The following is a 72,089-nucleotide window of genomic DNA, read 5'->3' on the forward strand; positions in this document are numbered from 1 at the left end:
TGTAAAGACAAGCAAACAATCTCCATTTTGACTTAGATTCTCACCTAACTTGAAGTTGATGCCAAGGAATCAAGTAAATCCAGGATACAAGTTAGAAAACAGATTCTCACCTAACTTGAAGTTGATGCCAAGGAATCAAGTAAATCCAGGATACAAGTTAGAAAACAGCACAGCTTCTCCCAAACACATCCACACAAATAAATTATACTATTGACGAAATAGGAAATTCGAAGAACACATGGGGTTCCAACTTTGCAACAAAAAAAAATTCTCAAAAAATAAATAAGAAAAGAAAGAAAGACACCCCAATTTTAAGTCTATTGATCGGGTCGATCAAATCATTGAAAAGGAATGGTTGAACTCTAGTGTGGGAGGGATCGAGGAGAGCTTAAGGAGAGGGAAGAAAGGATCCTGAGATCGTATACCGTCATCAAGCTCATGAGGGGTTCTTGTAAAGACAATTTGATGCCAAATTAGTGGTTTGGAAACTTCTCTAAGACATGATAAGATTTGTGTATCCGCTTGAACCTTATTCTAGGTGAATCTTAGTCATTGAGCTCTCTACTATCTTCATAGATCTGATGGTTGGGGTTCCTCGTGATCGAGACATGGCTCTTGAGCTCCCTACGCCTTTTGCTAAGTTGAGGAAGATGGTGAGGTGGCGCAGACACCTTGGGTTCATATTTAGGTAGTAGTCGCAGAGGGACGATCACACAAATCTCTTTCTAGGGCGACTATGATCGGAGAGAGTAGTCAATCTAAGGTGAATCTTGGTCGTTGAAAAGATGATCGTCAATTATGTGATCATCAAAAGTGTGGTGTTGAAGAGTTTGAGTACTCTTTGGTTGCATGATTTCATTTTCATCCCATCCCTATCATAACCACAATCACAAATCAACCTAAAAGCGCTCAACTAATTACAAAGTTCCAACTTTCAACTTCACATGTCATACTTGCATTAATGTCAACAGCACTTGCATTTGTTGCATGGCAAATCTCAAACAAACTGCTACATTATCATGAATTGGAAAAGGAGAAAAGAAACTTAAAAAGTAAACAAATGTTAACACTTAACATTAACATTTTCAGCTCAAACCACCAAAATTACAACAATTATCAAGTACAATAATAAAAATCAGATAAAAATAAAAATCCACACACCTGCTGCAACCCAAAATTATAAAAAAGAAAGGAAAATAAAAAGGAATAGCATATAAAATTCCTTTTATTTTTTCCTAACTAAAAGAAAAAGCTAGAAATATCTCAAAAAAAAAAAACAAATAAATATAAGTAAAAGTCGAGTTACGGTGTTACTCTAAGTTCACAGCAGTAGAAAACCAACCATTAAAGCCAAACCCATGACAACGCCGCCGCCGTCAAACCTAACGGCGCCGTTACTGTCGTCGGCGGTCTGATCGGCGGCATCATCCGGCGAATCAGCAGGCGCGTCGGAGCTATCATCTGCGGGTGCATCAGCCGCCTTCGTCTTCGGCTTCTTCTTCTTCTTCGCCGCCTTAGGAGCGTCCGCAGCAGAAGGCTCCGGCGCCGGAGCAGGCGACGGCGCCTCCGCAGCCTTGAAGAGCTCCTTGGGGAGTAGAACCTTGTCAATGGCGAAGATCGCGAGGGGCTGCTCGTCGATAAGCGTGTCGATGATCCTGGCGGTGACTCCCCTGGTCTTGAGCGTGACCTTGTCGCCGTCGTTCTGTACGGTGAAGTCGTACTTGTTGGCGCCGTCGGTGGCGAGCGTGTTCTGAACCCCATTGCTGGATTTCAGCGTAGCAATGGACTGGTAAACCGGAACAGCGTGAAACTCCAGCAGCGAGACCTTCCCGGCGGCGGTGAGGTTCTTGAACTTGGGTAGGAACGCCTTGAATGCGTCGTCGACGGGGCAGAAAACGGTTAACCCACCGTCGAGGTTGTCGGTGAAGGTTGAGTACGCGTCCGGCGTGGCGGAGAGAGTGTCGGCGAAGATCTTGCAACCGTGCTTGGACATAATGGCGGTGAGATTCTGCTGAGCGGGTGCGGGTGCAGGGGCTTCTGCTGCGGCGGAGGGAAGAACCTTACTGATCTGGATGATGGAGATGTTGTAGGGGATTTCCTCTACGGATTTGACGAACGAAGCGGAGAGGGTGCCGTCGTTGTTCTCGGCGCCGAATCCGACTTTCCCGCCGCGGAGGTCGGTGATGTTGACGAATCCGGCGGAGCCCGGGGCGGTGCCGGTGGCTTGGTACATTGTGGCGGCGAGGGCGGTGCCGTTGGTGATCTGGTGGAGCTTCTTGGCGCCGAAGTAGTCGAGGAGGACGTGGAGGGAGAGGATGTTCTTGACGGTGGTGATTGATGGGTGTTTTGAGAGGAGGTCGTCCATGGCGGCGTTGTTGACGGCGCAGACGGTGATTGTGGTCCGTTGGTTGATCTCGGCGGCGAGGTGGGTGAGGGTGAGGTAGTGGTTGAAGGTGGAGAACTCGGGGTGCTTGGCGAGAATGCCGGTGATGTTGTGGGCGTTTGTGGTGGTAGAAGCCATGGTGAGGAGGAGCAGCGCTGCCGCGAGAGCCGCCATGGTTGCCGGGCGGAGCAGCTGCATTGTCGAGGTGAGATCTGAGTCGGAGAAGAAGTGTGGTGGGTGAAGTAGAGTGGAGAAAGGGGAGGCAAAAGAGGTACTAATAAGGTAGTTGAACGACACTGGGCTTGGGTTTTGAGATTATTACGGTATATGCCACTGTTTGGAAATGAGTAGTGACAAAGAGTTGTTAAGGATCTCATTTGGTAAGGAACGTATATATATCTGGAAATATATCCAGCGAAGAAGATTTAATTTTGTTTAAATTGTCTCCAAATCTTATTTGATAAGATATGTTGCTGCTTTAAAAGATTTATCACAGATTTAATCTGGGTGATTGTTTTATTATGTGAACAAATTTTCTAAAGAGAGATTTGTTCCTGCTTTTAGCTTGTGGAGAAAATATGTCAAAGGTTTGTTACATATTTAGTTGATGGACTTTATTTTCGTTCAAGCCCATTAAGATCAAGGCCGACAGAAGAACGACTAATTAAGGAGACTTAACACTAGTTACTAGGTTTGCGTTGGGCACCAAATAATTGTGTTTTTAGGGTTTTGTTTTGTGTACACCACTCTAATGCTACCATTGACAATCACAAGGCATAGAGTTGGTTTGTTTTAATTGAGTTGTAATTTCTTCAATCTCATATCGTCAGGGTTTTAAATTGCGGTTGCGGTGGCGGATGCGGTTGCGGTTGCGGACATTGCGGTCACTGCGATGCATATTGCGGCCATTGCGGCATGAATTTATTTTATCTTCGCACAATTTGTAGAAAAACACCATAATTATTATCATTGTTTATTTTATTATAATATTTAACAAATTATTATTTAATTTGAACATTTTACATCATTCTAATTATCATTTTTAATTAGATTTAACAATAGAACAATATAGAGTATACTAGTATAGACACAAGAAGGAAGAGATGAAGAGACTAGAGAGGGAAGATAAACAACAGAAAAGAAACAGAACCAGAGAGAAAACATGGGAAGAGAAAAAATAGGAACTGACTCAAGATACAGTGCAGAGGTGAAAGGCATGGCAACATAGGATGAATTTCCTTTCCCTTCCCTTCAAAAACAGATCCGTTCCAACCCCACCAGACTCACCTACGCAAGCCTCTGTTCTTTCTCTTTACCTCCCCGATTTCCCCATAAACGCAATCCTCTTCACCATTATTTTCTCTCATCTTCACTATTGCTTACAACGGCCACCACATCCCAGCCGCCGGAAATGTCGTTCTGAACTCCAAAAACTTTGTTCCAACCACCGGAAATGTCGATCTAACCAACTGATATGCCGATGCAGTTCTATTGCGGAATGTTACGGGGTAAAAGCGGTTCTATTGCGGGGTGTTGCGGGGTAAAAGCGGTTATGTTGCGGGTGTTGCGGGAGAAATTAAATCTCACCACAATTGCGGCCCGATGCGGTTGCGGTGCGCTCCGCAACGGCAATATTGCGGCCGCAACATGTGTTGCGGTCCGCAATTTAGAACCCTGCATATCGTTATTGTAATGGTTAATCAATGTGACAGTGATTGAGAGAAAGTGACAGAGACTCTCTGTGAGACCCAAGATTTTAAGCTTAGAATAAATTAGTGAAATTCTTTATTAACGAATAAGTTCGATGTATCGTGAAGGGAAACCTGAACAAGAGTTTATTGGATGAAATAAATTTATGAAGGAGAAGGTTCAGGAAAAGTTCAAGGATTGTATCAAAACCGATAAAAGTATAGCACGACTAACATTCGCCTAATCTTAGGTCAAAGACACTAGTAAATAGCTAATTTACACTTTAGGACGCGATGGAAACTAATTCCAAAAATCTTCAGAGAAATGTTAGAATTTCTCTTATTCGTCAGTAAACAAGTATTTCGATGCGAAACCCTGGAATGTACGAACGTCAAATTCCAATTCTCGGAAGTTTGCCGAAACGGAATCCCTGATAGTTCAAAAACCCTAAAATCGACGGACGATGAAGACTTTTTCTATTCGGAGCTTCAAATAAAGATTTCATCCGCGCATGCCCACTCTAATCGACGTTCCGAATCTTTCTTCAGAAGGAAGTTTCTGCATCCGAGGTCAAAAGCATAAAGTGCATAAAGTGCATTTTTAAGCCGGTAAACATTAAAAACAAGCCTCGAAAACCAAAAATCATACTGATATTTCTTTGGAGAATTAGAAGATTCAGCGGGAAGAATATCGTGTCTAAAATACGTTGGAATCAGTAGGAAAAATCGGAATCGCGAAATTCTCATTTTTCTGCATTTCCCATTTCCTATATATAGTATGAAAAATGAAAAAAAAACAAAAAAATTCACAAACACACACACACGGCCGAGACATTGAAGAGGAAAAAGGAAGAAAAGTGATTTTTCCAATTCTTGACCGATCGTCGTTCCGTTCGTTGCTACGCGTAGACATCGAGGTACTGATGCTATCCCTCACTTCTGATCGTCAGATCTGTCGACTTTTTCTATGTCTTTCTGTGCTCAAAGTTTTGAGCTTTTTGTAAAACTGTCCAAATAAGCTGATTTTAGTGTCTAAACTTATTGCCTACGTGCTCTAGAGCGTGAATATCCGGTTGTTTTCTGCTGATTGTCGCCGAAATGCCGCCGGGATCAATTTCTGTTGGAAAAACCCATTTCTGGGTAAAGTTCCGTTCTTTAAGCTGGAAATTCACGACTGAGCTTAGCTTTAGTAGGATTAGTTGTTATAAATGTCGTTAGGATCGATCCCATCCAATTTGTTTTTCGAAATTCCAATTTTGAAATTCTGAGCTGAAAATAATGACCAAAATACCCCTGCGACAGTTTTCGACCCGATAATTTTTCTGAGAGTTTCCCTGGCCTAGATATCGCCTAAGAATACCTTGGAATTGATTTAGATCGAAGAAAAAGTTCGAAAACCCTATTTTCTATAGTGGCCGAAACCTATTTGCTTGGGTACCGTGTCCAAAAATAATTTTCGGGTCTCTATGACCTGAGCCATTGCGCAGCTCTTTCAATTGTCGAAATTTTGGCGCCGGTTTCGTGTCATTCCGAGTTCTGTAGCTCGAGTTATGCACGTTTTAGCGAATAAAGTGTTTTTGTACAAAACTTGAATCGAGTCAAAACTCTTCCATTCGGGGAAAGCCCTTCCATTCGTGCCTAAATGTTGTACTCTGAAGCTTCTTGAGCTTCGTCGAACATTAGTTAGGATTGTTTCGACTGTATCGACTTGTTTTGATTCATTATTGCTTTGCTTGCTCAAAGGTTCAATTGTGGAAACTTTGGGATTGACTGAACAAGCTTGTGAGCGAGACCTGCACCGCGAGACCAGAACAACTCGAGGTTAGGGCAACTTACTTACTAGCTAATGATTTATAGGCGTCGATAAATTCGACTTGAATATTGCTTGATATTGAATATTGCTTGTTATTGAATATTGCTTGGGTATTGTTGATCGTTTGAAATTGGAAAGTTTTTTTCTGGAGGCTTTGGCCGAGTGAACTTATATGAGACGTGTGTCTCCGTTTTCTGAGAGGCTTCGGCCGTTTACTGGTTTCTGTCTTATGATTCCCGCACCATTCTCTTATTGCATCGCTCTTTAGAGCTGAATATTGTTGAATTGATATCGAATTGTGCGTGTTGACGCGATTGCGGAGCGTAGGACATTTGAGTTGATGTTGTTGATCTTTCGGGTTGAGAGGAAACCCTAGGCATGTCCTGACCTTAGGTCTGAGATCTAGCCCTCTTTGAACACTTAGACTTTTCCGGGGATTATATTTGGGGGATTTGGGAAACTTTGAATAGTTGGAATTTGGAACTTGAGAATTTATGGAACTTGGATTTCGATAATAAACCTCATAACTTGATTAACTCCACTTGAAATGCTTTGATTAATTAACGAGACCTTTAGGAAAATTTAAGACTTGGAAATGATTGTGAAAAACGGGAAATAGTCGAAAAGCCTTGAACTTGAGATGATTTGATGGTCGTCACGAGGATGAACCATAGTGACCATGGAAATGTCACTGAGTGCAATATGTACTCCGGCTTTTCACAGCCTAGTCGCAAGACGACTTTGATCTTCGGGTCCTTTTAAATTGAGACTTGTGGTTAAACTCGTACGTGTGAGGACGATTCGATGTTTTGTTAACCATATTGCATTATGCATATGTTTGGGGTTTGGGACGGTCAGAAGACTGGGCCTTCACGAAGAACACCAAGGGTGTATCTTCGACTTTGCGGCGCGAATCCGTATGTCCAAACCCGACGGGTTGGGCCGATTCGGCAATAATTGTTGACACGCGCGAATCCGTATATTCAATCCGATGGATTGGATCGATTCGGCGGTAGTCACTCAGGCACGCGTGAGTCCGTATGTTCAATCCGATGGATTGGATCGATTCAGCGATTGCCATTTTACCTCGCGTGAATCCGTATGTTCAATCCGAGGGATTGGATCGATTCAGCGACAACTTTTCGACACGCGCGGATCCGTATGTTCAATCCGATGGATTGGATCGATTCGGCGGTAGTCATTGGACACGCGCAACGTCCGTATGTTCGACTCTTTTGAGTGAACCGACTTGGCGTTGTCATTCGTTGCATGTGCGAGTCCGTATGTTCAACCCGATGGGTTGGATCGACTCGACATGCCTAATTGTGGGAGTTGCGTGTGCGAGTCCGTATGTTCAACCCAAGGGGTTTGATCGACTTGACATGCCTAATTGTTGGGATAATCTTCTGAGTTGACATTGCATGCATACATGCACCCCTACTGATTTATTGAGTCATTGTTTATTGAACTGTTGAGATAGCAGATATCGAATTGTTTATTAGAGCCTTGATAACATGCTATGTATATACCTTAGGGTAGGCAATACATAAATTACATGTAGATATACAACATATATATATATATATATATATACCCCCTTATTCTTCACATGTTGTTTGTATTATCTATTTTATTCCGTGAGTTGACCCTAGCGCCTTGGCTTTTTTTGTATGTTTGTGTTTGGGCGGTCGGCCTGCTGCCAGGCGTCCGTCAGTCGATTCGTGATGACTCGTCACTTGAGGAGGACCAGGAGCGTAATGATTATTACTGAAGCTTTCGACGAGGACCCGGACTGAATGCATGACCAGATGAGGGTCGATGATGGAAGCATAGGGTATGGGTGTTTAGAGCCTACTAAGGTTGGGTGTTAGTGTCATAGCTCTGAATCGTCATTTGTACTTTTGGGACAGGGTAGTTTCCGACAGATTGCTTTTCGGTGTGGTTCTCCGTTGATGGGAATCGCATGGTGTAGTCGGACGTAAGAAGTCTTTTTGGAAGCCGTTTTGGGCTGACTTACTTTTCGAAGGACTGTATTTATAAAACTTATGACTCTATTTATGAGTCGCACTTGTTTGCCGTTGGGCAACACTTTTAGTTACTTGATGTTATTTTCCGTCACTTGAGGACACTCGTGACGATGTTTTTAGTTGCAGCGAGGGCTGTGCTTGTATTGTATATTAATCGCTGTTAATCGCGATTGGGTTGAGTCTTTATTTCGACAAGTCTTTTTATTTAAACAAAACAAAAAAAAAAATACCTGCTTTTCCACTTTACTTTATTTTATTTTCGAGTTACTAAAGTGACGCCACCGAAATCGGGGTGTTACATTGTGGTATCAGAGCTTGTCGAGTCTTTCGGGAGTCTTTGGGGAATAGGTCTTCTGTGCTAGGTTGTGTGACTCTGCAAAGAGTGAAAATTGATTGTCTGCCGAGCGATTTTTTGCTTAGAATTGATTGAAGTTAGTGCTTAATCATATTGTATAGTTATGTTAGATGCTATCTTATGATTAGTACTAACTGTTTGTTTAACTAAACAGAACATGGTGAACATGAACCAACTCGCTGGGGCAATGACTGCTATGGCCCAGGCAATGACAAATCAAACTGCGGAGAACGCTCAGTGGCGTGCTGACAAGGCTGAACGTGAGCGTCATAAGCGTGAGAGGGAGGTAGCCCTAGACCAGAATAGGGGGCTGACTGATTTCAGGCGACAGGATCCGCCCAAGTTCACGGGTGGGACTGACCCAGACAGAGCGGACCTATGGATCCAAGAGATTGAAAAGATTTTGGGGGTACTGCATACCGCCGAAGGGGCTAAGGTGGGCCTGGCAACTTATCTGCTGCTGGGCGATGCTGAGTACTGGTGGAGGGGTACCAGAGGAATGATGGAAGCAAATAATGTGGAAGTGAACTGGGCTTCATTTCGTGCTGCTTTTCTGGAGAAGTATTTTCCAGATAGTGCCCGTGACGAGCGTGAGGCACAGTTTCTGACTCTTCGTCAGGGTAGCATGTCCATTCCGGAATATGCTGCTAAGCTGGAATCGTTGGCCAAACACTTCCGATTCTTCCGCAATGGGGTCGATGAACCCTACATGTGCAAACGCTTTGTGAATGGGCTGAGGCCTGACATTGAGGACTCAGTGAAACCGTTGGGAATCATGCGCTTCCAGTCCTTGGTTGAGAAAGCCACCGAAGTGGAGTTAATGAAGAACAAGAGGTTGAATCGTGCTGGAAATGGAGGACCAGTAAGGTCAGGTCCTCAGAACTATAAAGGAAGAGGTAAATTCAAACAGAGGAGGCCGTATCAGCATCCAGAGGGGAGAAGTTTTACCCCAAGATCTTATAAGCCTTTGACTACTGCCACTCCAGGGGTAGGAAGCCAATCAGCACACCCAGAGGTGACATGTTTCAGGTGTGGAAAGAACGGACACTATGCTAATGCATGTCTGAACCAAGGGCCTCGATGTTTCAATTGCAACCAGCCAGGGCATGTGGCCGTCGATTGTAGGGCACACAAGGTGGAGCCAACTATTAATGCTGTGAAAGGAAAGCGCCCTGCTACTGGAGGAAGAGTTTATATCATGGACTGTGAAGGAATTGAAGGTGCTAATGGGTTAATCAGAGGAGAGCGTAAGAACGATGGTAACCTTCTAACCATCCTTTCTCATTCTAGTACAATACGCTCCAATACTCTCGTAGCACATGCAACGTACCTATTTTACTTATATTGTTTAAGCTTTGACCTTATAGTTATTACGCCTAATAGTACTTTATTTGACCGTTGCTCGTGTTTAAACTATAGAAGTTACATGAGGTTTAGAATAACACGTTAAGCCTAGAAAAGTAGTCTTGCACCGATGTGTTTAACAAAGAAGCTAGAAGCTGAAGGATGAATCTCAGGGAGATTCCGTATGGATAGTATATGTATGGTGTCGAGAGTGTGTAGTTCCGTAGCGGCATCATTGAGGATTTAATATCAAGATCTCTGTGACTACTGGATGTTAGGAACTCATCGACTGTTCCAGTGGGTTTTTCTAAATCTTCACCTTCGATGTATTAGGCCTGATCAACTTAATATTGAGGGGGTGATATTCGGAATCAGAACTGGCAATGGACTTTGATAGATGGATTGGTAAGATTAATTTGATTGGATCGAGGATTAGTGGAGTCGGGAAGTAAAGTTTTTGTTAAGTAATTGATTTCCTTTGGGGAGGAGTTATAGTTTAAGAAATGGATATTCATTTAAGAAGTATTGAAGAATTAAAGGACATTTGAGGTCCAAACTTGGTGAAAGTTTAGGTTTTAAGTCTATGAATTCTTGTCTCAAGTGCGTAGGACTCAAGGTTTGTCAGGTTTTGATCGAGAGACTAAGTATCGGATTGATTGGAGGACGATCTAGTTACGGAAATAAAGAGTTAGTATTAAGATGAATACTTGAGGTTGTTATATGTGGACAAATTTCTTAGAGTCTAAGAATGAATGGAGCTTTGTTATGGATTTCGATGTTGCATGCTAGGGTAGCAAGTGAATTTCACTAAGTTAAGTGAGGATCTTAGGGTTAAGATTGACCTTGGGAGGTGAAAATCATGTTCGAATAGGAGAGTTAGTGGTGTTAGCATTAACGATTGTAGTTAAACCTCAGAATGTTGAGGGATCGGATGATAAAATGACTAGTTAAGTTTCCCGAAGTAAGTTATGATTTGATCTTCTAGGGAATAAGTTCGGATTTGGGGGAAGTGTTAAGGATTTTAGGTAATTGTAAAGTGGGTTGTGAATTAGTGAAGGTTGGTTTTATGGTTTGAGTAAGGGAAGTCTCGAAAAAGGGGAGGTGACAATGATGGATTGTAAGATATTGATATGATGATTAGCTTATAAGTTGCTGATGAATGGATGTTCAAAAGGGATTGGGTCTAGCGATGCACAAGGTATCAAGACTCAAGTCGAGTTTTAATTTGAATGATGACTAAGTAGAAGATTGATTTCAGGGTGCGAATAAGGATAGTTACGAAGATAGAGGTAATGATTAATGGACTAGTAGATTCCAAGGGAATTGTTCGTCTATGAGTTATAGAGCGATCGAGTTAAGTTTTGAAACATGAGTGAAGATCACAAGGACAAGTTGAACATTCACTCTGGAATGGCAGAGGTGTACGAGTTTTAAGCAGAATATCGGACGAACGAAAGTAAATGAGCAAGTGGATAAGGCTGTGCGATTGCACGGAGTGCCAACCAATATTATTTCCAATACAGAACTGACACGAGTGGTCGAGCCGGACGACATAGAGCTGAAAGATGAACTGTCTTTCGAAAACGCCGCCAATTAGCATTGGTGACACAAGGATAAAACAGTTGAGGGGAGTAGAGATTGTGTTGGTGACAATCATTTGGAACAAGGACATATGCGATGCTACATGGGAGCTTAAGGAACAGATCGAAGAACAGTATCCGGAATTTCTACTGAACCGTAAGTTTCGAGGTCGAAACTTTCTTTTTGGAGGGTAGTAATGTGAGACCCAAGATTTTAAGCTTAGAATAAATTAGTGAAATTCCTTATTAACGAATAAGTTCGATGTATCGTGAAGGGAAACCTGAACAAGAGTTTATTGGATGAAATAAATTTATGAAGGAGAAGGTTCAGGAAAAGTTCAAGGATTGTATCAAAACCGATAAAAGTATAGCACGACTAACATTCGCCTAATCTTAGGTCAAAGACACTAGTAAATAGCTAATTTACACTTTAGGACGCGATGGAAACTAATTCCAAAAATCTTCAGAGAAATGTTAGAATTTCTCTTATTCGTCAGTAAACAAGTATTTCGATGCGAAACCCTGGAATGTACGAACGTCAAATTCCAATTCTCGGAAGTTTGCCGAAACGGAATCCCTGATAGTTCAAAAACCCTAAAATCGACGGACGATGAAGACTTTTTCTATTCGGAGCTTCAAATAAAGATTTCATCCGCGCATGCCCACTCTAATCGACGTTCCGAATCTTTCTTCAGAAGGAAGTTTCTGCATCCGAGGTCAAAAGCATAAAGTGCATAAAGTGCATTTTTAAGCCGGTAAACATTAAAAACAAGCCTCGAAAACCAAAAATCATACTGATATTTCTTTGGAGAATTAGAAGATTCAGCGGGAAGAATATCGTGTCTAAAATACGTTGGAATCAGTAGGAAAAATCGGAATCGCGAAATTCTCATTTTTCTGCATTTCCCATTTCCTATATATAGTATGAAAAATGAAAAAAAAACAAAAAAATTCACAAACACACACACACGGCCGAGACATTGAAGAGGAAAAAGGAAGAAAAGTGATTTTTCCAATTCTTGACCGATCGTCGTTCCGTTCGTTGCTACGCGTAGACATCGAGGTACTGATGCTATCCCTCACTTCTGATCGTCAGATCTGTCGACTTTTTCTATGTCTTTCTGTGCTCAAAGTTTTGAGCTTTTTGTAAAACTGTCCAAATAAGCTGATTTTAGTGTCTAAACTTATTGCCTACGTGCTCTAGAGCGTGAATATCCGGTTGTTTTCTGCTGATTGTCGCCGAAATGCCGCGGGATCAATTTCTGTTGGAAAAACCCATTTCTGGGTAAAGTTCCGTTCTTTAAGCTGGAAATTCACGACTGAGCTTAGCTTTAGTAGGATTAGTTGTTATAAATGTCGTTAGGATCGATCCCATCCAATTTGTTTTTCGAAATTCCAATTTTGAAATTCTGAGCTGAAAATAATGACCAAAATACCCCTGCGACAGTTTTCGACCCGATAATTTTTCTGAGAGTTTCCCTGGCCTAGATATCGCCTAAGAATACCTTGGAATTGATTTAGATCGAAGAAAAAGTTCGAAAACCCTATTTTCTATAGTGGCCGAAACCTATTTGCTTGGGTACCGTGTCCAAAAATAATTTTCGGGTCTCTATGACCTGAGCCATTGCGTAGCTCTTTCAATTGTCGAAATTTTGGCGCCGGTTTCGTGTCATTCCGAGTTCTGTAGCTCGAGTTATGCACGTTTTAGCGAATAAAGTGTTTTTGTACAAAACTTGAATCGAGTCAAAACTCTTCCATTCGGGGAAAGCCCTTCCATTCGTGCCTAAATGTTGTACTCTGAAGCTTCTTGAGCTTCGTCGAACATTAGTTAGGATTGTTTCGACTGTATCGACTTGTTTTGATTCATTATTGCTTTGCTTGCTCAAAGGTTCAATTGTGGAAACTTTGGGATTGACTGAACAAGCTTGTGAGCGAGACCTGCACCGCGAGACCAGAACAACTCGAGGTTAGGGCAACTTACTTACTAGCTAATGATTTATAGGCGTCGATAAATTCGACTTGAATATTGCTTGATATTGAATATTGCTTGTTATTGAATATTGCTTGGGTATTGTTGATCGTTTGAAATTGGAAAGTTTTTTTCTGGAGGCTTTGGCCGAGTGAACTTATATGAGACGTGTGTCTCCGTTTTCTGAGAGGCTTCGGCCGTTTATTGGTTTCTGTCTTATGATTCCCGCACCATACTCTTATTGCATCGCTCTTTAGAGCTGAATATTGTTGAATTGATATCGAATTGTGCGTGTTGACGCGATTGCGGAGCGTAGGACATTTGAGTTGATGTTGTTGATCTTTCGGGTTGAGAGGAAACCCTAGGCATGTCCTGACCTTAGGTCTGAGATCTAGCCCTCTTTGAACACTTAGACTTTTCCGGGGATTATATTTGGGGGATTTGGGAAACTTTGAATAGTTGGAATTTGGAACTTGAGAATTTATGGAACTTGGATTTCGATAATAAACCTCATAACTTGATTAACTCCACTTGAAATGCTTTGATTAATTAACGAGACCTTTAGGAAAATTTAAGACTTGGAAATGATTGTGAAAAACGGGAAATAGTCGAAAAGCCTTGAACTTGAGATGATTTGATGGTCGTCACGAGGATGAACCATAGTGACCATGGAAATGTCACTGAGTGCAATATGTACTCCGGCTTTTCACAGCCTAGTCGCAAGACGACTTTGATCTTCGGGTCCTTTTAAATTGAGACTTGTGGTTAAACTCGTACGTGTGAGGACGATTCGATGTTTTGTTAACCATATTGCATTATGCATATGTTTGGGGTTTGGGACGGTCAGAAGACTGGGCCTTCACGAAGAACACCAAGGGTGTATCTTCGACTTTGTGGCGCGAGTCCGTATGTCCAAACCCGACGGGTTGGGCCGATTCGGCAATAATTGTTGACACGCGCGAATCCGTATATTCAATCCGATGGATTGGATCGATTCGGCGGTAGTCACTCAGGCACGCGTGAGTCCGTATGTTCAATCCGATGGATTGGATCGATTCAGCGATTGCCATTTTACCTCGCGTGAATCCGTATGTTCAATCCGAGGGATTGGATCGATTCAGCGACAACTTTTCGACACGCGCGGATCCGTATGTTCAATCCGATGGATTGGATCGATTCGGCGGTAGTCATTGGACACGCGCAACGTCCGTATGTTCGACTCTTTTGAGTGAACCGACTTGGCGTTGTCATTCGTTGCATGTGCGAGTCCGTATGTTCAACCCGATGGGTTGGATCGACTCGACATGCCTAATTGTGGGAGTTGCGTGTGCGAGTCCGTATGTTCAACCCAAGGGGTTTGATCGACTTGACATGCCTAATTGTTGGGATAATCTTCTGAGTTGACATTGCATGCATACATGCACCCCTACTGATTTATTGAGTCATTGTTTATTGAACTGTTGAGATAGCAGATATCGAATTGTTTATTAGAGCCTTGATAACATGCTATGTATATACCTTAGGGTAGGCAATACATAAATTACATGTAGATATACAACATATATATATATATACCCCCTTATTCTTCACATGTTGTTTGTATTATCTATTTTATTCCGTGAGTTGACCCTAGCGCCTTGGCTTTGTTTGTATGTTTGTGTTTGGGCGGTCGGCCTGCTGCCAGGCGTCCGTCAGTCGATTCGTGATGACTCGTCACTTGAGGAGGACCAGGAGCGTAATGATTATTACTGAAGCTTTCGACGAGGACCCGGACTGAATGCATGACCAGATGAGGGTCGATGATGGAAGCATAGGGTATGGGTGTTTAGAGCCTACTAAGGTTGGGTGTTAGTGTCATAGCTCTGAATCGTCATTTGTACTTTTGGGACAGGGTAGTTTCCGACAGATTGCTTTTCGGTGTGGTTCTCCGTTGATGGGAATCGCATGGTGTAGTCGGACGTAAGAAGTCTTTTTGGAAGCCGTTTTGGGCTGACTTACTTTTCGAAGGACTGTATTTATAAAACTTATGACTCTATTTATGAGTCGCACTTGTTTGCCGTTGGGCAACACTTTTAGTTACTTGATGTTACTTTCCGTCACTTGAGGACACTCGTGACGATGTTTTTAGTTGCAGCGAGGGCTGTGCTTGTATTGTATATTAATCGCTGTTAATCGCGATTGGGTTGAGTCTTTATTTCGACAAGTCTTTTTATTTAAACAAAACAAAAAAAAAATACCTGCTTTTCCACTTTACTTTATTTTATTTTCGAGTTACTAAAGTGACGCCACCGAAATCGGGGTGTTACACTCTCATACTTAGGGGAGAGGCTAACCATAAAACACTGGGTACATAGCATTAGGTAGGAAGGCTTTGAACAAGGAGCTTATTCATCTAAGTCTAGGTGTACCAATATTACTAATAGTATATTTGCTTTCTCGGGTGGAAGTCCTCAGATGTAGGTGGCGTTGCACCGAACTGGGTTACATTTCTCTGTATTCCTTTTTATTGTTTTACTGTTTTTACTGCGTTAATTAGTGTGGCTTAATTTTCCTTTACATTAAACACATTGTCATGAACATTGTGTTTAACATCTGTCATGCGCGTCAACATAATTTCATTATTAATTTATGTTTGATCAGTTAGCAATCTGTAAGAATCACTATAACCGATTCGTTGTTCTAGAAACATATCCTACCTAGTGATAATAAGTAGTGATTGGAGTCAATTTCACCTAAATTTTTATTCACGAAAGTTAAAAACAGTTGAGATGTGTAATATAGAAGTATGGTTAGGAGGTTTGTTCGAGAAGAATCAAAATCAGAGAAGAAGGTTTGGGATTTGAGTGAAGAAAGAAAGAAAGAAAGAAGCCGTTGGGAGCATGTCACGTGAGCTGAGCATCTCTTTCGTGTTTCCATGAAGAAAGAATAATATTAACGGGTTGGTTACGTGTTTTTTAATTTTTTTAAGAGAAAAAGTTTGATGCACCGACGGTGTAAAGTTTTTTTACACCGTCAACCAATCAGATTTCAAGGATGTGCCACGTTAATTAATGAAATTAAATGAAAAGAGAGATTTTCTCACATCCTTGAAATCTGATTGGTTGACGGTGTAAAAAAACTTTACACCGTCGGTGCATCAAAATTAAACTCTTTTTTTAATTATGTTTACAAACATTGTTTAAAGGAAGGCAAATGGTGGCAGGTTAATATGATCGTTAATACGTGTTTACAAGCAATTTTGGAATGATCTATGTCACGCCTAATTTTGCAGTAGATACCTCAAAGGTCAAAGGCTCAAAGAAAGTTTTAAAAGACTCCAAGTGTCATGATCACGATTACGAAGATACTTAAATTAGCTAAGCAAAACTTTTTTGATGCCCCACTTTTCATAATTGATAGTAAAAATTATTTTATTTTGTTATACTTGAGTAAAAAAGTTTGTTTTAAAAAAAAGTTAGTATTTAGCAATTGGGAACTTCAATTTTTACCGCACTAGAGTTGAATATGAATATTTCAATTGAGGATATTCATGGTTAAACAAAAAATGATAAGAATGAGTTAACCAAAAAGGTTGATGTAATTTTTCAGTACTTCGTCTCTTAAGAAAGTGGTTGATGATTCAATTTATAACTTTTGTGAATGAAAAAATTCATTGTCAACTTTTATCACTTATTGCGTTGATCATGGGACAATGAATTAATCTCAAGGCTATCGGTAGTGAGATACCTTTGTCATGACAAAAAAAGAAGACAATGATGATGAGTTTGTAAATCAAATTTACATCAAATATACGTACGTACATAAATCTAAACATTTATCTCAGATGACTCTTCTTACCTACGATGCTCTCACCTCAATGAAGACACATTGAATGTCCTACACGAATGCAGTTTCAATTACGTATCCTGCTTGTGGTTCTTCAAACTCCCCCAAGATGAATGGATTCTATTTAATATATATCAAACACATGAAAACTTTAACCGCAAGTGGTGCGTCTTGGGTGGTACTCTCTTCTCTCACACGTTGGCGTTTATGGCATTGAAGGAACATGCTAGTATTTCAAAATAAGACTATACTAACGATTGGTTTAGCCTCTTGGTTGCATGATTTCGAGTGTGTTTGGTTGCAATTCTTAAACTTGGATCTGAGCTCCAAATGTGGATCAGAGTCTCAAACGTGAATCTCCATCGTTTTGAAGATGTTTGAGAATCAATTTTGAGAATCAACTCTACAAGTTTGATCCGGGTCTGACAGAATTAACTCGGGATAGCTTCCTCATCTGACTGATCCAATTTTGTGTATATGTACTATAATTCAGTTATAAGATCAGTTTTGGAAACATAAATCACGTCGCTTATACTCAAATTGAATCGAATGTAATTCGGCTAACGTTGATTCAAATACATAATTATCATTGCACAACTATAAAATTAAACAAATAAAGGAATGAGGTGTTAATTGGGTACGGCAAAGACCATATGACAAGCATGGAATAGCATAATCACCCGCTGTAAAGTGGAAAGGATAAACTTTTGTGCAGGTTCTGAAAAAGGAAAAGATTAGACACGAGCACACTTGTACTTAAAAGCTCTAATCATGACCGTCAAAGATATTGCCTCGTCGATCGTTGACCAATGACCAGTGAAAACTGGATCTCGTGTTACCAAATATCAGCCGTTGATTATGGGAGGGCAACGATTGTAAATAAAGTGAACGAAGGGGACAAATAGTTGAAGGCTCGGAATAGTATTAGGAAGTGGTGTGGTGTGGTGTGGTACGAACTAAGATAAGGAGGCTGTCATGAGCAGTGGGGAGGACGCCACGTGGACGGTGGATGAAGTGAGCATGTGAGAACTTTGGACCACCGACAATTTTTGCTTCCCAATTTTCATTCATGGTTTGGTTTTGATTACAATTTACAAGTGTGATTCATGATTGTGTTTACTTATAGTTTATACTTTGGTTCAGCTAAGGAGAAATTAAATTAAATATGCGATGATGGATGGGCTAGTTAGGAATATTGTAACCCAGTTTACATATATGATTGGGTTAGAAATAACTAAGATGAATCTTCTCACATTATAAAAGTAGAGTGAGATTTACTCCTGTTTTTCTTGCTGCGTGGGACCACAGCTATACATAACCTAATGGCAATACAATAATAAGGCTTAAAGGGTCAAATGACCCCTGAGATTACAAAGGGAATCAATTCCATTACCTAAATTTTTTTTGCATCAAATTGGGTCCTTAGAAAAAAAAATTAATTCAATTAAGGCCAAATGTTGTCAGCCTTCAATTTTATCCTAGTCAGCAATTCCGTGTGGTTTTTTTTTTAATCAAAAAAAATTATTTTTTAATTCCAACTCATGGATTAATTAATTTTTCAATTTTTTTTTTGAAATTTTGGCTTTAGTTTCGTGTCATTCCGAGTTATGTAGCTCGAGTTATGCGCGTTTTAGTGAGCAAAAGTAAATATTAGAATTTTCTAGTTTGGTTTCACATGTCAAAACTCACCCAATCGGGAAAACTCTTCCATTCGTACTTAGATGTTGCACTCTAAAGCTTATGAAGCTTTTCCGACGTTAGTTAGCATTGTTTAGATTGAATTGTTTCTTATTAGCTAAGTAATGTTGTTTTTGCTTAAGGTTCTGACTTAGCTGAACCAAGAGGAGCTGATTTAGAGCAAGCGGAGCATTTCCAAGACGGAACAGAACATACCAGAGGTGAGGGCAACATACTTTGCTAGATAACGACTTAGGCGTCGATAACTTCGACTTGCTTATTTGATTGTGATGATGTTGATTGAGCTGATTTGGAAAATGTTTTCTGAGGCTTCGACCGCTGTTAAACCTTGAGACTTGTGTCTCCGTTTTTTGGGGCTTCGACCGACATATGTGTTCATGATTTGATTGTACGTTGCTATGATTGATGTTGACTGAATCACATGCTATATATGTGCTAAGTGGCTAATTATAGGATGTGTTGATATCTGTGAATATGCTTTGTTGTATTGTACTAACTGAATTGTGCAACTATTTATATATATTGGTGGATCATCAGATTGTGGGGAAACACGAATTTAGGCCATACTAGAGACTGGGTTTGGGGAATGTTGTGTAGGTTCTGACCTGAGGTCTGAACCATTATTGTGGTTAGGATCGAGACCTTCTCGGGGAAATTCTTGGGAGTATCAGGATCTTTTGACTTATAGAGTTTTGGAACAAAAGAGAAATGGAACTTGACTTCATAATGAAATTCATAATGCATTAACCAAAGAAAGAACACATTCAAATAGTAATACCAATTTCTTGGAAAAAACTTAGGATCTGAAATGCGTTTGGAAAACGGGAAGGGTCGACAATCTAAGTGTGAGGAAAATCCTTGAGTGCGATAGCGCCTTCTGCTCTTTGAGCAATTTATCCAACCATCCAAAGGACGAGTCGAGGGAAACTTCACTGAGGCGGAAGACTTCATGAAAGCGGGAAAACTTCACTGAGGCGGAAGACTTCGTGAAAGCGGGGAAAACTTCACTGAGGCGGAAGACTTCGTGAATGTGGGGAAACTTCACTGAAGCGGAAGACTTCGTGGAAACGGGAAACTTCACTGAAGCGGAAGACTTCGTGGAAACGGGAAACTTCACTGAAGTAGAAGACTTCGTAAAAGCGTGAGACTCCATTGAAATGTGAGACTTCATGGAAGCGTGAGATTTCATCGACGTTTACCCTAGGGCAAACGACAGGGACAATATTCTTACTTAGACACTTGTGCGTGGGAATGACGATACGTTGTTTGGCTAACCTTATCGCATGACATATCATGCACTCTAACTATATTCGTTGAGATGTTGATGATTGAATTGTTATTAGAGATTCGATAACATGCTATGTATATACCTTAGAGTAGGCAATGGAGAACCTATATAAGTATATACCCCCCATATTCATCACATGTTGCTTGTATTATCTATTATATTCTGTGAGTTGACCCTCGCACCTTGGCCTTGTGTGTATGTTTGTGTTTGGGCGGTCGACCTGCTGCCAGACGTCCAACAGCTGATTCGAGATGATTTGTCGCTCGGGGAGGATCCGGAGCGTAATGACTACTACTGAACCTTTGGACGAGGACCCGGACTTCATGCGTGATCAGATGAGGGTCGTGATAGTGATGTAGGGCATGAATGTTTTAGAGTCTAGTGACATTGGGTGTTATGGTCATAGCTCTGATTCGTTATTTGTATTTTAGGACAGGGTAAGTTCCCGACACATTACTTCTGTGTGGTTCTCTATCACGGGAATCGCAGAGAGTAGTCGGACGTAGGAAGTCTGGAGAAGGCCATTTTGGGATGACTCTCCCACTTGGAGGACATGTACCTATAACTTTGTCACTCTAATCACTAGATATGTATGTATTGCCTTCGGGCTTACTTATGTCACTTTCTACTACTTATGGTTACAGCGGGGCTATGTTGCACATTAGTTATGTTGGGCAATTTTGGGTTGAGTCTTTAGTTTGGAAAGTCTTTCACTTTAAAAGGAAAACAAACAAAAATTACCTGCATTTTACGCTTTATTTTATTTTTGAGTTACTAAGTGACACCTGAAAATCGGGATGTTACATCTCGCCCTGTCTATCCCCCATTTTATGGCTTTTCTCTCCTTCTCCTCCATTTACGACCTCTCTCTTCCACTGGATACATTTCTTACGCATCTCAGAAAACCGACCTCCACTAGATCGGAGCGAGTCGAATCGAATCATCGTACACCAGATTAGAGCGACTCTACTTCAGCTTTAGTAAGTACTAGATTCAGTATTCACTCTCTTCACCAACTTTCTATTTGAGCTGGTCTCTCCGGGATGAGAGGGAATGCAACAACAACTATTACTACAGTACATGTTTACTCTTATTATGACAGAACAACAACTCAACACTGCCCTGCAATTTTGATTTCCTTAATTAATAAGGTAATATAATATAGATGAAAGTTCTAATATTTTATTAATGATTTAGATATATGATACACATGTATATGACTCTATTACTACAGTAGCAAATGATAATAGTTTGTGGTTGGTAGTCTAACGGACTTATGAAGTTTTGGATCTCAATCACAACACTTACTTCCGTGGCTGATAGGATTCAGAGTATTTAAGCTCCATGGAACAAAATGGTTAGCAGTTGAGGACGAGGAGTTGCAAGATAAAATTTTGTTGGTGATTCCAAACATTAATAGAATTGAAGTTATGCGAGCCAGAGGACTATTGCTGCCTAGGAAGGAGAAGGAGGGTGGAGGCTGCGTTGTTTGTTGCAGCAGAAACAAAATCACCCATCCCTATTTTCCTAAGTGTGATGTTGGTGTTTTCAATTTGAAAAACAATATTTTTACATCTTTACCCCTGGGTGACTCCTTCAAATACATTGATGGCAACTTACTTTGGTTCTTTGGTAGAAGAGTTGAAGTTTCTTTGAGGTGATGCACTTGAGGTGATACTTGTGGTGCCGCAGTGTTGTTCACTGGAACCTGGTGCTGTAGTGTTGTTCACTGGAACCTGGTGCTGTATTTTTGTTACTAGAACCTGGTGCTGTAGTGTTATTACTGGAACCTGGTGCTGTTGTGTTGTTACTGGAACATTTGGATTTTGTTTTGATATGGATATTGCATTGTTTTTTGAGGGAGTAAAGTCTTTTCATGGTGTTCTATAGTGTTGTTACTGGAAACTTTGGATTTTGTTCTGATATGGATATTGCATTGTCTTTTGAGGGAGTAAAGTCTTTTGATTATGTGCTGTAGTGTTGTTACTGGAATCTTTGGATTTTGTTCTGATATATGCGTTGTCTAGGCTCTCCTGGTTGGGTGAATTTCTTTAGTCCAACTTTGACTTACTTGTACATGGATTGCTGCTTATCCAAAAAATCTTAGATATTCCTGGTTCTATATTACATTGACCCAAGCAAAGTGAAAATTTTGTTAAAAGAAGTAATACAAAATGAATTTGTTGGTTGAAAGCAAAGTGAAGAGATCAACTTCGGATTGGATCTTGAATCCTGTTACCTACATCAAGATGTTGTAACAAGTTTTCTTTGAGAAAGTATTGGCTGCTACGCTCTTTTTCTTTTGTAGAGTTATATATTGGCAAAGCATGCTAGTAGGATGAGCATCTTATTTTTATTTTTTTTCTGGAATGTGCCTATTGTCACAACTTTGGCATCTCTTTCTTTCCGCATGTCTTTCCTATTTCTTGTATCATGTTTATCTTATTTTGTGGACTTAGTCTTCTTTGACTGATTTTTTTTTCATGTATTCGATCGGGTTAGCACCCCCCTGTGCTGTTTTGAATGCAATGTCTTTGCTTATCAAAAAAAAAAAAAACAAAATGAATTTGTTAAATGTGTATTTTAAAATTGGGGTGCGGTACTTCAAGCAGGATCATGGGTTGATTTGTTATTTGCCGATATTCATTTCGGTTATTTATTACTATACTGGTTGATTACAAATCATTCTATAATCTTCTTTCTAAAAAAGAATTAAGTTATCTAATTATCATGATACTTGTGAAAAAATTTAAATTCAATCAATGAATATAAATTTTTTCTGTTTCTCCGATGCCATGACATGTTTTCTATGTATTCAGTTTTTTGTTATTTGTTTAAATTCGATGGCCAAATCCTTATCTTTAATTAAATCAATTACAGCAATTAGTGTCGGTCTTAATTCCAAACGTTATCAATTAGTAACATTTTTTTTTGAAACATATTCTATTAAGAAAATCAAGTGGCCAAATTGGCAATTACACCAGATTGACCCAAAACCTCAACTTCCGCGGGAACCTCCTCTATCCAAACGTAGTTTGGGTATTTAGAGGAGTCATTAGCTAAGCGATCAACCACAGAGTTCCCGGAACAACAAACAAACGAAAAACAACAAACATTAAAACCTGAAATCAAGTTCCTACAATCACTAAGGATAGACATCAAATAAGAAGAACCTTGTCTTCCTTTATTCCAAGCTTCATATAACTGCAAGCAATCGGTCTCAAAACACACCTCCAAAAAATGGAGATTCAAAGCCAACGTGATCGCCCATCTAAAGGCCAATGCTTCTGCTAGGAGTGTTGTTGAAGTGTCCACTGGATAGGCACAAGCAGTAGTCATAATTAATCCCTCATTATTCCTAGCTATCAAGCCAAAACCTGCAACTTTATCCACAAAAGAGGCATCAAAATTTAACTTAAGGACATTTGCTTGAGGAGGATACCATCTCGTACTGTGCTCCATCGTCCTTCTCACAATTGGACCGCTTGGAATTGATTCCAGCGCATTTAAACGTGCCAACACTTTCTCCATACTCAGTTGCTGTCCCTGGAAAAGAGCTCGATTTCTGCACTCCCAAACAGCGTACAGAAACGTAAGTGCCCCCCAAATAACATCTGCATCCTCACAGCTGAAAATCTGCCCCATAAAATCCTCTGGTTCACGAGCATCATCACGAAACCGCAGGCCAAAAGGGCTTGCAAGCCACCACTGAGATACGACAGGACAAGAGAACAAAGCATGGCTGCTTGTTTCAACCGCTGTCCTGCAAAAAAACGCAGGTATCATCGACCTTAATTCCCCTCCACCGAAGGACACCATTGACGGGAACAATATTCACCGCCACCCTCCATGCAAACTCCTTGCACCTGGGTAACGCAGCCGCTGTCCAAAGAGCTTTCCAAAAGTGTGTGGGGGGAGGCTGGCCTGTGGACGAAGAAGGAGAGCTTTGAAGTCTCCGCTGTTTAACAAACTCGTAGCCAGACTTTGCAGTGTAAGCTCCATCAATTGTTTCTGGCTACATGAGAACATCTTGTCGAGGCACCAAAGGAAGAGGAGTTTGTAAAATCTCCTTTGCTGTTGGAGGCCAAAACACAAGCTCAATGAGATCCTTCTTCCATCTTTGCGGTCCTTGAGATATCAAATCTGAAACATGCAAAAGATTAGTCTCATGAACAATATCCTCCCCATAAATAAGCGGCACACCACTTGGTAACCAAGAGTGACGCCATATATCAATATTTTCCCCATCACCCACCCTCCACCGGTCCCAGTGGATGTTTGAGGAAGTAACATTAATAGTCAGAGATTTAAACTGATTTATTAATTAGCATCATTGATAACTCATCTATTCAAGCATTTAAATTTATTATTCAAATTATGATTGCTTGATTCTTGTTGAGGTGTCACTAATTTGCGATTAATGCTTTTAGTCACTAGTATGTTTCTTTTTAAAGTGGAAATCATGCGTCTTGTAATGACTCAATTGGAAAAAACTTGAGACTGTCAATTTCCTTAATCTAATTAATTACACCTAAATTAATAGTTAGATGGGGAAAATTAAAACTTCAATTTTTTTTTTTCCAATTGAGAGGATCCATTTCCATTTCTTTTCTTCTGGCCCTGATTTTGTAGGTTGATTCGTTTATGAGGGATTATCCTATTTGACCCCTGATTTCTCTTTGTTTTGCTGCTCAATTGCTCATCAATGCCTTCAAGTATCTTTATTCTTTCATAACTTAAGAACAATCACCATGAATAAGATAGAAAGAAAACTCAAAAAATGTGAATTATATGAATCTGTAAATTATTAGAATTTAGAAAGTCCAATTCAACATAAAAGCTAGTTCAAGAGTTTATGGTTGTTAGCTCTATCTTTATAAATACTTGGCTGGTCATATCTCTAGTTAATTTATCTTTTAATTATTTACCAAAAGATAAATTTTATCTTGTAGTCCAAAAATGACATAATAAATTATATAGTAATAGTCTATTGTTCTATCAAATGAATCTATATTACTACAATTATATAAGTAATAAAAAATTAAAATAGGTTTCAACACGAAACTCGTAGTCAACTACTCAAAAAGTTGTAGCAATTTTGATGAAGAAAAATGTAAACAATATGAAGCCTACATGAGGTGTTTTCCATGGTGATAATTAGATTTTTGACTGGACTTAATGAAGAGTTTGCTACTGTTAGATCACAAATACTGCTTATGAAGCCTTTACCAACTCTACATGAGGTGTTTTCCATGGTGATACAATCTAGTTCAGTTTCTGGAAACTCTGGTCAGAATGTAAGTGATACAAGGTTTATGTTAAATGCAATTGATAATAGACAATTTTATGGTAGAAGTAGAGGTTATCCTCAAGGAAATCAATATAATGGTAGAAGAAATTCCACATCTGCTAACACTGCTAGCAATGGAAGAGGGTACTATTCAAGATCTGGTAGAGGAAATATAATTTTTTCACATTGTGGGAGGACTGGTCACACAATTGATACATGTTACTAGATTTATGGTTTTCCACCTTCTTTTAGATCACATAACACTAGAACAGTGAATAATTTTACGTCAGAGGACAGCTATTCTAGTGATCATACTTACAATGAAGAAGGACATAATTTAGATGCTTCTCAATCTTCTCAAGCTGTGAATGGTTCTAGTTCTCAAATTGCAGCTCCATCACCCGAGTTTGAGTTCCAAGTTTCACAGTAGAACAATACCCGAAATTGCTTACATTGATTCAAGGAACTTCAAAAGTACAAGCTGCTAATGCATCTCATATCAATCAATTGAGAATTCATGAAGGATCACATCAGGTCAATCAGTTACATACTCAGCATAAGACTCATGATGGTACTAATTCCAAAGGAAAAGGTACAGCTATTGTATTGTCTTACTATCCTCCTTCATCCAAAGCCTATAGTTCCTGGAAAGGATCATGCATATACGCGTATAAATTACTGTTTGGATGTTTTAAACATGAAATTCATGAACTTTTTGTTTGTTTGCGGATATAGTAGGGACACAACAAATGTAATTTTTGACTTATTAAATGATCTTTCATCGAAAATTTTGAAAATGACTATTGATTTATGGACAGGACTCGCCAAAGAGGTATTTGGCGAGTCCCATAGTCAAAGGGTCACGACATGGCGAGTGTGTTCGTGCGCGCTTAGGTGTAGGAATTGGGCTTCTAGGTATTGGGCTAGTAGTCTGGCCCATGAAAACATAGCTGAGGCCCATGTGTAATAGATTAGGGTTAATGTAATTGCCCCACTATAAAAGGCAACAGACTTCATTGAATAAACAGGTTCTCATTTTCTATCAGCTTTTATTGTGTTTACGGCTCGGAACCCTAGACGATAAACCCTCCGTTTTCGGGGCTTGTGGCTGTGTAAGAACAATTTAATTAATGCTGTAATCCAACTAAGGAATACATATAATGCAAATGAAAATTCCATAGAATGTCAATTTTTCTCATATTCTTTTGACAATTATACCACAAAAGATAATGGTATACGTTTCTTTGCTGGTAATTCAATAATTGCTGCAACCTACAGCTACATTAATCATATTCTAAAGTAGAATATTGACATCATTTGTTAGGGTGCATGCAGGTTTAGTTGACTTGCAGTGGTTTCACAAAAAAGAAAAATAATTAAGGCTTTTCATTTTTGTGTGTTTAGAGCTGTTATTAGTTAAACCAAATGTTAGAGTCTCACATTAGTTAGAGATGTGGCCAAGCAATTACTTATATATGGTTGTGCAAACCTTAACTTTTGAGCTAGCTTTTGGGTTGAGTTAGGCCTCCTTCACCAAATGATATCTATTTATCAATTGAAAACAAAGGCCAAAAGTTACAGGCTACACTTAAAAGTGAAACCAGATTAATATGCAATATGCTTTGCAATGATTAGTTTCTCCTGAAGGTGTCCAACATAATGAATAAGTACAAGAGTGAAGATATTCATCTTGAACAAACTAGATGCCTCATAAAACAGATATATATCTATCCTTTAAAAGTTAAAATATTTAATTATAGAAAAAGGAAACAGAGATTTATGTAGGATGTAGTGAAAAGTTGTTTCAGATTAAAGAATAAATATTTCTCAATGCTTAAATTATTAGCTTGATGTCTTGCTTGATTGAAGTACCATGCATCACATGACATTCCAATCATTATAGAAGAAAAAGAAAAAAAATGCAACAATCTGTGTGGTCCTGCTAAACAATTGGCAATATGGGATTTGACCAACAAACAATTAGAATCACAAATCACCCACACCTCAGTTGGCAACACTGACTGTGTGTGCGGAAAAAACTTTTGGATTTGATCCCTGCACAATATGAGTGGAGAAATGAAAAGGCTTAATTGTGACCAAATATCGAATCCGGAATAGTTGACAATCCGTAGGGTGATTGGATACTGATCGAGTGATTTAACAAAAAAATAATTAAAATAAGTATCACAACAACAAGGGCAACAATAAAATTACCAAATTTTATTCTCGGATATTACTTCCAACATGTACTAAAATAAAAATTCACTCTCTTAGTAGCAGTGCAACACAGATTAACTAGATGAAGAAGCATGAAATATCAAAGCAAAGGTTACATTATTTTCCACTGATTTAGAGAGTGATGGATTTAGTTGTGGAATTTGTCTTCATCTTTTCCACCATCTTCTCTTTGACAAGCCTTCTCATTATTTTCCCAGATGGTGATTTTGGTATGGATTCCACAAAGTGCACCACTCTCACTTTCTTGTAACTAGCAGCATTGGAGGCAACATAGTTCATAATGTCCTCTTCACTCTCTTTGGCACCAAGGCTCAAAACAACACTTGCAGCTGGGATTTCCCCTGCCTCTTCATCTGGTAATCTGAACAACCATTATAAGTGTAAGATAACAAGAATGTCAAAAATATTAGATTGCAAAGACTTTTAGAATCTGAAATCCCAATAAGTGTAAGATTAACAAGAATGTCAAAGATTATGGTTCGTTACTTACGACACAACAGCAGCATCTTCAATTGAGGGATGAGACAGCAAAATAGCCTCTAACTCTGCAGGAGCAACCTGCACTTGTCCAAAAAGACATCAACTAATCTTGGCCTATACATGGGAATACGAACCCTTAGGCTCCATTAATTTGTGCACTCTTAGATATCCAAAACTTTCCTGACAAAAAAATGCTACACATTTTGACCAACTTCTTAACACAATTTAGTAATGCATGAATTGCAGATGTTGTGTACATTTTTTTCCTAGTTTTCATTTTAATTGGCTTTTTAATCTCCTTTTGTTTTCTAAATTGATCATAATATTATGAATAAATTAACTGACCTCCCTTTAAGTTCTCAATCATGGTGATTCTGATTTACCAGATGAAGAGATGTAGAAATCTCAGCAGCAAAACAAAATTTGCACCAGGAATGTTACTTATCCTTTTTCACAGACAAACATTCTACAAGTGCTTGTAATGTTGCAATTATGTTTTATAAATCACATTTTATTCCAACTTAGCCTTTCAAGTGATTTGTTTTTCCTGTTTATTGAGTTAGGGAGTAGGGATTGATAAGCAGAGCCTTGATCTGAACATTTGAAAGTGAAACAACAAGAACTTACTTGGAAGCCTTTGTATTTAATCAACTCCTTGATACGATCAACAATAAAAACATTCTCTTCATCATCTATGAATCCTATGTCACCAGTGTGAAGCCATCCATTCTTGTCAATGGTCTGAGCAGTCTCATCCACCTGTTTATAGTAACCTGGAAAAGACACAGATTGAGATTGTTAGTGTTACATGCATTCATAATATGTTTATAGCCATCCATTCTTGTCAGTGTTACATGCATTCATAATATAATTTATCATAACTTCACACTTTTTTTTTTCTTTTTGGGGAAGATTGTGTCTCCATTACCTTGCATCACACATTGGCTTCTTACACAGAGTTCCCCTGGTGTGTTCCTTGGGAGGGATTTACCAGTTTCAGGATCAACAAATTTGACTTCCAAATTTGGGAGGATGAACCCCACTGAATTTTTATGTGGACTCCCCAACCCTTTTTGTGCATGGGTGAGTGTGATGCAGCTATGCTCAGTTAGTCCATACGCCTGCAATAATAAAAAAAAAAAAAAACTATCAGTTAGGGAACATATACCATACCAAATGCACAAGTTGCACAATATAATTAAAAGCCTTAGTGCATGTTTCAAAACCCTTCCACAATTGATTCTGAAGTCAGAATCAATTATGGGGAGAAGCTTGTTCTATTTAGGTGTCAGAAATGATTATAAAGAAATAGAAGCTGATCCAAACATGATATCAGTGAACTAGCAAAACTATAGAAGGATGACTCGCCCACCTCTTGAACAAGAACACCAGGGAACTTGTGTTCAAAGTTTGTTAGGAGTTCTGGTGCAAGTGGTGCTGCTGCAGTCATAACAGCCTGGAGTTTAAGCTTGCTGAGATCAAATTCATCTACAATGGGATTTTTCACCAAGCTGAGAATGATTGGAGGCACAATGGGTGCAAATGTGATCTCATGTGTGATCAAGGCATTGAGAAATGCTTTCAGCTCAAATCTTCCCATCACCACAACTTTCCCTTTGTTCCTAAGAGTGGCACAGCATATGCCAGTGATGCCATAGATGTGAAAGAAGGGAATTAGGCCTAGTATGGTGACCTTACCCACCATTTCCGGCGCTACGCCGAAAAGCGTGGAGCAAAGATTAGCTACAAGGTTTCTGTGAGTGAGCATCACACCCTTTGACATCCCTGTGGTGCCTGAAGAGAATGGCATGGCACAAAGATCATTCTGGTTAACAGCTTCCCTTATCATATCATCACCTGCTCTGTCTGCTGCTTCTAGCAGTTTGTTCCAATTCATGGCACCTTCAACAACTTCGTCTCCCAGCACAACAACAGGTACTTCTAGGCCTTTCACCTGTTTCATTTTCAACTCAATAAGTCTCAAAATCAAATGCTATATAAAGTATATACAGTCTAACATGCTTAATGTTTTTTTAGATGAATAGAAGTTTGGGCCAGGCAGCCTCTCAGACCATAGGTCGCTTACAGAGGTACTTACAGATTGCCTACTAATACAGTCCTCGCATTAGTAGCGGGAATCAAACACACAACCTTCTGAGAGGAAGTGATTCGTCCTTACCAAATGAGGCAACTTGGGGACACGATTAATTTAAGTTACTTAAAAAGCCAACCAAAAGAAAGCACATTATGAGCAATTAATTACCTTATCATAGCTTGAGCTATTTGTGACAATTAATTTGGCATCAGCAGACTCTGCCTGTTTCTTAATTTCTGATGTATGTGATGCTGGATTTGCCCCTGAGAAGACACCACCAGAAGCCATGATCCCCAAAGCAACAATGGCATACTCAGGTATATTTGGAAGTACTACAATCACAACATTCCCTTTTCTTATACCAAGAGATCTCAATGCCTTTGAAAACCTCTTAGTGTCTCTGACCACCTCATTATAAGTGATCCCTTTTCCAGTGACAGCATCCACAAATGCAACCTTATCAGCATATAATTCAGCATTTTGAAGCACAAATTCTGGTAATGTAACATTGTCAGGAATAGGAACAGGTGAATATTGGCTACGAAAGATGTGTTCCTCCTCATTTGCAAAATTTTCCATGGATGTTCCCATGTTGGAGTATGAGTAGATTGGCAATTGGCAAGGCATGTGAGATTATATATACGGAAATTTCTAGTCATGCTTTTACCATGGTATGAGGCTTGTGTAGGTGAAAATTTGTTGAATCATGTTTCTGACAAAGGCCAACTACAATATTTCTATAATCAGTTATGCGCACCTACTTGCCTATGAAAGTTTATCAGTTTCAATCCAAGAAGTAAGAACTATAGAAGAGATGTTGGTAACAGTAACAGTAGGAGTCTCTTGTATTCTTCAATTAGGATAAAACTTGGTAGTTCCTATTTATAACGACTATTAGTCAAATTGGTAAACAAATGCTGTTCAAATTATGCTAACTAGACGTAGAACTGCTCAGTATGCAGGTTAACTAATTAAAACCAAACGTAAAATTTTAAAGGCTTAATTGCAACTTTAGTCCCTGAGATTTATTAAAACCACGATTTTAGTCCCTCACCTAATTTAATTACAAGAATAGTCCCTCACATTCCCTCCCGTTTGCAACGTTAGTCCTTCCGTCTAATTGTTAACGGAGAAGGCTTATGTGGCAACGCACATGCCTCTCATGTGACCAAGAAAAATGATTTAACTGCACTTTTGGTCCCTAACTTATACACATTATGTAGTTTTGGTCCTTAAAGTTCAAAAATTGCATTCAAATTTATTACTTTTAAGCTACATAAGCTATCGTGTTAGTTATATAAAAAAAAACTAATCATCAATTTAGTCCACAAAATCTTAAGCATCACCATAATAGTTACTTTCAAAAAAAAAAAAACCATAATAGTCTTTGGAAAGTTTGATTACCAAATTTTGTTTCAAAAATCTAAATGGTATATGTGGGGTTCTCTAAATTACCCTATGTAGACTAATAGAACATAAGATAAGTGAGTAACAAAATGTCATAATCTTTTTTTAAAGAAATTCCATAACTTATTTCTTGTCATGATGATGAGTAGTCTCTTCCTACGTACCACTACAATATTTATCTTTTTAACCATATGCATCATCTATTAAAATAATCTTATTTGACTCGGGTGTGGTAAATGTCAAAAGTCTCCCCAAAAGCACATCTTATAAGAATTGAAATTTCGATTTTAAGGACAACAACTTTTAACCACTTTCAATGCCTCAGATTCAAACAACTCATTTGAAAATTCTAGGACAAAATTGGGCAGAGACTATTTGGACCATCCCTCTTTACTATCCACACCATCCCCTTAAGTGCAAAAGTACATTTATACCCCCAAATATTTTAAAAAATAACTGCTCCAATTAAAAAAAAAACCCTAATCCCACCATCTCCCTCTCTCTCATTCTCGGCCGCATCTCCTCCTCCTCATCTCCTTCTCTCATTCTGACGGTGGCCCTCATCTCCTCCTCCTCATCTCCTTCTCTCACGGTTTCCCCACCAAAATCCCAGCCTCCATCACGTCCTTCATCCTTCCCCACCAAAACCCTAGCCTCCATTCTCCGTTGTCCATCACCATCACGATTTCAGAAGGAGAAGAAAGAAAGAGGAAGAAGGAAAACTCACACTCGATTTCAGAAGGAACCTTGACTCTGGTAAGTCCCTCTGAGTTGTTCCCTCTGGTTTGCTTAAAAACCCACACACGGTTTCACCTTTCCGCAATCAAGGATGCGGTAGTTGTGGCATCACGGGTTGCGGTAGTTCCGCAACTAGGATTGCGATAGTTTCCGCATCTATGATTGCGGTAGTGAAATTCAATCAACACTTCCCCCCACCCCTTTCAGTACTTCACTAACTATATTCCACTAACCACTATCAACCTCAGAAGTTCCAGCTGCCATAATGCTCCTAATAGACAACAAACTTCACCAAGTCAAACACTAAAACCAGAACGTTACAGCTATTTTAATTGCGGAAGTTACCGCTACTAAGATAGCGGAAGTTACCGCTACTAAAATAGCGGTAGCAATTAAACGTCCGCATTTTAAGTGGCGGAACGAACCAGAACCCACATATTCAACCCAGATTTACGCGAAAAACCCGTAAAAATCCCAAAATCTCACCTATTTTGAGCTTCTAATCTTCTCTTGATCTCACCCACTTATCTTCTACACTGATTTGGAGCTTCAAGGTGTGTGATATATTGATTTAGAAGATGAAATAGGGATGGGGGAAGGTGAGAGTGGAAGAGGAAGAAGGAAGAAGAAGGTGAGATTGTGAGAGTATTTTTTTTTTTACTGCTTTGTATGTTTTCTATGTGGGGGGTATTTTTGGAATTATAAAAAAAGGGAATGGTGTGGATAGTAAAGAGGGATGGTCCAAATAGTCTCTGCCAAATTCTAGGAGCCACTTTCTGGTTTTTTAGTAAAAAAAGTATTTCTGCAGTTAGTTATGTATACATTCCAAAAATTTAAAATATATCTTTCCCTTTCTTTTTACAACTAAATTGAGCAAATTGGTGCAATTTCAAGTCGAAGGTCGCGGTGAAATATATCCCTTTTTTTTAATAAGAAATATATCCCTTTTCAAATGAAAACCATGAGCAAGAAATCGCTTTAATACAAATGAGATCTTGGCAAAAAATGTTACAATTTAATGAATAAGAATCCAACCTATCAAACTAAAAATTGAAAACAAATAACAATAAAGTGGAGGTAATAATAAAACAAATAATTATTCAAAGAATGCCAACACAAGAAGAAAACAAAAAAAAAATTACAAAAAAAAATTGCAAAACGCCTTTGCCTCATATAGCCAAAGCAGCCCAAAGAGCCATGCCACACAAAAGACCCGGAGCCCCGAAATTAGAACTTGAACCCGAATCATCGGCAGCGCCCGGAGATGATTCCGGCGAAGAACTCGCCGGCGCAGTTCCTGGCGCAGTGCTGCTCGATGGAATCGTCGTCACCGGTGCATCTGCCGGGGTAGCCGAACTCGTAGGAACTCCTGCAGAAGCCTCTGGTGGAGAAGAAGAAGCCGACGGGCCCTTTGCCACCGTAGGAGCAGCCACCGGACTACTCACGGGAGACACCGCCGGAGTCTCAGCCGTCGGCGGAGGAGTCGCTGGGGATGGCACCGGCGGTGGGGAAGACACATTGTTGGACGGGCTGGAAGCCGGAGAAACCGAAGACGGCGGCTGAACAGCCGGAGACTTCGCCGGCGGCGTGACAGACCCAGTTGGAGAAACCGCCGGAGTTTGTGAAGGCGGCGATATAGTCGGAGACTTTGCAGGGGATGCTTTAGGAACCGCCGGAGAATGTGAGGGAGGAGTCGCCGTAGACGGTGGGTTCGCCGCCGGCGGCTGCGAAGATGATGACTTGGGTGAAGGAGCAGGAGCATTGTCGGCGTGAATCGGAACAAAAACAGTGGCCAAAAGCAGAGTAACCACGAAGAGTGGAAGGAATCTATTCATTTTCGGTGTTTTTGAGGATTCGGAAAGTACGATGATGATGATGAAGATTGAAGAGAATCTCCTGTGTTTGTGGAAGTGGAAAATGCAACAACAACAACAACAACAACGTTAAATAAGGATGTGAGTTTGTGTTGTGGAAAAGTATGTTGGTTCAGAGTTGAATTGAATCGTTGCCTTGTTGGGGAACATATATAGGATGAGTTTGGGAGTGTGAAGAAACTCAAATGTGACCGTTGCGATGGTTCACTGACTATAGCCAGTAATTTAGCCGTTGATGGCAGTGGTGTGACCTGCTATGGTTAGATTATTCTCTTGAGGAAAATATGAAACAAACTGCAAAATCTGGATTAGATCCACATTTTTCAAGTTATAAGCTATTGAATTAATCTAAATTAATTAGATAATTTAACGGTAATGTTGGTATATTTGGATCTAGAAGTTCATTTTCATAATGTCCATGTTTGTTTACAAATAAAGTTGTGTTCACATATAAAATTCACTTTCATTTGAGATTTGAGAAGTAAAAAGAGAGGAATTTTAGATATGATGCGTGATGTAGTAGGAATAGAAGTGAGAGATATAAAAAAAAAAAGAGTGAAAATATAATTTTAGAGAAAATGATGTATGAATGATCAAAACTCATTTGTTTTCTAATGCGAAGCTTTTTTTTGGCTAAGAGAGGTTGAAAGCCTCTTTCCCATTTTAAAGATGTGTGATCCTAAATTTTAATGTCTAAAAAGGACCATCGAAACAAACACCACACATAGTTCTTTCTCTTGTTGCTCTACCTTGATTGAAAATGGTTCTCTCAATGTTATTTATACAAGTATGAGCTTATATTATTAAAACTTTTATTTTCTTGATCTCAAAAGACATGAAATTATGTTTATACTTAAACGAATATATATATATATATATAACAATGATTGTCTGGAAGGATTAGTTGCCCTTGTATCTTCAATTTTATCCATAATTTTGATGAGAATGCTAAAATTGAATTAGATGATTATTTGTTTAATTCACATGGTCCTTCGGGATAATTAAAAGTGTGTATTTATTGATAACTAGTACTTTTTGACCAGTACGATACACGAGGGTTATTCATTTTTTTTGTTTTGTTTTTTAAATCTGTGTGTTTTTTAAAGGTATTATGGGGATTTTTTTGGTTCGTGGATTAAAAGAACTAAATTTGTGGTTAGGGACATCACACCGTATCCCGAGTCAAATTAGTCACGTATGACCCCTTTCTCCCGTGGAGACCGGTGGCCAAATGACAAAAAATAAAGAACTAAATTTATATGAAATCATAAATTTGTATATCTCTTTTTTGTATTAAATGTTTATTTTTGTTGAATATCATTTTAAAAGGTCAACGAAATAACTTTTGGGAAAAAATCAATAAGACTAATAAATAATAAATTGATTATTTACAAAAAAAATTAACAACATATAAATTACAGTACATCATTTGTAAAAATCTTATACTAATTGATGAAATTGAAGGGTTAATGACATTTATATAAAATTTATTAGAATCTTAATTATTTTTTCAGTTACTCAAACAAAAGTTAAATAGGCTAATTAGTTTTAGCATTTGACTCAGTTTCAAATTTAATTAAAATTTTACGTTTCAATTATAATTTATTACAATCTTAATTATTTTTTCAGTTACTCAAACATAGGCTTGGTATTAACAATTGGCTTTCAGTTTCAACTTTAATTTAAAATTTTCATTACAATTATTATTGAAATTTGAACCGTTAATTGTTTTAATAGCAACTAATATAAGCTTCATTTGTTTACATTATATAAGCTTAATAATTTCACAATTTAGCAGTAGGAATTTAGAAAGATGTTTGTGCAGTTACCCATAAAAAAATAATTTACATATGCCTATATAATAATTTTTTTAATAATTCAATCATTTCTAAATTAATTTAATCAATGGTTAAAAACACATCTTTTCCGTAGAGACAATAGATAAATAATAAAAACTAAGAAATAATGAAGGCCAACTTTATTGAAGAAGGCTGGATTGAAACTAGTGTTTTAATACTCGGCTCGGACCGGCCGGTCCGACCGGTACTCGGTGACCTGACCGGTCCGAGCCTCACATCAGACCGGTTGTGCAAGTCACTCGGCTGGAACCGTTTTGAACCGGCCAGTTTAATGGTCAAACCGGTGACTCGGCCGGTTTTTTATTGAACCGGCGAGTCACCCATTTCTTGTTTTTTTCTTATTAGTTTGTTAACGGTGGGCTAGATAGAAGCCCATTTTCCAGTAATTATTTAACCCTTTCACATTGTTTTTTTTGTCCAGTTGGGTTATTTAACCTATTGGGCCTTTTAAATTGTTTTTTTTGTCCAGTTGCATACATTTTGTATATAATTGGGAAAAAATGGTGCCAGCAGGGTTTGAACACAGGCCATGGAGGTAATATGAAGGAAAACTACCACTGCACCACTAGGATGTTGTTGATTAAAAACGTATTTTAATTTTTTTATATTAACTTTATATTGCATTGGACATTTTTTATTATTTTTTAATATACACCGAGTCAAGCAATCGAACCAGTGACCCACTAGTCCGACCAGTGACTCAGTACCCCGACCGCGTCGATGACCGAGCCAAGTTTTAAAACACTGATTGAAACATGCAAAATTGGATAGAAATATACAAATGATACAAAATAATATTCCCTTCCTAACCTAACTAATTTAAAGTCCAAACTGAAATGTTCTCTTCCTTGACACGCTAGCTCATTGAAAGAATCATTGAAACAAAACTTCTAAGGAACTCTTAATAGGGTTGAGTACCTCTCTTCACAGTTTGCAAGTATTAGAAACAAATAAGAAAAAGAATTGAAGCACTTTGCTTAATCCTCCTTCCATTCGACTAATTTTCTTTAGAACTGTTCCTTCTAATTATAGTCCAAAACTAACAAACCTCTTATGCAAACAAACATATGAATTTCAATAAGGAGAAATTGAAGTAGGAAATAAAAAAGGAATTAGAAAATGTTCCTCCATCCAAACCAATCATCTCAAGCGCTGCTACTTTCACCTGAGATTATTGGCTTCAACAAATAGACAAAAAATGTTAATAACAAATTCAACTAAGGGCCCATTTAATACCTACATGTTGATCTTCTAAGATAAAATATTTGAGATATGCCTCATTTTGCCAACCTTGTTTTCTTACAAATGCGAAAGGTTCTTATGCATTAGTCATTGTTCAATACACACAGTATGGTAAACATGTCTGCAATGGAGGGATCCAATATCATCTCATTCATTAGAGTCCTCCTGCACAAAGCATCATTCAAGAGATAAGACCCATGAGCACATGCATTGCAGAAGACTTGCAAAGGCTCTAATCCAGCTCATAGCCCAACTCTTTTCTAAGCTTTTCATCAGGATATGGACACTTCTTCAAATATCTGAAGAAGGTTAGCATTAGAGTTCAATTTTGCTAACCTTCTATCTATTATCTATATATTATTTATGAGAATAGCTATTCATCTTCAGTTATTCTAATTAACTAATGGTTGCATAAAAGTGATAAAACTAAATTCATCTCTCACCTGTTACAAATTAAAAACGTTTAATGTTTCTTCACATGTTAAAAATTAATAACTTTTAATGTCACTCACCCGTTACAAATTAATCACTTTTAATGTTTCTTCATCAAAATTAAAACCAAGTAAAACTGAATCAAATCTAAACTTAACATGTAAAATTGAATAAATGCATATAACAACCCTTAAACTTCTTAGAATCTATTGTAACAGCCCGGCCATTGAACATGTAAGGACCTTTGAGCGCATTGTAAATAATCAATGTTGGTTGTCTTCACACCCTTGTTAGCAGCACCATTAAAGATTTGTACAGCAAGATCGATATTCCGAGTTTTACCTGCAAATTTTATACCCTTAAAGTACTCATATCATTTGCATCCATGGGGGTGCCAACATCAGATCTCATTCAAAATCTCTCCAATTAAACACATGGATGTTCAAAAACACAAACAAAAAAAAGAGTTACTTTCAAATTGACACTTGTAAGAACATGTTAATATAACATACACTACTTCCATCTGAATTTTCATTTCACTAATTGCAACCAAAGCTACGTATACAATTATAGACTTCTAACTAATTAACTGATTTAACTGTCATTAATAATTAACTAATATCTGCATTGCAAATACTTGAAGGAGCAGGGATGGCCATGAATCCAAAAGATGTTGAGAAGTTTAATTGATCTCTGAAGTACTTTCTAAGTTGCCAAAGAAAATTTTGTAATGTGGTCAGGAGCTAGCCTATGAAAAAAAAGGTGTAAGAGTCAACTTGCAGAGTTATTCATATTTAAACCTTCTTTCGAAAAAAAAAGAGTTGAAATTCCTTCAGTCTTAAATTTCCACCACTCCAAAAACACAACCTCTGTAGCAAATGTGTTTACCTTGTGAATTTAAAGTGCTTGATTTTCAATCTCATGCCCAAATGTCCACCAGAATGTATCTCTAGGTAAAAAAAATAGTCCAGCACTTCTTCAATATGGTAGGGAACTGTTTAAAGAAGTATTGTAATGTCTCCACTCCAATATGTAGAAGAAAACTGTAGCAGTTTAGTAAGTTAATGTAACATGATTCTTGAATTTATAAAAAAATGACTAAATTACACGCATAGTTGTCCATCAAAGCCAAGATCAAAATGGACAAATGATTTGGATTAGAATGTAGCGTCATGCTGATAAAGACTAAAAAGATACCATGATTTTCTGTTGATATATTAAAGCACAATCACCAATAGCATACATAGATTCACATCCCTTCACTCGTAATGATTCATCTGTTGCTAGAAATTTCCTTCTAGACTGCAGATATAGCAATCCTAACTTGTATAGATTACAGATATAACAACTAATAATGATTTTAAGCCAATAGAAGAGAAGAGCGATGACCATGAGAAAATAAACCTTTAAATACACATTTTCAATAATAATGGATCTGCAACAGACTCCATTAAGTCCTAATGTTCAGTCTTCTTCCAGTAATAACCTGTGGGAAACACAATGGCATGACTAAGCAATTGTAACTTCACAAATTAGACAATCAGACACTACCATCAGATATAAAAAGATTATAAATTTCATGAATATAATCCAATATAATGAAGATAGAATGCTTACCAATCAAAATTCAATAACTGAAATTAAATAAAAGAGGTTTTGACCTGATTAGCCAGCAGAAATCACCACATTCAATTGACCGAATCCAAACCCTGCGCCCTGATTCATGAAAAAGACAATACAAACCAAATAAGGAAGGAAGAAGGTGAAATTAAAAGGGTTTTACCTAAACAGAATTTGATGAGAAGAACAAAGAAAGCTGCTAAGAACGGCGCTGAAATCAGCCGTAGATTGAAGCGTTCTAATAGATCATTGAAGATGGCAATTTCAAAGGTTGTTGTTGTTGTAGATATGGAAAAGGAAAAGAAGGTGCATTAGAAAGCAAAAGGCCGTACATTCAGAACAGTGAAGAAAAGTGAACAACCTAGTGTTATAAACGGATAAACGATTAGAAGAAAAGTGGTGAAAACAGAAAGAGGCGAAATCAAAAATAAGAAAAAAGGAGTAGAAGACTTTTTCCTCACCTTAAAGAAAATTGTGACAATCGAAGAGTTGTAGAGGTTGAAGATAAACCCAAAAGAGGGAGAGGCTGGTTCGATCCCTCTCGTGGTTGATGTGGTTGCAAGGCTGGTTCAACCCAACAGAGTTGTAGTGGTTCATGGACATGTTGGTGGTCACCAAAGCAGAATCTCCACTCGCAGTGGCTGGTTGTGTGTTCGTAATGCGACTGATGTATAAGCATAGAAGGAAAAAAACGGCAAACTGCAACAACTGGAACGGTAGAAAGTAAAAACGTCTGTGAGAGAGATAATGAGCAATTGAGCATACAAAGAATGAAGGGTGATGATTAATACCAAATAACAGTTAATATTGATTTTCTCGTTAATTATTCATGAATTTACATAAATAACCATTCCTATTTTTTCATTCATTTGTATTGACCCTAAATTGACAATTTGACCCTAAAATCAAACACGCTTACAAACTCAATGACTAATTTGACAATTAACCCTAAATTGTTTTGAAAAGGAAAATATTTTTAATAACATAAGAAAACTTGAGAAAATATTTTTACTACTATATAATAGGTCAAAAAACACATTTGAAAGTATTTTTCAAATAATACACGCATGCGATATATTTAATAGTAAATATCTTATAGAGACATTTATTTAATTTTTAAACTATTTTTATCGAGTGTTCATTTTCTCTAGACTATTATTTAATTTAAATTATTAGTATTTTCTACATATAAATATATTTCTTTATTCTTCCCTCAATTTATGATTGATAGATAATATTCAAACTATTGTTATAAACTACTTAATATTTTTTCCAATGTAACAAAAAAAAATAAACTACTTAATAAATTATTATTTTGTATATGAAACTGAAAAGTTGACAATTAATAGTTAATAAATTTAATAACATAAAATATTCATCAATAATTTATTATTATCATTTTAAGAAAAATCACAAGTAAATTTAAATTATTATTTTTTTGAACGAAACATATTTTTTTAAAATAACACGTAACCACATTATAGTTAATTTAAACAACATACAAAATCATTTCCTATTTTAAAAGTAAATTTCAAAATATATATTACCAAAAAAGCATTCAACCATTAACTAATTTAAATATCTAACATGTTTATCTTATTTAAAGGATATTAGTTTGTGCTATTTTTGTATCTTTTATTTTTTTTCAACCTTAGGTTGATAATTAATTGAAATGAAAATGAAAATTAATTAATCTTGCCACAAGTCAAATATTATGTTATAGATATATAACTTATTAACATGATATCTAACTTTAGTATTTACATTAAAAAAAATTAGTATTTAATTTGTCATATATACATAAAAAGTAGTAATAAGTTTTATTGGTTAATTTTTAAAATTCATCAACTTATGATTAATAATTAAAATTAAAATAATAATTTTAATTTTAACATATAAGAATTTGAAATTTTTTACAATTAGTTATAAATGACAAAGTTATTTTTACTATAAATTTTTATTAATATAAAGGTAGTCAATTTAAATTATTAATATTATTAAAATTTCGTCCTCAAGTTATAATTAATAAAAAAAATTTAATTAATATTAAAAATTATTTTCAAATATGGGAAATTGAAAAGTTTAACAATTATTAATTAATATAATGAATGATAAAGTAGATGTTTTTTTTAGTTTTGTATTTAATTATAAAATGTAACAAAGGTAAAGTAATCAATGCAAAAGTTCAAGTATCTGTAATAGTAGCCCTTAATGAGTTAAAAACTTAATTCATAGGCATACATATATCTAGATATTATACTCGTGCGTTGCACGAGTTTATTTACAATATTTTTTAATATTATATGAAAATTACTATAGAGTAATTATATAGAATTATAAACAACAAATATTAAAATATTTCTAAAATATAAAAATAATAGAAAAAAAATCGTGTTTAGACATATAAATAGAGAGTATTAGAGTTTTTTTATGCATTAAAATTCTTGTATTAGAGTTCTCTTTATGTAAATAAATGATATTACTCAAATTTAATAAATTTTTTGGTTAATGATCAAATTAGTCACTGCGTTTGTAAGCGAGTTTGATTTTAGTCTCTTTGAAGAAACATTAAGTTTAGTGGTAGTCATTTTTACAATCACTAGCAGTTTTTGACTGCCACTAAACGTCATTTATCCTCAGAGGGATTAAAATCAAACACGCTTACAAACTCAGGGACTAATTTGACAATTAACCCTAAATTATTTTGAAAAGGAAAATATTTTTAATAACATAAGAAAACTTGAGAAAATATTTTTACTACTATATAATAGGTCAAAAAACACATTTGAAAATATTTTTCAAATAATACACGCATGCGATATATTTAATAGTAAATATCTTATAGAGACATTTATTTAATTTTTAAACTATTTTTATCGAGTGTTCATTTTGTCTAGACTATTATTTAATTTAAATTATTAGTATTTTCTACATATAAATATATTTCTTTATTTTTCCCTCAATTTATGATTGATAGATAATATTCAAACTATTGTTATAAACTACTTAATAAATTATTCTTTTGTATAAGAAACTGAAAAGTTGACAATTAATAGTTCATAACATAAAATATTCATCAATAGTTTATTATTATCATTTTAAGAAAAATCACAAGTAAATTAAATTTTTTTTTGAACGAAACATATTTTTTAAAAATAACACGTAACCACATTATAGTTAATTTAAACAACATACAAAATCATTTCATATTTTAAAAGTAAATTTCAAAATATATATTAACAAAAAGCATTCAACCATTAACTAATTTAAATATCTAACATGTTTATCTTATTTAAAAGATATTAGTTTGTGCTATTTTTGTATCTTTTATTTTTTTTCAACCTTAGGTTGATAATTAATTGAAATGAAAATGAAAATTAATTAATCTTGCCACAAGTCAAATATTATGTTATATATATATAACTTATTCACATGATATCTAACTTTAGTATTTACATTAAAAAAATTTAGTATTTAATTTGTCATTTATACATAAAAAGTAGTAATAAGTTTTATTGGTTAATTTTTAAAATTCATCAACTTATGATTAATAATTAAAATTAAAATAATAATTTTAATTTTAACATATAAGAATTTGAAATTTTTTACAATTAGTTATAAATGACAAAGTTATTTTTACTATAAATTTTTATTAATATAAAGGTAGTCAATTTAAATTATTAATATTATTAAAATTTCGTCCTCAAGTTATAATTAATAATTAAAATTTAATTAATATTCAAAATTATTTTAAAATATGGGAAATTAAAAAGTTTCACAATTATTAATTAATATAATGAATGATAAAGTAGATGTTTTTTTTTAGTAAAGTACACTCACCCCCCTCAAGTTTTGTTAGAATAACACTCCACCCCATTCTTATCTAAAATCTACACCCCACCCCATTTTATATAGAGGCAAATTTAGTGACGAAAAATATTCTTCATTAATAATTAGTTATTATTTAAATTGTTAATCAATAATTTCAAAAAATATTTTCAATATAATCCAATAAATATAAAAATGAAAACATCACAGTCCTCCTCATTCTCTCGATCGCGTTCTTCCTCCGTAAATTCACAATGCAAATTCTGCAATAGCACACATGACTGGTTGACAAACCATATCTCGAACATAGTGAAACATGCTTGTGTTTTCATATTTGGTAATAATTCAATTTTAATCAAAATAATCTATTTATACCTCCAATTTTTAAAATTGGATTGTAGACCCAAAAAACAACACAAATGGGTGAAGAAAATAGAGAAACAAAATTAAGAAATATGAAGTGGATCGGGGGTTATTTGAACCCAACGATGCGGTGGAGCACCGTTTTTAACAAAATCCAACAACATCTTAAACCAACAAAGCGTTCGCTCACAACTTAAAGGGGTGAAGTTCACAACAAGTAGTTGAACAAGTGGCTTTGGGGATGTGCGGTTCACGTTCTGGGGTTCAGATCGCAACAAAACTTTGAGGCATGGTGGTGCCATGGGGTTTCACATTCTGTGATGGTTGTCGTCGTGTTAAAGGGAGCAAAGGTTTGGTGGTGACCGTTTGTGGTGAGAAATATGATTTGGAGATAGATGAGACGTGGACTTAACAGACAGAGTTGATGGTTTTTTTAAATTTAATTCAGTAAAATTATTTTCATAAATTGATGTATGATAGTGTATATGCATTTAATTTATTTAAATTTTAACTAATTAGTAATTATTTTTTATTAGTGACGAATTTTTTTTCGTCACTAAATTTTGCATTTATAAAAATGGGGTGGAGTGTAGATTTTAAAAAATAATGGGGTGGAGTGTCATTCTTGCAAACCTTGAGGGGGGTGAGTGTATTTTACTTTTTTTTTTTAGTTTTGTATTTAATTATAAAATGTAACAAAAATAAAGTAATCAATGCAAAAGCTCAAGTATCTGTAATAGTAGCACTTAATGAGTTAAAAACTTAATTCATAGGCATACATATAACTAGATATTATACCCGTGCGTAGCACGAGTTTATTTACAATATTTTTTAATATTATATGAAAATTACTATAGAGTAATTATATAGAATTATAAATAACAAATATTAAAATATTTCTAAAATATAAATATAATAGAAACAAATATCATGTTTAGACATATAAATAGAGAGTATTAGAGTTTTTTTATGCATTAAAATTCTTGTATTAGAGTTCTCTTTATGTAAATAAATGAGATTACTCAAATTTAATAAATTTTTTGGTTAATGATCAAATTAGTCACTGAGTTTGTAAGCGAGTTTGATTTTAGTCTCTTTGAAGAAAAATTACGTTTAGTGGTAGTTAGGGATGGCAATGGGTCGGGTCGGGTGCGGGTTTTGGAAAACCCAAACCCAAACCCGAAATCAAAAACCCGCACCCGCACCCGAACCCGAACCCGAAATGGGTGGTGAACTTAAACCCACACCCGAACCCATTGGGTTTCGGGTTCACCCGACCCGTACCCACACCCGCACACAACCTCAAACAAACAGCTGAACCCGGAAACCCGACCCGAAGAATAAAACCCGACCCGGTTGCAACCCGGTCTAACCTTGAATAACATTACTTTCTTAACAAATTTCATTGCTTTTTACAATCAAAATCAGAAAAAGCACATTGTATGTAAATTCATTAGGCTGACAATTATTCTCCACCATTTTTTGGAAGAGCATATGTCCCTTAGCAAGTGCCTCAATCATAGTATTATAAGCAATCAAAAAGACAACACATTGTATGCTTTCTTGTGTAGGATTAGAAGTTCCTTCCGGAATTGTGTTCACTTGATCCATTTTCCCTATAACATCAATAACAAAATCAGAAAAAGTAAACAATAATGTTTGATAAACAAACAAAAATTAAACTTATCTCAATTAAACTTATCTCAATTAAACTTATCTAAATTAAATATCACTTGTGTAGCAGCAGTGTCATATTAGGATTCTTTTCGGGTGCCGAACATTAGAATTAAGAAAGATAGAATGTTTGATAATAAAAATGTAATCTAAGAATGCTGGTTTTTTACTTAACATACATGCTGCAATGAGTGGAAACAAACCAAGACATATTGCAGATAAGAATGCTGGTTTTTTATCAAACAGATATGCTTAGAAGAAGTATATGGTGTTCATGGCATGTATAATTGCTGATCAAGATTAAACAAATGACAATATCAAAACAAAATCCAAACCCTTGATAGCAAATAAAAACCTAACAGAAAAATCAAATTGATAACACTACTAATTGCAATCAATTAGCAACAATCACAGTAGTACAGTACAATGAGCAAAACCAAATCCCACCTAAGCCAATGAGATACAGATACAGCACACAACCACACAAAAACCAACCCCCAAAATCATCAAGAACACACCACCAAACCAACCCCCAAAATCACGAAAAAAGGGAAGAGAAATTCGAAAACAGAATAAACAAAACAAGAGAACTGTTACCTGTCCCGCTTGAAGAGGAGAACGGCGTGGAGGAGCAGGATTGGAAGAAGGATTCGCGTGGAGGAGCAGGACGGAAGAAGGATTCGCGTGGAGGAGCAGGATTGGAATTTGGAAGAGGAGAACTGGAGAACGGCGTGGACTTGAAGAGGATTCTGGAACCTCAAACCTAATTCTATTCTAATAACATATATATACCTAAGGATATATCTGGAATTTCACTTATACTGAGCCGGGTTCGGGTCATGTTCGGGTGCGGGTTTGGCCAAACCCAAACCCGAACCCGAAAACAGTTACAGTGATCGGGTAAAACCCGAACCCGAACCCATTTAACTCGGGTTTTCACCCAAGAAATCGGGTCGGGTCGGGTCGGGTGCCCATGGGTTCGGGCTTCTCTGCCATCCCTGGTGGTAGTCATTTTTACAATCACTGGCAGTTTTTGACTGCCACTAAACGTCATTTATCCTCAAAGGGACTAAAATCAAACACGCTTACAAACTCAGGGACTAATTTGACAATTAACCCTAAATTGTTTTGAAAAGGAAAATATTTTTAATAACATAAGAAAACTTGAGAAAATATTTTTACTACTATATAATAGGTCAAAAAACACATTTGAAAGTATTTTTCAAATAATACACGCATGCGATATATTTAATAGTAAATATCTTATAGAGACATTTATTTAATTTTTAAACTATTTTTATCGAGTGTTCATTTTGTCTAGACTATTATTTAATTTAAATTATTAGTATTTTCTACATATAAATATATTTCTTTATTCTTCCCTCAATTTATGATTGATAGATAATATTCAAACTATTGTTATAAACTACTTAATAAATTATTCTTTTGTATAAGAAACTGAAAAGTTGACAATTAATAGTTAATAAAGTTAATAACATAAAATATTCATCAATAATTTATTATTAACATTTTAAGAAAAATCAAAAGTAAATTAATTTTTTTTTTGAACGAAACATATTTTTTAAAAATAACACGTAACCACATTATAGTTAATTTAAACAACATACAAAATCATTTCATATTTTAAAAGTAAATTTCAAAATATATATTAACAAAAAGCATTCAACCATTAACTAATTTCAATATCTAACATGTTTATCTTATTTAAAAGATATTAGTTTGTGCTATTTTTGTATCTTTTATTTTTTTTCAACCTTAGGTTGATAATTAATTGAAATGAAAATGAAAATTAATTAATCTTGCCACAAGTCAAATATTATGTTATATATATATAACTTATTAACATGATATCTAACTTTATTATTTACATTAAAAAAAAATTTAGTATTTAATTTGTCATTTATACATAAAAAGTAGTAATAAGTTGACCTTCTTGCATAAGAAAAATGGTTCATAGTTAGAAAGAAAGTAACTAGCATAGGAAAAAAGAGAATGACATAATTTAAGTAACCTTACAACGAGTAATTGCATGCCAAAGAAAATTTACTGTGAAAATTCTTTCAGATTTCAATTAGTGCAATATTTTTGAGTGAACAAAACACTTAACAATTTGATAAAGAATCCAATAAAACAGATTCTTAATTTTTTGTCAAAATAGAATCTTGGCCAAAAGTACATTATGCAAAATTGAATGATGATCATGACCACCATCCAATTTATCTTTGTTACCTAACCTATCAATAAACACCAGCAGCATGTCATTCAATTGTTCATCAGGGACACAAAAACAATAAATGGAAGGAAAAGACAGTCATTCGACTGATTGAGCATAACTCAAAACATCTCAACATGTCAAAGTTATATGAATAGGAAAAGTAACCAAATCTTTCTTATAAAGAGGAAGAAAATGTGTCAATTACAAAAGCAGACATGATTGATTCTACCAGGTGTTGTCACATGAATCATAGGGCAATTTAGATGGTGTATGGTTGTATGCACCATTTGAACCATTCAAAAAAGTTACAATTAGATCAATGCGTGATGGGGACATGGGTCTGAATATGATAAGAACAATATAGGATTTATTCATAAACAATAAAAAAATATACTTGAAAGAAATCAAGAAAACTTCACATGAACTTTTCGTAAATAAGCTTCTCTACAGAAAACACTGTAGAAGATGACCCTAGTAAATATAATATAAGACTAAAAAACAAAGAACGAATATAATATAAGACTAAAGATACAAGGTAGTTAGTTACCTTTCCAACATTTGGGACATAGGTTGTTGTAGAATAGGGAATATGTGATTGCCCATTCACCTTTTTGACACTACTGGTAGTTGTAGAAGATGACCCTAGTAAGTCTTCTAGTAACTCCACATTAATCCCAGGGTTACAATGTTGAAACAAAGTCTTAAAAGCAAACTGCAATTTACCCAGCTTATCTTCCATAACATGCAACTTATCATGTAATGAAGTCACCTCTTCATTATGTGCTATTTTTTATAGCATTAATCTCTGCATTTCTCTTTAACGAAGTTTATGTGACGGTTCTCCCAAAGCATCTTAAAGCACCAGCTTGTTATTTCCCCAAAATATCTTGAATAGCCTTCTCATTACTTTCATTATCATTGTTCTCAATCACACCTTGAAGTTTTGACTAGAAAACAAAAAATTCAATTAGATAGATTGTGTAGTAAGAACATTGTGTCCTAAATACATTAATTTTAGAATAGATAACACTTACAATCACATTATCATTTACCACATCAAAATGCTTTCCTTTATAGCCTTTTCGAATTTCAATAAATATTTCTGCTTGGTTAGGGTCTCTATTCTTCATTCCACGCTACATAATTGAAAATGTAAGTTTGATAAGAGAGAGAAGATAAAAGACTCTACAAAAATATGCATACGAGAAGAAGGCCAGTAGATATATCAAGCCTAACAATTTTTCACGAACTGTAGCAAAGGTTTTTGGGCCCATTCGATGCCTCCACTTTTGCCCAACTCGACTTTGAGTGTTCCTTTGACATATTTCCAGCACAACAAATTCAAAGAAATGTATGAGTAAATTTAAAATTTAGACTTGTAGCATATGTAGTGAAATCAAGCATGAAACTTACTTGTACAGTATCCAAACACCAATACTCACAAAGCTTCTTAAAATGGGATTCAGGCACTTGTAAAGGGCGATTTTTAAGCTTATTTGTCATGTTTGAATACTTCAGAAAATGGTTCTTCCTGATTTCATGTTTATATCTTCTCCAAGCATCTCTAACAGTAGTATGTATCTAACCTTCTAGCATGAATCTTTGCACACTTGGTTTTTCCACGCGTTCTTTTTTTTTTGATGATCATGTTTCAACAATTCACATTCTCAAATGAGTACAATAATTCTTAAAACACCATGAAAAATAACTGACTTATAAACCTAACCACATGCGAATTCAAGAGTCATCCATGAGACTCAACTAATTAAAACAAAAAAAAAACAAGCAATCAATTGAACATTTTCTAAACATGTATAATTTTCAAAACAAATACAGATAAGACAAAGAATGCAAATTGAAGAGAAAGAATCATTAGTCAGTCTAAAATCTAAATAATAAAATACATATGAAGAGTAAAACTATTTACCTTCACTAGCTTCTTTGTTTAATTCATTATGTCTAGATTGTAGTTCTTCAACCTTTTCCTTTGTACTATCTTTTTGAGAGCCTTAAGTTTGGGGAAAGTTTGTGTTGGAAGTAGTCTTCTTTAGAAGAAACTTGTGATCTTCTACAATATTAACATGCCGAACATTGTCATCTTTTTTAGAGCCTTGAGTTTGGAGAAATTTTGTGCTGGAAGTAATCTTCAGATGAAACTTGTCATCTTCTATAATATGAACATGTTGAATAATGTCACAAGATTTCCCTCGCAATGTGTTATGCAACTTTTCAAATTTTCCACGCTTGATTTGTTTAAATTTCAATGCTACCACCTTGCTCAACCTTGACTTATCTTTATTACTTGATGTTTTTAACATTTTTACCAATTATTGTCTTTTCACCTGCCAGAGGGCTGTCTTTCCTCCATAAATCCTTATGATAATTAAAAAAATATTGGGAACCAATCTCCCGGAAGTAATAAAAATCTTAAAATAGTTGTGATGTATCTAAGATAGCAACTATCGGGTTGTGTTTCTAAACTTCATTCATACTTTGCCAAGAGGAGTTTAGGGCTTCCTAGATATATAATCTAGGAAATTAAAGTACACAACTAGGAAATTAAAGCCAGCAACTAAGAAACTAAAGCAAGCAACTAGGACATACAATCATCAATAATCTTGGTTAGTACAATGTTCATACAAATGAGTCCACTTTTCATTATCAAGTCAGCACCGCGATAATTAAATGACATAGTTACTTAAACACATGACGTTAAATCAATGAAAATAACATTGACACTTGCATTCTAGCACAAAAGATATACTTCAGTTTCTTGAGCACAAATGGTTCTACAAGTTATTTAAACACATGACGTTAAATCAGTGAAAATAATACATGTGGTTCTATTCATTACCTTATTATAATACTTTCTAATTTCTATATACATAAGCTACTCCACAAAATCTTATAGCTCTTCATCAAAAGTAGAGTTGTTAGAGCTTTCATCTTCACTATCAGAATTGATCTCATCTTCTTCACTGTCATTGTCCACTTGTAGAGTATGAAAATTATGTAAAAACTTTTTCAACCTACACATACCAAACAGAGAAAGGTAAGTCTATTGATGCTAATTTTGAACAATTGATTGGATGAATTTAGCTAGTCTAGTAGAGTTATGATGTGTAGCAGTGAGTCAATAAGGTTATGGGGAGTTTGAAATGTTCTCTATTGTGCAAGGCTGGCTAGTAATGCAGATGATAGATAAAGAGCAAGTTATGGTTCTTTACTCCAACCCCGTGTCGGGAGAGGAGTTTCAATTACCTCCATTGTTATTGTTTGAAGGTCAGAATACAAATCGGGTCTATGTTCATCTCGTGTTCTCGTCTTGCCCGGCCTCTTCCTCAGAATTTTGTGTTGTGGCATGTGCTTGCAGCCGTTTAGTAGATCATCGATGGAAGCAAAGAATGTCTATTTGGAAGGCTACCCCTTGGATGCTAATTTTAGAACATGAAACACAAACTCCATTTGATGAATTTACACTGCTTGATGGGGAGCTTTATGCAACAAATGCCATAAAGCCGCATTTTCTGAATGTTTTTAATGTGAAGGACGTGGATCATATTACATCACAAAAGATGGAAATAGAGGCAGTGACAATCGAATTGGAGGACTTTGAGATCGGGGTCAGATTTCCTTATCGATTGAGCACTTATGAGGAAGGAAAACTAGCAAGAGATGATAATAGTTTGTGGTTGGTTGTCCAACAAACTTATGAAGTTTGGATCTCCATCACAACACTTACTTCCGCCGGCCGATAGGATTCAGAGTATTTAAGCTCCATGGAACAAAATGCAATTGAGGAGGAGGAGTTGCAAGATAACATTTTGTTGGTGATTCTGAACATTGATAGAATTGAAGTTATGCAAGTCAGAGGAATATTGATGCCTAGGAAGGAGAAGGAGGGTGGAGGCTGCGTTGTTTGTTGCAGTAGAAGCAAAATCGCTCATCCCTATTTTCCTAAGTGTGACGTTGGTGTTTTTGATTTGAAAAACAAATTTTTTACATATTTACCTCTGACTGACTCCTTCAAATACACTGATGGAAACTTACTTTGATTCACACCTTATCCTTGGTAGAAGAGTTGAAGTTTCTTTGAGGTGATACACTTGACGTGATACTTGTGGTGCTGTAGTGTTGTTCACTGGAACCTGGTGCTGTATTTTTGTTACTAGAACCTGGTGCTGTAGTGTTATTACTGGAACCTGGTGCTGTTGTGTTGTTACTGGAACATTTGGATTTTGTTCTGATATGGATATTGCATTGTTTTTTGAGGGAGTAAAGTCTTTTCATGGTGTTCTGTAGTGTTGTTACTGGAAACTTTGGATTTTGTTCTGATATGGATATTGCATTGTCTTTTGAGGGAGTAAAGTCTTTTGATTATGGGCTGTAGTGTTGTTACTGGAATCTTTGGATTTTGTTCTGATATATGCGTTGTCTTTTGAGGGAGTAAAGTCTTTTGATGGCGTGCTGATGTAGTAGTGTGTTGTTATTGTCTTTGTTTCTTAGGCTCTCCTGGTTGAGTGAATTTCTTTAGTCCAACTTTGACTTACTTGTACATGGATTGCTGCTTATCTAAAAAATCTTAGATATTCCTGGTTCTATATTTCATTGACCCAATCAAAGTGAAAATTTTGTTAAAAGAAGTAATACAAAATGAATTTGTTGGCTGAAAGCAAAGTGAAGGGATCAACTTCAGATTGGAGCTTGAATCCTGTTACCTGCATCAAGATGTTGTAACAAGTTTTCTTTGAGAAAGTATTGGCTGCTACGCTCTTTTTCTTTTGTGGAGTTATATATTGGCAAAGCATGCTAGTAGGATGAGCATCTTATTTTTATTTTTTTTTCTGGAATGTGCCTATTGTCACAACTTTGGCATCTCTTTCTTTTCGCATGTCTTTCCTATTTCTTGTATCATGTTTATCTTATTTTGTGGACTTAGTCTTCTTTGACTGATTTTTTTCATTGTATTCGGATTAGCACCCCCCTATGCTGTTTTGAATGCAATGTCTTTGCTTATAAAAAAATGAATTTGTTAAATGTGTATTTCAAAATTGGGGTGCGGTACTTCAAGCAAGATCATGGGTTGATTTGTTATTTGCCGATATTCACTCATTTATTTATTACTATACTGGTTGATTAAAAATCATTCAATATTCTTCTTTCAAAAAAAGAATTAAGTTATCTAATTATCATGATACTTGAGAAAAAAATTTAATTCAATCAATGAATATGAATTTTTCTATTTCTCTGATGATGTGACATGTTTTCTATGTATTCAGTTTTTTGTTATTTGTTTAAACTCGATGGCCAAATCCTTATCTTTAATGAACTCAATTATAGCAATTAGTGTCGGTCTTAATTCCAAACGTTATCAATTAACATTGACAGTAAGAGATTTAAACTGATTTATTAGCATCATTGATAACTCATCTATTCAAGCATTTAAATTTATTATTCAAATTATGATTGCTTGTTTCTTGCTGAGGTGTCACTAATTTGCGATTACATGCTTTTAGAGCATCTCCAATGGGAGTATGAAATGTCAAATACATACTCACACCAATATCTATTACCATTGGAGCATATTTTTAATTCCAACATGACTAGTGAGGGTATGTGAGAGTAGATACTCAATTTAGTCGTGAAAAGTGTGTTTGCATTTATTATTGCTTAATGTAAATGGTTTAAATAAAATGCAATTAATAAAATATGTTTTTTATATTAACTTTTAGGCTTAAATGCATTTCTTGCCTCTGATGTTTCATGTTTGTGCAACTGTCACCCCCCATCTATTTTCGTCTATGTTTGTACCCTCAATGATACTAAAAAGTGTAGCGAGTACCCCTCCGTCAGTTTGACGTTAAAAAATTAACGGAAGGGGCTGAAGTGACATTTTTTTATTTTTTAGACTTGACACGTGGAAAATACGTTTGAAATTGGAAAAAAGGGGTGAGTGAGATTCGAACCCAGACCCTTAGGGTGGCAAAACCAATACTTAACCAGTTGAACTACATGACAAATTGTTATATTTAGCAACAAAATTTTATTTATATCATTTACTCTCTCTAAACCTATACCAGATCATCATCAATTTCATATCTACCCAGATAACAATCAAACCCATAAAATTTTCAATTCTTCTCCTCCATTCTACAACAACTATCTTCTCATCACAACTCAAAAAGAGGGAGAAGCAAAACCCATAAACACATTCAATAAATTCTACCTAGATGCAAGAAACTCCAAGCCAAATCCCTTCTCCTCGTCACTGTTCTCCTACTCTCTCCACCCACTTGCACGAAGCAAGCTGCCATCATTCCCGTGAGGAAGCTAATCGATTTTTGCATCTCGTCATGCGTATTTCAGATTTCGCATGTCGTTGTTGTCAGTTTCTGTTTGTGCTTCTCGTCGTGCCTACTTCTGTTCTGGAAACCCTCTCGCGACAAAGGCAAGTTAAAATTGTGTTCAAGCTTCTGTTTCTGTTCATAGGAGCGGGACTCGGATCAGTTTCGAATCTGGGTCATGCTCAAATCTGAAAAGTTTGGATTTTTCTTCTTCTTTTGGGGTCTTCTAGTTTGGTCTTCAACGAATTGGGGGTGTGGCAGAATTGATTTAATCACCAGATTGGGGAAATTGTTGGAAAGAAACAAGAGATTTTATTAGGGACTCTAAAAATTGCTACTGTGATCAAATTAAAAAAAACTGCTCTCATCCCTTTTAGTTTTTAAAGATACTTGATTTTCAGGACGGGGTGGTTGATGTTCAATGTTGGTAAAATTGAACTTTAATAATTGATTTGGGTGAGAGGGGATGTGGTGGTGGTGCTTGGTGGGGCTTCAATGGTGTTGAGTTTTTTATTTTGAAGGTTGGGTTGGGAGGAAGAAGATGAATGTTAGGTTGTTTAATTTTGTTTTATGTTAATTTCTGTGTTCTAATGGAGAAGGAGAAGGAAGGAGGAGATGATATGAAATTGATGATGATGAAGGAGATGATATAAATTAAATTTTCTTGCAGCATATATTAATTATGTATGTAGCTCAACCGGTTAAGTGTTGGTTTTACCACATAAAATGCCTGAGTTCGAATATCACTCACCCCATTTTTTCCAATTTCAAACGTAATTTCCATGTGGCAGTTACAAAAAATGAAAAAAAAAGCCATGTCAGCCTCTTCCGTTAATTTTTTAACGTCAAACTGACGGAGGGGTACTCGCTACACATTTTAGTATCATTGAGGGTACAAACATAGACGAAAATAGATGGGGGGTGACAGTTGCACAAACATGAAACATCAGGGGCAAGAAATGCATTTAAGCCTAACTTTTAAGAGTTGTTGGGTTGGAGTAAAAATTAATAAAATGATGTAGATGATGTGACATTATTGGGAGTTGTAAAAAGTAAAATGTAAATACTTTAGTGAATATCATGGTTAAAGATGCTCTTAGTCACTAATCTGTTTCTTTTTAGAGTGGAAATCATCTGTCTCGTAATGGCTCAATTGGAAGAAACTTGAGAGTGTTAATTTCCTCAATCTAATTAATTACACCTAAATTAATAGTTAGATGGGGCAAATTAAAACTTCAATTTTTTAATTTGTATGTTGAAGCAAAATTCAAAAGTCCCAAGTAAGGTTCAAAATTTTATAGCTTATGCTAAAACACAATTTGGAGCAGTAGTTAAGGTTGTTAGGACTGATAATGAACCTGAATTTACACTTCAAAGTTTCTATGCATCACATGTAATTGTGCATGAAACTTCCAGTGTAGAATGCCCTCAACAAAATGGAAGAGTAGAAAGTAAGCATTAGGATATTTTGAATATAGGAAAGGCATTACTATTGCTGCTAATTTTGAACAATTGATTGGATGAATTTAGCTAATCTAGCAGAGTTATGATGTGTAGCAGTGAGTCAATAATAACTATGTTCAAATATCAATGAAATCATACACACGCATTTCTGGATTGGAAGATCAAGTTACAAATTTAACTTCAATAATGTAGATGACCATTGTTTTGATTTTTTTTTTGTCATTTCCCTCTCTTCTTGGTGTGGAAATTTCCGCAGGCATGTTCAGTTCATGGGTAATCGAATCTCTGTCGTAGATGATTAGAAGGGGAATTGTTCATGTTTGCTTCTTTTATGAAAACTAAATTTCCATTATCCAAAAGCTGGGAATGAAGAGAAGTAGAAATGGGCTACGTCCCGTTCCACAATTTTCAACCACTTCGCCACCAGTGGACTTTCCGTCACTGTTGCAACTTGCAACTTCTATCCCTCAACCTCTAGGTTGCTCTCTCCCGCCTAACTACTTCGATTTTGGCATTAATTTTGTCTGTGGATGCTCAAGTTGATGTCTTTTTAGTAATCGAAAAGTTTTTCCATCGAAGCACCTATTTGATATCATGTATGTCAATAAGATAAGTTTAGAGAATGAATTTTATTGTATTGTATCCATTACACAAACGATATTTAGTATGAACTAAATTGGTGAAGGATCTCGGAGGGTTTGATTAAGGGTGTTTTATTTTTAGTCTTTGTTGTTTGTAAATGTTTTTATTTTACTTTATCTAGGCAATGTCATGCAGCATGATTTCAGTTACATGGCAAGGTATTACTTCCTTGTTTCTTAAAATTGAAAGTTGAAAACTTATTGCTTATTTTCTGCAAGTTTCAGAGAGATCCCATTTAAATTGTTTGTTAGTCCTAATTGATAATAGTTTTATTTGTTTTGCAGTTCTACTAACAGTAGATGAGGGCTCATTTCAAGAGTATAACTTAGTGGGTGAACGTATATAGCTCACTAAAAAGGTTGGACTATTCCTCTTTATTCCATCAAGGTGTCATTCCTATTTTGCTTCCTTTTTACGAATTGATGCTTGCTACAAATATTTAGTTTGTTACATTCAGGATGAACAGAATAAGGAGCAGAGGTGATAAGATGTTTAAAATAGGAAAGTTCAAAATCACTCTTTTTTCATCAAATGTTGGAACAACAAATTTATGTTGAAATTAAAGTGAACTTTTCTATGTAATGCATCCAAATGGTGAAGGATATGTTAATTACAGAGGTAGATTTTAACAATGAGGTTGTACTTTAAAGAATTGGATTTTAGTTTGTTACAAATATGGAGCTTGTTTTGTGGAGGTTTTATTAGATATTGAAATTCATAGAAATAGTCATAGTCAAGTATTTTACTTTCTAATTCTTAATTTTCTTAGAGAGAGATTTCTTATATTAATTAATTATTTATGTGTTCCATTGCATCAACTTTATTTTGAATGAGACATGGTTAGAAAGAAGCTCTAGCATTTTTTATGTTGCTAGAGAATGGGAATAAGTGAACGGAACGGTGAAAAAAGATTCAAGATTATAAATGATTCTCCTTTATCAAGAGAACTTGAAAGTGCCCCTCAAAGAAAACAATTGTAGTAGCTGAAGAGATCTAGAAATCAAAAGATCAAGATGCAAGTATATTAATGAATCTCCTTTATCAAGAGATCTAGAGATCAAGATTCAATGTATGGTTTTCCTTTACGTTTTTTCTGTGCAATTTGGTTCTTGAGCTGATTGTTGATGTCTTGTATTGCTCCCAGTTTTTTAATGTATTTCCCACTCCCATTCCCATTATGATGCAATCTTTTCCTCCTTGATTTAAATGCATGAGAAGCAATGAACAATTATGTTGGGGCTTTGTATTATGGTTTGAGAGTTGATTATGGTTTGGTACTTTAGTTAAGTGATGTTACAAGAAAATTCATGTTAAAACTTATAGAAAATGTATTATATATAGGGTTCATTTAGTGTACACAAGAAAATCCATCATTAAACCATCTCCTGGTATGTTTTGTAGAATTTGAGATTTGGTTAAACAATCTGTTTAAAAGTTATTCAATTGTACGAATTTCAATCTATGCAACAAGGTTCAATTTAAGACTTTTTGTCAACTTGACTCATCATTTCCGACTTCTACTTTATATGTTGCTTATTATATTTTTAATATCCAAGGTATTGATTGATGTATTAAATACAATAGACATATTTCTCATGCAACGTACGAGTAAAAACACTAGTTTGAGAATAATTTGAAAGAGTACAAAGAGAATAATAGAAAAGGGAAAAGAAAAAAAAATAGAAATAATGAAACAACAACATTTGGAATTTGAAAAGGAAATGCCAACAAATGATCAGAAGAAAAACAAAACAAAACTTATTTTGCTAACTTGCCAACATCTCTGCCTTAAAGCCATACTTGTCAATTAAAATTATACCATAATTTGGACCATCTTGTCTAAATTACGATAAATAAGTTAGATGCTAGAAAGACTTGATCTAATGTGATTTCTAAACATCAAAAGCATCTCAAGTAAAAACGGAATAATTGACTTCAGCAATCAAGATGAACAAATAGTTCTGACGTCATTTCTTCCATTATGCGAGGTAAGAGTGTTTTCATTTTTGTAAACTGAAGTGGAGGAAGTGAAGCTCTAGATCCAGTTGGGTGGTGGGAGCTAAATCCGTAGATTATAAGACAACTACCCCAATTTTCATAAATCAAATTGTAAGTTAGCTTATTGAACCCTTATGCACATTAGTTTTAATCTTTTTGGCTAATTTATTGTTGTTAAACTATTGGTGTTTGAAGGAAGAAAACTGTTCAAAAATCTTATTGGAATGGTCACCGATTTTCTCTTCAATTCAGTTATATACGAATGAAAAATAGTATGTAAAGGAGCCAGTTATACATATAAAGTGGTTCAGTTTTAAGATAATTGCAGACTAAGTATTATTTGATGTTTTTTTCTCATGCTTCAATAATTGAGTGGATTGCCATGTTTATTAGTGATTTGGTGGATCATTCCCAATTATGTTTTTGAGAAGGTAGGGAGTACAATTTTTCAACAAAGTATAGTCTGAATTACATGTGTTGTTAGGACCTATCAGCATTCACTTTCTTTCCTTCCCAATGTTATTTTCTTTTGAACTTGTGCCCTTTCCAAAGCTTATTTTTTGAATATTTAAATATCAACACAACAGACATAAATTCAACAGTTTTTGATCCACTACCACACACTACACACACTAACTGAAACTTACACCTTCCAATGTGTAACAGTCAAATAAATTTATTGTGTCAGTTTAAGTTAGGAACCCCCAATTAAATCCGCCTTTATCTATTCCGTCAACTGTTGTTCTTATATCACCTTATCACTAACCTGTAGATTGCCATTTTATTTATCATATATAGGTCACATATATCAAAGGGAGAGAAGGTGCAACAAAGAAAGCTGTTTGATATTCTAAGAATGGAACCCACTGCACTTTCAAGCCTACCTATTGGGGATAATTGCTTCCTGCTGGTACATTACGTTGACAGTGTGAGTCCTCAGTTATTTATTTTGTATAATACTAAAACTCTAACTGTTGTGAATGATGCATCTCATTTCTTCAATGTATACATTCTGTTTCAATAAAATTGAGAACCTGCAATTCTCATCACTTTGTTGTAGTTTGATGGAAGAGATCACATATTTCATTAGTGGAGCAAATTTAAGCTTAACTGTTAAAATATTATCTACGAACTAAAAAATTGAAATTGCGTTTTTGTTCTTACTGGAAGCTGCAACTGTATACAACTTTAAAGCTGTATTAAAATAAATGATGTGGCTAATTTTCACTGAATCATATGGAAAAGGCAAAGGAAGTCATATCTGTGTTGCATAGTTAGTTATGTGTAATTAAAAATGGTACATTTGACTTATAATTCAGAGTTTATGTTAAATTTGCTTCAGAAAGAAAGCTCAAAGCTGAAATCTTGAGAATATGCCATGTTCATGTTTCTGTTCAGCTTTTCTATCACCTTTTTCACATTTTTAGGGATACGTTTATATTGTACTTAGCTTTATCTTTCTCTTGTATTGTCTGTTAGTTTACAAATAATGTTGCAATTCATCTTTGATGTAGTATATTAAACAATTTTATTATACATGTAGTTCCTGATTATTGCATGTATTTTCTGTAGGGATCTGCCGTTGTTCCTAGGTGGTTCGTGAGAAAATTCCCTGAGTTTAGACAGTTGCAAAACATCCTTCTCCCGGATCCAGTGGACAACACGTTCTCAATTAGGGTTAGATCATAACCTAGGAAAGTGCTTTTTGTGGAAGGTTTCCAAGCTATCCGCCAAGCACACAACATTGCTGATAATGTTCGTGTCCATTATACATATTCTGGGGCTGGCCATTTCAATATTATGATATTTTATGACGAGATCAAGGAGGTTAATTATTAAGTGCTAGAGGATCCTGCAAATGATGATGATGGGGATTTTGCGTGGTTGAATGTGCTCACTAAACCGATGGCCACTGACGGTCAAGTGTTGGTAGTGTATCTGTATCTCATTCTATTTCACATACTTTACAAAGATATATCTCTGCCATTATTTATATTTTTGTTTACCTTTTATAGAGCATCCCTGCAAGATATGTGAATACCAAGCTCCGACACCATTCATCATCACTGAATATCATATTACCTGATGAGTCTGTGCAGCAATGGGTTCTGAAATGGGCCACAGAGAGGCCATGGCAATGCGTGTTTGGGGTTGGTTGGTACGAGTTCGCTAAGGACCAACGCCTCCGTGCTAGGGACCAACTAGTCTTCTATAAGATGCCACAAGCCGACACTTACAAGGTTGTCATTAACCGCCACTAAATTGGGAACTGCTGAAGATTGGTCCTTGGATTTGTGAAGGAACTTTGGATTTGTGAAGGGTTTAGATTTGAATTTGTGTTGCTATCTCTAGACTTTATGTGTTTATTAATATTAGTACTTAAATTTGCTGCGTTAGTAGTTAAATTTGCTATGTATGGAGTGTTTAATTATATGTTTGTGTAGTTAATTTAGCTAAACTTGAGTTGAGAATTTGTCATGTATGTTTTGTTAAATGTTTGTTTCATCTTCAATGATTTCCTTTAAACTTGGTTCATGGTAGCACTCATTTAGAATATTATTCTATTTTGTTTCTATGGTGAATTATAGATGTACCCAACTTATTGTAATTACTGTCAAAGTACTCAGCCTAAAAAAAATGAGTAAGCTCCCTCACACACACACTTGTATGATTGAATGAGTTGTAAAAGCTGAGGAAGAATGACTAGGAATTTTACTGAATATTCTGTCCCGTAGTAAAACACATGATAGCTAACTGTACTACATGATATTTTGTTCTTGAAAAGAGATATCAATTGATTCTGAATTCTACAGGAGAATATTCCAACTTCCACTAACCCTTACCAAGCCAGTAAATTTATATATTTTGTCATAAAAGGTAGATATCTTTTGCATGTATAACCATGTGAGCAAAAGGTGATTAGACACTAGGTTCTATTTCTACCATTGGCCTTCACCTAACTTAGATTCCAACAACTTAAAGTTAACATTGAAAACCAAAAAATACTCTATCCACATATAATGCATTGTACCATCACCTATCAATGGTACTTTACTTTAGTCTCATTGTTCCCCATATATGATTGGTTTAATTTGACTCATGCACCCACACAATCAAACTCTTGGATCAGCTCCCCCATTTGCACCATGCAGCCAACACACCTTGCCTCCCTTCCCATTGATGCAAAATCCTTCCACATGCTACTTCATGCAAATTGTGTATGCTTTTTTTTTTATGAATAAGTTATATTCTTTTCATTATTCAGTAACCCCATTATAAATTTAATTGGTTAATGGTTTTCTTTTGTTAGAATTTCATGGATCTACCTAGGCAGTTTATAGAATCGCATGCACACGTCCTCGAAAATGAAATGGCAGTTTTGTTTGACACTGTTGGGAACGTTTTCCATTGCTTGGTTACAAGCTGTGGAACATGAGTTCAGTTTGAGGAAGTTTTTGAGAGAATCTGCCACAAGCACAACTTGGAAGGAACATCTATAATTCACCTCCGCCATATTCATGATAATCATTATGACATACGAATATTTGGTGATGATGAGATAGAAATAAATTATGTTGGCCCTAATAATGGAGAGCCTTTTGGTCGTGACCCCATATGGACAACAGATCTAACGCCTGAACTTTGCAGAGGTGATAAACGATTGGTATGTTATTCATTATTCCATCTCAATCCCAGAATTGTTTTAACCTTTAGTATTGTTAATTTTAATTTTCCCTTAACAGCCTATCCCAACTAGAGTACTAGAAGATCATTTGGCACACCGCCCTACATTGATTAACATGGTGTTGCCAAATGGCTATGTTATTGAGTGGTTTTTGAATTGGGATGAAACGAGCTACCCCAAATGCATGATAGGCATCGGACGGTACGAGTATTGCAGGGCAAGCAGGTTCAGTTTCACTGATTAGTTGAAATTTTTCAAGTTGCAAGCACCTGATACTTTTCAAGTTGTAATTGTTCGAAACTCTTGAGTGCGTTGTGGTTCAATAGTTTCAATTGAAGTATGTAATAACTTTGATTCTATGTTTCTTAGCGTATTGAATGTTTCTTAGTGTATTGTACGTGTTGATGTTTCCTGTCGTGTACTTAGTATTGACATTGTGAAAAAATAATTATTGTGAATATATGAGTAGTTTGGGATCTCACAAATGGTAATAAAATAATGAATTGTTGTTGGATTAAATTAATCGCAGTTGTTTCAACGAAATTAATGATTTAGCGCCCGTGCATCGCACGGGTATAATCACTAGTTTCAATCTATGCAACAAGGGTTTCAATTTAAGACTTTTTGTCAACTTTACTCATCGTTTCTGACTTCTATTTTATTTGTTGTTTATTATATTTTTAATATCCAAGGTATATATTGATTGATGTATCAAATACAATAGACATATTTCTCGTGCAACGCACGGGTAAAAACACTAGTTTGAGAATGATTTGAAAGAGTACAACGAGAATAATAGAAAAGGGAAAAGAAAAAAATAGAAATAATGAAACAACAACATTTGGAATTTGAAAAGGAAATGCCAACAAATGATCAGAAGAAAAACAAAACAAAACTTATTTTGCTAACTTGCCTACATCTCTACCTTAAAGCCATACTTGTCAATTAAAATTATACCATAATTTGGACCCTCTTGTCTAAATTACGATAAATAAGTTAGATGCTAGAAAGACTTGATATAATGTGATTTCTAAACATCAAAAGCATCTCAAGTAAAAACAGAAATAATTGACTTCAACAATCAAGATGAACACATAGTTCTAACGTCATTTCTTCCATTATGCGAGGTACGAGTGTTTTCATTTTTGTACATTTTCGATTAGACATATAGTTCTTCCTCCAACCTTTAGGCTACCATATATCTCTGTGGGTGGATATTCTTAAATAAAAATTCATGATAAATGATGATTGCTAAATGATGCTTACTATTATTTTTATTTATTTAAGGTGTATGTAAAAAAAATCTAACGTTTGACTTTGTCGAACCAACATCTCCAGACATGGTTCTTAAGGATGAGCTCTTTTGAGGTGGTTCTGACGGTGTATCAAATACAAAAGTCTTTGAGATAATTAAACATTAATCATTTGATCTCATATTATTTTTTAATTAATTATCAAACATAGCAATTAACAAAAAATCAATATCAAATATTGTTCCCCAATCAAAATTATTATAAATAATTAATTGTTTTCTATTCCTCAATCATTATTTTATATTTTGATTATGTGTCATTTTTAATAGTTATTTGATTGTTTCTAAATAAGTATTGTTTTGTTCAAACATTGATAAATATAAGAATAAATCTATTAAAATAAATTTATTCATGAAGTATGTAAAAACTTATGGGTAGGAGCTGAGGACATATGGGTTGAGTAGGGGGAGGTCCAGGGATCGATTCCTGGCGGGTGTAATTTATCTTTCTAATGTACCAAAAAAATAATAACTCTAATCACACATGTTGAAGTAGTAAAATTCAATTTCTATCGTTCCATTTGTTTTGGTTCGGATGGATTGTGTTATTATTAGTTTTTTGAATTTATGGAAGACATTTCCATAAGTTTAATTTTGTTTATTTTGATGTCTTATTTTAACTATCCTTCTTAATTTTAATTTGCTATTTCTTTTCTTTCCTAATCCATGCTTCTAGGTGTCACCCCAAACAATAGATATCTCCGACCATGTGACGAGGAAACCCGCTTTGAACTCAATTTTGGAAACCAAACCCATAGAAGCAAGGATTGAGACGAATTTGGATTGCTAAATTTTTTACAGTGTTAACCAAGATATTCCAACAACCGTTAGCCATGAAACTAATTCATCACCTCACTGTCAGCGTACTAAGCAATAAGATATTGACCAATGAATTTTTTCCATTCGCAAAACTTCAAAATCGAATCCTCAACTACATTCTTAAGAAACAAAGCCCGGGTTACACACTTCTTCCTCCAAACAAGATAAGATTTTTTTTAACCAAAACACGAATTATCGCGCAAACTATACTTTTCTTTTTTTTCAATAAAAGGAAATATACTTATCATTATGAATCTACCTTAGTCTTATGAATCTATCTTTCTTTTCTTCAAATAAAAGGAATTATATTCCTAATATGTTTAATTTGGGACTTTGTTATTTTAAAAAAGATGGGAACAACCTCCACACTTAGGCACTCCAGTGAACAACAGTTATCCACCTTACTTTATTTAGAACAATGGCCCATCATTCGAGAGTTACATTGGTTTTTTTTTGGTAAGCGAGAGTTACATTGGTAACTTAATGTTATGTTAATGTTAATGGTTTTCCACTAAATGATCAATCCAATAAAATACTGATTGGTAAATACTAAATAGTGCAATACTTCTTCGTGAGTCCCCGCAATTTGAATATGAAACCGCATAAGAACGAATAGGAGTGAAACAACTAGAGCTCCTATATGCATTACAAGGTCAAGTAAATTTTAATAAGCTTTTGAGTTTATAATTTGAGAGAATTAAAAATTAAAAATTATTATTTTCTATTTAAATAACTTAGAATTTATGGTAAATTAAAAAAATTATTCTCTGTTCAAAAAATAACATGCTCTAAAAAAACTGTATATAAAATATTAAAATTTATAAAACTTATAATATTTTCATCACTATAGACGACAAATATATTTAAACTTTAAGGAAACATTTAGATATAATAATGTAAGGATAATACTACATATTTTACAATGTCTTCAAAAGTAAATTAGATAGGAATGACATGAAGACAATAGTAATATTTATTTATTATTACTTTATTTTATTTATTTATTTGAGGTTTTATGAATGAACCAACAAATATAAGAGTGTTTTTTACAAACAACATTATAATTTTTTTATAAATTAATAATCATGAAAAAATTACCAAATAATTTTTTATCCTTATCGCCAAAGAAAATTACTGAGTTAATTTATTATTCTAAACCCTTGATGTCATTTCGTTTATTATTAGAATTTTAAATTGGAATATCTTATGCAAAATTATCATTCAAAATATTTATATATATAAAATTGATAAAAAAATTATCTTTAAATATGTATTTCTAACAACCATTTATATATTTTTACAAATAAGAATTATAAAAAGTTGCAAAAATATAATATTACACAATCTTAAATTTTTTATACCAAAAGGGGCACTCTGCTAGTAAATACACTAAAAAAACAAAAGAAACGAAAATTATGTTGGTAACTTGCCTACATCCACCTTAAAGCCATACTTGTCAATTAAAGTTATACCATAATTTGGATCCTCTTGTCTAAATTACCATAAATAGGTTAGATGCTAAAAAAACCTTGGTCTAACGTGTAAAAACAGAAATAATTGAGTTCAAATGAACTGCTTTTATTATTTTTCAAGAAAATATTATTTATAGAGATAGAGAAAATTAGATTTATAGAATAAAGTTGACTCTTATTGAAGGAAAATAAAATGACAAAAAGGATTAGATAGATTAGTTGCCATTTGCCAACTACTTGTCATATTAGGGTTTGGCTTTCCCTTCTTCTTCTTCTTCCTCAGCATCGCATGCCCTCTCTCTTCCTGGTAAGATCTCTCTCTGTCTAAACGCTGCGTTTTGATCCACCTCTGTTCTTCATCTTCAATTTCACTTTTCACACCAAACCCTAAATTCAATTTTCAATTTGGGGTTGTGCAGAACAAAGGGAAGGTGGTCGGAAAAACCTAACAATGGAGGAAGGTGAGGGCGGAGATCCCATGGATCAGTTCCACCGTAACGAAGCTATATCCGCCGTTGCCGACGACGGGTTTTTGGCTGAGGAGGACGATGATTACGAGGACCTTTACAACGATGTCAACGTTGGTGAGGGGTTTCTCCAGTCGTTGCGGAAGAACGAGGATTTGGGGCCTAAGAATGATGGAGGTGATGATAAGAAGCCGCAGTCGGGTCCGGTGATGCAAGATCCAGGTGGGGTTTCGATTCCTGGTGTCGGTGGGGAGGGTCCGGGTAACGGTGCTGGAGGTGGTGAATCGAGGGTTCCTCCTGGGAGAGTTGATGGGTTTCAGAATCAGGGGTTTAGAGGGAATAATGGTGGATCGGGTTCGGCGGCGATGGGGGGTGGAGGTGGTATGAGGATTGAATTAGGGCAACAGTCTGGGAAATTGAGTGAGATTGAGGAGCAGGGTGGTGGAAATGATGGTGTTGGAGTGCAGGGTATAGGGCAGCAACCGATTGGTGGTGGAAATGAGGGTTTGGTGAGACAAGTTCAAGGTGTTGGTGGAGGAGGAGGAGGAAACCTCAACAGGGCTGGTGGAAATGGGGTTGGGAATAGTGTGAGTGGTGTTAATACTGGAGGAGTTGGAGTTGGAGTTGGAGTTGGAGTTGGAGTTGGGATTGGAGCTGGAGTTGGAATTGGAGCTGGAGTTGGGGGTGGAGGTGGAGCTGGTATGGCTGGTGGGGGGGGTGGTGGTGGTGGTACTATACTATTTGTGGGTGATTTGCACTGGTGGACTACTGATGCTGAGCTGGAAGCTGAGCTTTGTAAGTATGGGCAAGTAAAGGAGGTGAAGTTTTATGATGAGAAAGCCAGTGGGAAATCCAAAGGGTATTGCCAGGTTGAGTTCTTTGAAGCTTATGCTGCAACTGCGTGCAAGGATGGAATGAATGGGCATGAGTTTAATGGGAGGGCTTGTGTTGTTGCTTTTGCATCACCTTTTACTGTTAAGAAAATGGGAGAGGCTCAGTTAAGTAGGAATCAACAGATGAACCCAACTACAGCTACCCCAGGAAGGAGGGGGCCGACTGATACGGCGGCTAAGCCAGGTGGTAGTAATATTGGCACTGGTGGTAACTATCAAGGTGGAGATGGCAATAGAGGTTATGGAAGAGGTAACTGGGGCAGAGGGAATAATCCTGGTATGGGGAATAGAGGGCATGTTAATCAAATGAGGAATAGGGGCGGTGGGATGGGTGGTAGAGGTATAATGGGTAATGGTGGAAATGGATTTGGACAGGGTATGGGTGCTACTCCGCCTCTGTTGCCTCCACAGTCAATGATGAATCAGGGTTTTGATCCTGCATTTGGTGGGCCAATGGGTAGAATGGGCAGCTATGGAGGCTTTCCTGGTGCTCCTGCACCTCCATTCTCTGGGATTTTACCTTCATTCCCAGGTGTTGGTTTGCCTGGAGTAGCACCTCATGTTAATCCAGCCTTTTTTGGTAGAGGTATGCATATGAATGGTATGGGGATGATGCCCACATCAGGTATGGATGGTCCTAATATGGGAATGTGGTCAGATCCAAATATGGGTGGATGGGGTGGTGAAGAGCCTGGTGGTGGCAGGGCTGGAGAGTCAAGTTATGGGGAGGAAGCTGCATCAGACCATCAGTATGGTGAGGTGAATCATGATAGAGCTGGTTGGCCTAATGCTGCAAGGGATAAAGATAGAGGATCCGAAAGGGACTGGTCTGGTTCTTCTGAGCGAAGGTACCGGGATGATAGAGATCAAGGGTATGAGAGAGATGCACCAAGAGAAAAAGAGATGGGGCACGACCAGGAATGGTCGGAACGAAGGCATCGTGATGATAGAGAAATTGGCCGGGAACGATCTAGGGACCGGGACCGTGAACGATCTCGAGACCGTGACCGTGAAAGGTCTCGTGATCGTGAGAGAGACAAGTACAGGGAAGATAGGGAAAGATATGCAGATCATCATCATAGGCACAGAGATCGAGAAGGAGACCATGATGATGAGTGGGAACGGGGACGTTCATCTAGGACTCACAGCAAATCTCGATTATCGCAGGAGGAAGAACACCATTCTAGGCCAAAAGATGCTGATTATGGGAAGAGGAGGCGGCTTACCTCTGAGTAACTCTTCCATTTTGGAAGGAAAGAATAGTATATGAAAAATAAGGATTTGTCATGGTGGTTTCGATTTTGTGATTGTGCTTCTCTGATCCAGAAGTCGTTGAGCAGCTGTTTTATTTCAATCACTTTGTTCTTATTGCTTCTTGTCAGGAGTATGGTTTTGTTCTCCTGTGATCAAAGGTTAGTTTTAAGATTGATTGCTTATCTAATTATGGTATATATGATTCTGTTTTAGTTTATTTGTGATGACTGCTTCCATGATTTAAATAGTCAGATAGATAATGAATGTCTGTCAATATCTAATTTACAGGTTAAATACGAATTAAGTATCTATTATATATAAGTTTTACTGTTTTGAATTTGTAATTTTCGTTCTTCCATTGTGTAGTTAAAATGACTGTATAGTATTTTTTTCACGTGAGCTCCTTTTTTTATACAATCCCCTGTGCTTAGTATTCTGTAATGAGTATTACTATCCCATTGTTGACATATAGTGGATATGATTATCTTTCCTGATTTGTTGAGGGCCAAGCATGTCTTCTTGTTAAGACCAGGTTTCTGTTTGACTATTAGTGTCTGGTTGAAACGGAAGTCTGAGTGTCATCTGCTAAAAACTTTGCGGTTATCAAGAGTTGTCTTCTGTTATTAAGCAACCTAAAGGAGTTAAAATCTGGAGTCAGCTGTGCATATGATCAATCTAAGTTATGTATCTTCTATATGTGCATGCTGGTTATTAGTTTGCTTAGAAACTCATTGCTGCTGCTTCCTTCTCCAATTAGGTGTCTAAATATAATGCCATATTATGTGGTAGCTGTGCACTAGTTGAATTCATCTTCGATATATCCACAATCACTTTCTCTTTCAAGTTTCATCCCATTTCCACCATTTTTCTTCTTATCTTTCTCTTCTTTTCCTATTGCATTACCCATCATCTTTGTCACTTTTATCTCTTCTATTCATGTCTCTCTCCCTAAAGTGGGAGTGGAATGGGGTAGATTTTTTTTCTGTTGAATATGTGATCATATGAAAGTCCTATTTGTGGTTTTGGTAACAAGTTTGCCAGGCAGTTCGTTGCAGCTGTTAAATAAACCCTCCCACTTCCCCTTTTTTGTAATTGAACCATGTAAGTTAATGCTCTAATGTGTGGTAGATCTAAAAGTTTTAAATAGGTGATCAATTGATCATACTGAAATCTGTTCAGTGTTCATTAGTGGGTTATTTGTCTGTGTTTCCATATATTAATGGTTACATTTCTTTAAGTGAAGAACTTGTAATGATTTTGTGGCAAGTGTATGATATTTAAATACACACACTATCTTTTCTGGAGATTATTAACCTTCTTTTCTTCTTCTAAAAACTTTAGTTTGTTTCACAAGAATTTTAATCTGACTGCTTCCTTCATGAAATATACATTTCAACTCTTTTTTATGTCTTTGTATAATTTAAAGCCATACATGTGTAGAAGTACTGGAGGATGAAATGCTGGGTTGAGCCATTCCCAAATTATTTTTATTTAATATTTCCAAGGAAAAGTTACATTTATTGCTAGGGTCTAAAAAAACTTAGTTCTAGTTGTCCTGTAATAGAAGTGTGCAGTTTACGTGTGGTGTTTATATAGTTCTGCTTACTCCCTCATCCCAAAACATAAGAATTTTCTAATGTGCCGTTTAACAGAATTGAGATAGTTCTCTTTTTTACTTTGTATGAATTTAAACCCGTTTTGATTTATTTGATAATGCTTTCTGAACTGCAACCATTATTGTTATGGGCTTCTATGTTATGCAGGGACAATTGTTTTGAGAAAGGAAACCGTTCATTCAGACTCTGGGTTGCTTTGGGGATCAAGTGCCATCAAGATTGTAGAGCCAAGTCATGACAATCCTTTTTCTCTTAAATTCAGAAGTGGAACATTTGCTATGAAGATATTCGCTTTTGATTTGAATTTATATTTTTATTAGCTCATGATTAAACCGATCTTGTTGATGTAATGGGTTTAACTTGCTGATGTCTGAAATGCAGACTGTTTAGAACTATTGTTTGAATGATGTATTAGGATTTAGTAGAGGATGTTGATATGTGCCGTTTTTTATTGGCTCTTTGTTGTATCATTTTTTCCCACCTTTCTTTTTTGATGTTTTCTGCCTAACACTTTGTTAGTATACCGGCCTAGCATGCAAATTTTGTGTATGATGTAGAGAGCTAACCATTCAATTACTGTAATTCTAAGCTGTAGAATTGTATATAACACGTTTCCATGTATATATTGATATGCATTTTCTGTTGTAAGGTACAATCCATCTCCAGTTTTGTTTTATGGTCTTTTCTTATTTACAACTAGTCAAATGGAATTATTTGAGAATTGGATTTTGAGGTGTCTCTTGTCACTTTTTTTGTTATGTTCTAATGCTTAGTCTTTTTGGTGGAGTAGGATGCCTGGATTCTCCACTCTTTACAGAGCTTATTTTGAACAAAACCAATGTTACTTTTGTAGTTGCATCTTCTTCCACTTTTTACTTACTAAATAGGGATTGAGTTTGCTCTCAAATCCATTGTAATGGGATCTATTTTTGCCCCTGCCTATCTTTTCAGGAGCAATTTCTGTAACCAAGTATTTATAGATGCTGCCATTAGAAATTCTGAATGTATTAATACAATAATTATTTTGAAGACATGAACATGGTTTGATATTATATTTAGTTTTTCATGCTGCTATAGAGATCAGTCATTTTTCCTTTTGGCATTTATTTATTGTTTACTCTTGTTTATTTTATGTTTGTTTAAAACGGTTTTATAGAAAAATAAGGAAAACCATTTATTATTTGCTAACCTTTCTTTGAGCTCAATGATGTAATACGATTCATATTGCCTGATCTCACTTAGTGGGATAAAACTTTTGTTGTTTTATTTGCTAACCTTTCTTTACGCCTCAAAGTGGATGGAATTTGCTGTATAGCTTCTCCTTAGTTTTTCTATTGTCAAGACAGCTTCTCCTTATTGATTGTGGGACAATCTATCATGACAGTTTCTGATGAAGTGTGAGCTAACTCAATTTGTATTTTTAGGGGTTTCATTGTGTGAATTCAAATTAATGTGTACTAGAGATTTTATGTGTGCCATGTACGGGCAGATAGAGTTTGGTGTTAGATGATATTTGTTGATTATCTTAGTTTATGTTAATTGTGCTATGAAGACATTTACAGCTACAAAACCACCCACGCATAAGGACATATTGTGTGCATGATATGAACAATGATATCTCATTTAAATTATAAATATGGACATTAACAATTTTAATATCAATCGAAATTGTTCCTTATTATCAAATAGGATCTTCGAAGTGGTTCCTCTGTGGCTGAAGTTCAGACCCAGGAACTCAACGTTTTTCCTCACTGATCTCGATGATTGGGTGTGGCACAACATTAGTGCCCATACCAGCGGGTCTCCCCATGGCACGTCTTGTTTGGCAATCTCCTGTGGAGCATTTGGACAAACAGAAACGCTCTGATCTTCCAAGGAAAACCTTTCTCCATCCCCAATACATTAGTCGTGACACAACACTTGGCGTCGGGTTCAGCAGATAGCTTCACCACTAGCGGACCCAACCTAGGCTCTCCTAGCTACTCCCACGTCCTGATAGGGTGGGAATGTCCACCACTTGGATGGAGAACGTAGATGGCTTAGTGATGGGGATTAATGGATTAGCGGGATGTGGAGGAGTCTGCCGGGATGCCTCAGGAAAGTGGTTACAAGGATATTGCAGAAACCTGGGGTCATCAAATGTATTGGTAGCAGAATTCTAGGGGATACTAACAGCTGTTAGAATTGCTTGGGATATGCGTCTCCATAAGGTCATTTTTTAGAGCGACTCAGCCACGACCATCAACCTGATCCGGAGAGGTTGTGACTCGCACCACCCTTATATGGCTTTTGTAAGGGAGATTCAGGCATGGAAAGACAAGTTGAGAGAGATAAAATTTGTCCACACAAGAAGGGAAGGCAACATAGTAGCCGATTTCTTAGCAAATTAGGCCATTCAGTAGCCTTAGGAGTACCTATGTTTAGTGACCCCCCATTGGGATGTACTCATCTCCTCTGTGGGGATTGTATTTTTTCTTATAGGCAAATGTTAGTGGTTAGTTGTTAGTAATTACAAATGCTCCTCCTCAGGGTTTGAACCTTGTACCTCAATCTCCAACACATATTTTTACCCTTAGCTCAACCAAGTGAGCTACCCCTCCCACCCCTGTGGGGATTGTATGAGAGTTTCCTTCCCTTGGTCTGTCCTTGTTTAGGTTTGGGGCTTGCCCCACATATTCACAAAAAAAAAATGGATCTTCAGAAAGGCCCTATGACCCATACATGAAGATCATAAAGGTTTCCGGCAAACCAAAAGTTGATGTTAGTCCATTAGTCTT

The 72,089-nt window shown here is 36.1% G+C and overlaps 5 protein-coding genes and 1 long non-coding RNA gene across 9 annotated transcripts; 1 reads left to right on the forward strand and 5 right to left on the reverse strand.

Moving 5' to 3' along the window:
• Positions 1-1,053: 1,053 nt before the first annotated feature.
• LOC130723416 (fasciclin-like arabinogalactan protein 1) lies at positions 1,054-2,725 on the reverse strand. The gene has a single exon (XM_057574462.1). The coding sequence runs from the start codon at positions 2,579-2,581 to the stop codon at positions 1,322-1,324; it is 1,260 nt and encodes a 419-aa protein (XP_057430445.1). The 5' UTR covers positions 2,582-2,725; the 3' UTR covers positions 1,054-1,321.
• A 20,200-nt stretch (positions 2,726-22,925) lies between these two features.
• On the reverse strand, positions 22,926-23,789 carry LOC130725312 (uncharacterized). The gene has a single exon (XM_057576554.1). It carries the CDS (start codon positions 23,787-23,789, stop codon positions 22,926-22,928), a length of 864 nt encoding a protein of 287 aa, XP_057432537.1.
• A 3,630-nt stretch (positions 23,790-27,419) lies between these two features.
• LOC130723893 (4-coumarate--CoA ligase-like 1) lies at positions 27,420-30,671 on the reverse strand. Its single transcript, XM_057575039.1, has 6 exons — positions 30,242-30,671; positions 29,351-29,932; positions 28,907-29,099; positions 28,606-28,751; positions 27,989-28,056; positions 27,420-27,859 (listed from the first exon to the last, which is right to left on the reverse strand). Exons 1-6 carry the CDS (start codon positions 30,662-30,664, stop codon positions 27,610-27,612), a joined length of 1,662 nt encoding a protein of 553 aa, XP_057431022.1. The 5' UTR covers positions 30,665-30,671; the 3' UTR covers positions 27,420-27,609.
• A 2,716-nt stretch (positions 30,672-33,387) lies between these two features.
• LOC130725313 (uncharacterized) lies at positions 33,388-34,053 on the reverse strand. The gene has a single exon (XM_057576555.1). It carries the CDS (start codon positions 34,051-34,053, stop codon positions 33,388-33,390), a length of 666 nt encoding a protein of 221 aa, XP_057432538.1.
• Positions 34,054-36,888: 2,835 nt separating this feature from the next.
• LOC130726699 (uncharacterized) lies at positions 36,889-39,999 on the reverse strand. 4 transcript variants are annotated; one of them, XR_009014950.1, is made up of 6 exons: positions 39,707-39,999; positions 39,287-39,341; positions 38,823-39,111; positions 38,514-38,668; positions 37,868-37,967; positions 36,906-37,358 (listed from the first exon to the last, which is right to left on the reverse strand). It is a non-coding gene; the product is annotated as an uncharacterized LOC130726699 (long non-coding RNA). The 4 variants fall into 4 exon arrangements; XR_009014949.1 differs by having other exon boundaries at positions 36,889-37,358; positions 37,868-38,668; XR_009014947.1 differs by lacking the exon at positions 36,906-37,358 and having other exon boundaries at positions 37,388-37,967.
• A 25,255-nt stretch (positions 40,000-65,254) lies between these two features.
• LOC130722100 (uncharacterized) lies at positions 65,255-69,792 on the forward strand. The gene is made up of 3 exons (XM_057572726.1): positions 65,255-65,389; positions 65,502-67,854; positions 69,460-69,792. The coding sequence occupies exon 2, from the start codon at positions 65,534-65,536 to the stop codon at positions 67,676-67,678; it is 2,145 nt and encodes a 714-aa protein (XP_057428709.1). The 5' UTR covers positions 65,255-65,389; positions 65,502-65,533; the 3' UTR covers positions 67,679-67,854; positions 69,460-69,792.
• The last annotated feature ends 2,297 nt before the right edge of the window (positions 69,793-72,089 follow it).

Source organism: Lotus japonicus, chromosome 6, assembly GCF_012489685.1.
Source record: "Lotus japonicus ecotype B-129 chromosome 6, LjGifu_v1.2".
NCBI classification, from domain to species: domain Eukaryota; kingdom Viridiplantae; phylum Streptophyta; class Magnoliopsida; order Fabales; family Fabaceae; genus Lotus; species Lotus japonicus.

Excerpts from the sequence above, each read along its gene's own strand:
- LOC130723893 (XM_057575039.1), bottom strand. The coding sequence starts at position 30,664 with ATGGGAACATCCATGGAAAATTTTGCAAATGAGGAGGAACACATCTTT. Across the intron at positions 29,100-29,350 it reads CTGGTGTTCTTGTTCAAGAG|GCGTATGGACTAACTGAGCA; the intron begins GTGGGCGAGTCA and ends TTATTATTGCAG. Across the intron at positions 28,752-28,906 it reads AAGCCAATGTGTGATGCAAG|GTTACTATAAACAGGTGGAT; the intron begins GTAATGGAGACA and ends TGTCTTTTCCAG.
- LOC130725313 (XM_057576555.1), bottom strand. The coding sequence starts at position 34,053 with ATGAATAGATTCCTTCCACTCTTCGTGGTTACTCTGCTTTTGGCCACT.
- LOC130723416 (XM_057574462.1), bottom strand. The coding sequence starts at position 2,581 with ATGCAGCTGCTCCGCCCGGCAACCATGGCGGCTCTCGCGGCAGCGCTG.
- LOC130725312 (XM_057576554.1), bottom strand. The coding sequence starts at position 23,789 with ATGGTGTCCTTCGGTGGAGGGGAATTAAGGTCGATGATACCTGCGTTT.
- LOC130722100 (XM_057572726.1), top strand. The coding sequence starts at position 65,534 with ATGGAGGAAGGTGAGGGCGGAGATCCCATGGATCAGTTCCACCGTAAC.